Raw genomic sequence first — 63,479 nt, 5'->3', positions numbered from 1 at the left:
GTGAGCAGAGCTTTTGACTGCAGTACTGCAGCTTAACACTTACACACTACAAAATACAATTTTCCAAAATCCAATATGGTATACAACCAACACATGCAATGTTTTTATATCCACAAAGGTATGTATTTTTCCTTCTTCAAGTGCAACAGGTATGTATCATCTGTATATTACATAAAATTCTTTTTTATAATTTTTCTTTTCTTTTCCTTCACAGGTGTCTAAAAAAGAATTTTATGTAATATACAGATGATACATAGCTGTTGCACTTGAAGAAGGAAAATACATACCTTTGTGGAATTTGTTACATTTGTTTAGGTAGAAATGGCAGAAGCCTTGGAGCTATGATGAGAAAGGTGAAATGTTGGGTATTAAAAGTAGGCATTTCAGAAACCTAATGGAAAGGGGGTATTAAAAGTAGGCATTTCAGAAACCTAATGGAAAGGGGGAAATCAGAGGGATATATGTATGTATGTGCTGTCAAATCTTAGTCAACAAACTGCAGCAAGGGACCTTCAAGGCAAATGAGAAGCAGAGGTGGTTTGGTATTACTTTCAGTGGGATATAGCTTCCTTTAAAAAGTAGACGTCTTGTGAAATGAGGTGAATAAGAAAGGACACAGGTTCTGGCAAAACAAAGTAAAATGTACTATAAGGCAGACAAAAAGAATAATATGGGGAGTAAATTGCTAAAAACATTAAAACACACAGTAAGAATTCCTTAGATGGGATGCAAGAAACCACCTAAGGAAGTAGTTAAGTCCTTGAATGACAATGGGGTGAATAGGTTGATGAAAGACGATTCGAGAATTGGAGAGAGAAAAATATGGACTGTTTGTGCTGGTTTTCACTGAGGAAAATATGGGGTGATGTCCCCTTGATGGATCATTCTGAGTTGATGGGATGTTTGGCTTCTTGATCAACGATTGGATTGGCGGTGACACTTAAGAGTGACATGAATTGGCTCATGTTGCTTTGATGTAGCATTCTGTGAAGTAAAGGATATGTTAGTATTACACATGCCTTGGAGCTGGTGAAAGATAAAATCCCTTTCGCTGACATCCTGCCTCTGTGATAGAAAGCCCAAAGGCTTCCAGAGATCGCAAGCCTAATTCCACCCTTTAAAAGATTAGCTATGCAACTTGGCACCCCTGTGATCCTCCACAAAAATAATGACAAAGGGAATCTAGTGTCTTTCTACAGCAGTGTTTCCCAACCTATGGATCAGGACCCAAAATGGGTCATGAAATCTCTGAAAGTGGGTTTCAGGCCAGCCCTCCCTGACGGCTGATCTGGCCCCTGCACCATTCTTTCTCTCCTTGTTCTCCTTGTCAACTTCTAACATTCTTGTCTTCTACCTCTCTTTGTGACAGTAATGGGGGGATTTGTCTGGCAATTATAATGACACAGAAGTAGCTGGAAGGGGGGAAGGCTGGAGAGTTGGCAGGAGCTCTTCAGTGCAAGGAAATGAGAGAAAAAGGCATGTGTGCATGCAGGCTTCATCTTGGTGCTGTTCCTTCAGCAGACTGACCTCTTAACTGGCTCCTCACAGTGCCTCACTGCCCTCTACCTACTGTGGAAGAAGTAGCACACTGTCATCTTTACTCAATCCCTCCCCTTAAGTACACCTTCTTAAACTCCACTCTTGCTTATCTGGCAGAGTAGGAGATGACTGAGAGAGGCCCCTGCTCTCAGGTGGTTGACCTCAGGGGAACCTTGTGAACTCTCCACTTGGAAGACAGGACTCTTTGTTGTAACACCTTCTCCCCCAAGTTCATGGATGGATATGGTTGCTATAATAGAAACCTCTTAATTTCCCTCCTCATACCATCAGGCACTGATGGAAGTCTACATGTCAACCATTCTGAAGGTTGTTAAAGGTGGTAGAATGCTGAGTTATGCAGTATTGAGCAAACCGCTGTTGAGTATTTGCTGTCTCATGCATGGCGGTTCTTACCCAGTTGTAAAAGAACCATGTCTGTCTTCTACATTTAGATGGAAACTAGGGGTACTTTTACAGTTTGTACCATGCTAAGTCACTTGCACTGACTGAGGTTGAAAACTAGGCCATTTTTATATGATTTTACCTGCCTTGATATTTCAGCTTTGTAGAGAAAAGAACATATGCAGGGTTAGGGTTAGCAGCATTGTCCTGCCTGTGTTTCAAAGCTACTAATATAATAGGTCATCTGATCCTGGAGAGAATAGGTATGCATCATGACTAGTATCCATTTTTATTAGTAGCCATGAATAGCTCCCTCCTCCATGAACATGTCCACTCCCTAAGGTGCACCTAAGATAGCCGGGCCCTTTTGCACTGGGCCTTTACTTCTGGTGGTCTGAGTCCCTGCAGAAGGATTATATGTGACAGTCTGCATGTAGGCCTTCCTGGGCAACTGACCCAGCATGTCTGTTCTCACACTGTCAATGACAAGCGGTATCTGCTCTCACTAAAAAAAAAAAAAAAAAAAATAACCTTTTATTGGAAGTTTTAAACTGGGTCCTAATTCTGTTTTGCACATACACATTTCGCAGTGCTGCTCGGGAATTTTAGTGAAGGTGCAGGAAAAGACTGCAAATTGCAAATGTCAGAAAGGTTGAAATTTTTTAAAATCATCAAGGTGTTTAACTTATATTCTTCCTACAAGGTTGGTTGTCAATTTGGATGACATGCAGGATTTTTCAAATGATTGATATGTATGCTGAATTTCTAAGTGGTTGGTTTTTCTGGTTTTCCCAACAGTCATTAGACTAGAAGGCCTTTTGTTTTCTAACCCTCCTTGTTCATTTTCTTTGTAAAGGTCACAATTACAGGATGATGTATGTCCTGCCCCTACCTTTGGGCTTAGGTGACTTGGCTGGCCTTGAGAACGATGATTTCATTCCTGGCCTCAAAGCAAAGCCACAGCAAAGTAACTGTTTTCAGAATTACAGTTCCGTTTGCAAAAAGCTCCAGTTCATTTTGGCAATCAGGGCAGTTTCACCAAGTGAGAGGTCAGTCAGCCTTTGGGCATGCAGCAACAGCAGGTACTGACCCTGACTGACCAGTGTACTGAATGTTCACCGTGCAGATGCAGCTTCAACATATAAGATCAAAACATGGACCAGGGAAGGGCCATATCTCAATGATGCAGCATCTGCTTTGCATGTAAAAGTCCCAGGTTCAATCCCTGCTGTCTCCATGTTAAAAAAAGATCAGGTAGTAAGTGATGTGAAAGACCTTGACCCGGAGAGCTGCTGCCAGTCAGAGTAAACAATATTGACCTTGATAGACCAATGGTCTGATTCAGAGTAAGGCAACTTCATGTGTTCATCTCATTTTAAATTATGACTAATGTAACAATTAAGTGGCACGGGGACTGACTCATAATACAAAGGAATGCTAAGAACCAGGGGACTTATTACATTATTGTTGAGCTTCAGAGCATCACTAATCCAAATTTTACCAATAAGAAAGGGAGTTAAACTGAGTCCTTTTTTCCTGTTATTTTATTCTGTGATTTCAGAATGAGCTACTACGCCAGCTTGTTTTTTTTTTAACTAGGTGCCTGAAGCACCTCGAGCTGAAAGCCAGGCTAAGGGGAAGGACGGGCTACAGCCGTATGCACATTTACTCAAAAGTATACCCCATGGAAATCTCATAGAATCATAGAGTTGGAAAGGACCACCAGGGTCATCTAGTCCAACCCCCTGCACAATGCAGGACATTCACAACTACCTCCCCCCTCCACACCCCTAGTGACCAGAAGATGGCCAAGATGCCTTCCCTCTCATCATCTGCCTAAGGTCACAGAGTCAGCATTGCTGACAGATGGCCATCTAACCTCTTCTTAAAAGCCTCCAGGGAAGGAGAGCTTACCACCTCCAGAGGAAGCCTGTTCCACTGAGGAACCGCTCTGATAGTTAGAAAATTCTTCCTAATGTCTAGACGGAAACGCTTCTGATTGAATTTCAACCCGTTGGTTCTGGTCCGGCCTTCGGGACTCACTTCCCAGGACACTCGCCTAGATTTGACCAGTGCAACCCTAAACTGCCGTTGAAGCTCGACCGTTGAAGCTCGACCGGGGAACTCCCGCCCCTCCCCCTAGCGCGGCTGCAGCGGAAGGGGCGGGGCGTGCGCGCGCCGCAGCGGGGTTGAGAGCGGAAGTGCCGCTTCAGCGAGAGGAAGGCCGACGGCGCCTGCAGAGCTCAGGTCAGTCGGCGCCCGCCGGAGAAGCTCGGGTCTCGTCGCGAGGGTGGAGAGCCCCGGTAGCAATCGAGAGGGGCTTAAGGGACACCGGTAGCATCGCCCCCTCCCCCCCCCCCGCTTGTAGCAACGGGAGCTTAACTTTGGACACGGGGAGCAGTAATTGAGAGGCGCCTCTGAGCACGTGTGGACACCGTTCTCCTGCGTAATGAGTCGTTTTATCCCCCCCCCAAAAAAAGCCTTGACTGATGACTTGAAATCTTGCCGCTGTCGCTAGTTTTAGAATAAAAACGGACAATCGGGGAGCGCGTAGAGAGAGCTGCAATGGACGATCGGCGTTTCCTAGAATGGACCCCGCTGGTTTTGATTTTCTGGAGAGATGAGTGACAGTTGATAGTTAAAATTGCCACTCCGTCCCGTTCATTATGCACTTTAGATAGGGGGTGTTCTAGTGGGCTCCTGTGAAACTAACGACGAATACTGAGGCGACTTGAAATAGGTGTTTGGAGATTCTCCCCCCCCCCCCGCATCACAGGTTATAGGTGATCACTAATGCATAGGTGGAATGGCCCACGTTCAGCATCTTTTAAAAAGTTTCTGATAGTAGAGTAGGAGGAATAAAACTGTAGCCAGCGTAAGACTTCCTATAAATTAAACACTGGAATATTTGGAATACTGTGTACAGTTCTGGTCACCACACCTAAAAAAGGATAATACAGAGCCAGAGAAGGTGCAGAAAAGAGCAACTAAAATGATTAGGGGACTAGAGCAACTGTCCTATGGGGAGCGATTAGGACGCTTAGGGCTGTTTAGCTTGGAAAGAAGGCGGCTGAGGGGAGACAAGATAGAGGTCTATAAAATTATGCATGGTTTGGAGAGAATGGACAGGGAGAAGTTTTTCTCCCTCTCCCATAATACTAGAACACGGGGTCATCTGCTAAAGCTGGAGAGCGAGAGATTCAAAACAGATAAAAGGAAATATTTTTTCACACAACGCATAGTTAAATTGTGGAACTCCCTGCCCCAGGATGTGGTGATGGCTGCCAGCTTGGAGGGCTTTAAGAGGGGAGTGGACATATTCATGGAGGAGAGGGGTATTCATGGCTATTAGTTAGAATGGATACTGATCATGCTGCATACCTATTCTCTCTAGTATCAGAGGAGCATGCCTATTATTTGGGTGCGGTGGAACACAGGTAGGATGGTGCTGCTGCAGTCATCTTGTTTGTGGCTTCCTAAAGGCACCTGGTTGGCCACTGTGTGAACAGACTGCTGGACTTGATGGGCCTTGGTTTGATCCAGCAGGGCTTTTCTTATGTTCTTATATCCCTCTTTCATGAAGTATTATCATTGACAATCCTGTAGCAGAAAAGCACTGTTTACATACTTTCAAATATAGATATTCTGTCTAAGAAAAGCCAGGAGTAATAGGAATATTTGCCTATTGCCAACTGATGCTGAGAGAACTTATCGCACTGGACAGCCAGATTTGGACTAAAGAGTTCTGAATTTTAATTCCTATGAAACTTTCTTGGGACAGCCATTGTTTATCACCATAAGATACCTCACAGAAGGTAAGGCGAGAAGATGGTGACAGCTGCTTTGAGTCCTCATTGGGGAGAAAAGCAGGGTCATAAATACTGAATAAAATAAAATGAGGAGGTTACCATTGGAGAAGGGCTAGGATAAAAACAGTAATAATGGTTCAGATGGACAGGGATAGCATGGGACCGACCATTGTGGGATGTCTCTCTGTCTCTCACCATTTCCTGTAATGTATGGGTTGAAGTCTGACTTGCAGATGCGGTATGGTCTGCTTTCTTTCCTGGCATGTATCCTACCAAACTGCCTTAAGATGTTTCATCTGGATGAAAGATGTTGCATGCTTTCACCAGCTGCCATGAACTACAGATGCTGCAGATATCAGGTATTCTAGAACACTGGCAATCTAGAACACCACATGAAAACAACAGTTAAAACATAGGGCAGGAAGGAGGGATCATTGAGGGAATGCTAGACAAAACAAAACAAAAAGTCCTCACTCACTGGCAGAAAATGGTAACAGAAGGGATCAGCTGCCCTGGAGAAAATGCCTGGAGAAAATTCAATGTTCCTATCCATTCTATTCACACTGTACATAGGTAGAGACAGTGGTGTTCTAGATTGCCAGTATGTATTGCTTTAGTAGAGGTAGCATCGACTTTGTTAGAAGTTTTGGAATTAATTATGACTCTTAAACAAAGGACCTCCAGATTCTCTAAATCATAGTAAATGCACAAATCACTTCTTCCTACTTGCACCATTATGTTTTTTCCAAAAGGAGGCAGGACATAAGTAACAGTTAGAGAGGGAATTAGAAAACAGTTTTGATTGTAAATGGTCAGTTTGTTTAATTAGGTCCCCTGGTGGTCTTTGAAATCCGTTTCTCTAGGGGATCGAATGCTTGGCCTCTGAAGTCCTGTAATGCTGCTTATGCACATCAAAAATGGACTAGTTAGTTGAAATGTGCTTAACTGCTACCCCTGCTGAGACAGTCCTGTAAATAAGGAGGAAAAAATGCTGGTGCTATGAAGTACAGAAGAAAGGAAAGAAGCCCTTCAGAAAAGCCGTATGTGCAGCAGCCAAATCAATGGCATATAAATCATAGGAAGAATGTTCTGTCTCCTTCCTAAAATAGCAACAAATCCCATCAACAAGAACTCCTCACCGTCCTTTTGGCAACATAATATACCTGTTTACAAAAATTGCACACAGCAATTCTGCATATTGTTTTGGTTGGTGATGGTTAGTGTAGGAGGGCACCTTTTCTAGGAGGAAAGTCTAGTGGTTGTTCAGTGCCATCCTTGGTCTGAGTATTGATAGGTTTCTTGGCTTTTAGGCTACTCCAAGTTGTGTGAAAATATAAAAATAAGGATTGTTTCTCCAAGTCAGATTCTATCTTTTCTCCCTTCACTATCTACATCATGTAACCCACAGACTCTCCGGAGGAAGGCACTGAGAACAAAGGAGAAAGATGTTGCCAAGGCCAAAGCCTGGGGAGTCCGAAGCAGATTTGTTGAAATTTCAGAATCAGTTCCTGGCATCAAAGGCTTCTCCAGCAGTGAAGATTGTAAAGAAGGCAGATAAGAGAAGAGGGGATGGGGGAAGTGGAGATGAGGAGAGACTCCCACTGCAGCATGACAGAGATGTGGTGTCACTAGATGGTAAGTTTATTTCAGATTTCTTTATGTAGATATTCTAGCAGTAGTTGGCATTTTTAGAAAACAACATGCTGTGTTCTGTCAAGGTGTTAATGCAATGGTTCTCAAATGTTAGCACTCAAGGGACCTCTTTTTTGATTTATAGTCACAGACCCCCCCCCCCCCGGCCTTCCTTCAGTGACTGCAACTGCCACACACTGGACTGCGGCAAGCTGCGCCTTCTGGTAGTGGCCTTGGTCCTGTCATACTCTCAATACAGTACAGTGAAAACCACCTCAGCTACACCTTAAAAACAAATTTAAATAAAAATTTTAAGCATTGTCTGTAAGTAGCCAACCAGGTCAGGTGTCAAAGGACAGCAGACTTTATAGGGCCAGAACTCAAAAGGCCCTGAAACAAATTTAAATCAATCTCACCACTTGATTGGAAGAATCAAGAAACTTCCTAATTGGTTAGTAAGTTCTACCTAGAGTCTGGCTGAAAGGAGTGGGAAGGGGCCAGGAAAACCTTTCAGAGCTCTTCACTCAAGTAGAAAAAGACCAGCATTGCACAAGGCTGCTCATGAAAAGTGTTTGGAAACTTCAGTTGATACAGAATGCTGCAATCAGGATGTAGACTGGCGTGGGTTGTAGGGACCATATCACTCCAGTCTTAGCCTGTCTACACTATGTCCCAGTTTGTTTCTGGGCACAATTCAAGGTGCCGGTCTTGACCTTCAAAGCCCTATATGGTTTGGAACCAACATACCTCAAGGACAGCCTACTCTCTTATGAACATGTCCGACCACTATGGTCATCTTTGGAGGCTCTCGTTTGGATGACCCGTCTTCTGAGATGAGGTGGGTTGCAACTTGGCAGAGGATCTTCTTGGTCATGGCACCAAAACTCTGGACCCTCTGTCCCCAGGGAGATTCCCCTCAGGGTGATGCCATGGCGTCAGAAGCTGCCATTTTCTCCAGGGCAGCTGATCCCTTCTGTTACTGTTTTTTTGCCAGTGAGTGAGGACTTTTTTTTGTTTTGTCTAGCATTCCCTCAATGATCCCTCCTTCCTGCACTTTGTTTTAATTGTTGTTTTTATGCTTTTGTATTTTTTTTAGCTTGGCTTTGTTTTAATGATGTGTGTTTGTTTGGTTTTAATTGTTTGAAAAACATGATTATTTTTGTGAGCCAGTATGGTATAGTGGTTAAGAGTGGCGGACTCTAATCTGGAGAACTGGGTTTGATTCTCCACTCCTCCACATGAAGCCTGCTGGGTGACCTTTGGCCAGTCAAAGTTCTCTTAGAACTCTCTCAGCCCACCGGAAGTAGGCAATAGTAAACTGCTTCTGAATGTCTCTTGCCTTGAAAACTCCCTACGGGGTCGCCATAAGTCAGCTGTGACTTGACAGCAAAAACAAACAAACAAAAAACACATGTTTTTACTGTGTATGTTTTTAATCTGTTTGCCATCTTGGTGGCCCTTTTGAGGGCAGAAAGGCAGGGTATAAATTTTGTAAATAAAATAATAAACCTGATCTTTAGGTACTGATTTGAAAACTGCCTTGGCTATTATCGGATTCAGAATGGCATGTCTTTAGTTGAAATTCTTTCAATGGGAAAATAGAATGACAACCAGTTTAATTTTACATCTGAAATAACTATGATGACTATGTCAGGGCTATACCCCCTTAGTACTAGTCAGCCAATTAGCGTTCCTAGGATTTTGCCATTTGATCCAAGAGATGCATCAGCACATTTCTGCATGGGGCTCTGAGGTGATCTGGAAGCAAGGTGACTGCGGGTGGAGTACTTCCACACTTTGAATGAAGGGAAGCCAATTCTGTCCATTTCCTTGGATCTGGGAGACACCGATTTGAATCCCCTCTCTGCCATGGAAGCTTGCTCGGTGATCTTTGCCAGTTGCACATTCTCAGTCTATCTACCTCAAAGGGTTTATGTGAGGATAAATGAAGGAGAAGAGCGAGTTGTAAACTGATTTGGATCCCCATTGGGGAGAAAGGCAGGGTATAAATGAAGTAAATAAATAAATGAATACATCCCCTTGTGTGATGTAGTCCATAGTTCTGTGCAGTTTTGTTAGCCACCTCCACTATTGGGTGATGCTTCAGTATGGGCAGAGCATGCTCAGCTGCCATTGTGTTTTCTGAACATAAGTTGATAGCCGCCTCATTTGGTTGGACCCTGCTTGGTTTTCTAGACGTGCAATTAGGGGGTGTGATTTTCACAAATTTCCTTCCTCACACCAACCATTTGAGCCTACTTGTTCACTCTGGTCATCTTTGGAGGCCCTGCTTTGGGTGCCCCTGCTGTCTGAGGCTAGACAGGTAGCAATCTAAGAAAGGGCCAACATTTTGGAACTCCCTCCCCAGGCAGATTCATCTGTCTTCTACCAGGGGGTGAAGATTTTGTTGTTTCATTTGGCATACCCCCAGTAACTGTTATTGGCCCTTCTCCCTGGTTTTGGTGTTGTGTGTTTATGTGTTTAGGTTTTATTGAATTATATAGTATTTTAAATGCTGTTTTAATGTTCAAATGTTTACCACCTTTGGGACCCTTTTTGGGTTGGAAAGGCAGCATAAAAATGTTTTAAACAAATAAATAAAATGTTTCCCAAAATGCTGCTTTTTGGGAAAGGGAAATCAGAAGTCTCCCTTGGAGGGTTAGTTTCCATCTTCCCCCTAAGAGCAGCCAATGGGAGCTGATAGAATATGGGTGAGGGAGTTGAGTTGGGAGTGATTCTGGCTGAGTGAAGCTGTAGAGAAAGCAGCTTAATGCTGAAGGGAAAAGGAACAATTTGTAACAAAGGGTTCCAAATGCTGGAATATGGAAACAGTTCATAAATTCAGTTGGAAAAAAACTTTGTAATCTCTACCTGATCTACTCCAGTGTTATTGAAGAAATTCAATAACCAGAAAAAAAGCTTGTTTAACCCTGTTTGTTTAATCTTAAGGAACAAGGAGAAAATAAACGGGATGCACCAATCAGTATGAGATAAAAATTAAGGCCAAAGTCAATGGTGCAAAATAAAATAAAAATAGGCTTTTTAGTTAAAATTCCCTACGTGTTTTGTCAACAGGCTTCTTCAACAGAAACTGTCAGTCTTGCAGTGTTTCTTCAAAATGAGTATAAGAAACACTGCAAAAATAACAGATTCCCCCAAAATTGCACCATGTTCGTAGAAGCCTGACAAAAAATCTGACCACGTGTCACCTGTATTGATCTCTGTTGGCATATGATCTAATGCAGCTGCAGTTTAAATTCCAAATCAGCGTTAGGATTAGGCTGTAATCCATCTGGTTGCAGGAAACCGTTCAGCAATTTAGTTTTACTTACAGTTGCCTTAGATTTTTTAGGAAACAGGTTTAGTCCTTGTTTCAGTCCAGACACATAGCTAACTGCTAATGAATTAAGCTTGTGTTGGCATGATATGAGAAACAGGATGGGCTCATCAGTCATTTTGTGCGTTGAAGTTATTCCCTGCTCATATTTATTTCAGTATCTACAGAACAATGGATGGACCACAAGAAGAGTACTCCGACATACATTACACCTGGTCCATAGCTCATTCTGGAAGCCCCTACATTATACCAACTCACATATGGGTAGCATGCATAGATATCTAATGTTCTATGTGGCGTAGAGGCTAAAGTGCCAGAGTAGGATCTGGGAGACATTCAAATCCCTACTCTGCCATGAAAATTTGCTTGGTGACCTTGGCCCAGTCACACCGTCTCAGTCTAATCCACCTCACAGGGTTGTTTTCATGAGTATGAAAATGAGGAGAACAGCATTGTAAACTGCTCTGGCTCCCAATTGCAGAGAACAGCAGAGTATAAATGAATGCTAATATTTTTCCTTTTTTTCTACATCTATTTGTTTTTTCAGGCTTTCCTGTTGTGCCCCCAGCTCTGACACCAGGTCCCCCAAAGAAATCCAAGTTCAGAAGTACCCATGTTCACTTTGAGGATCCAGAGGAGCAGTTGGGTCACGGTGATCAACACATCACAGCTGTCCTCAGCAAAATAATTGTGTGTCCTGTTCGTAGGAATTCTAGTAATAGATGGTTAAGCATCTTGTGTTGACTATTAAGAAGTGCTAAATCCAGAGCTGTGCACCCTGAAAACAAACATTTCGATGCTTTTCCAGAGCAACCTAAACTTTGCTTTAAGAAAAACTGAATTATACCGATTTGCCTGGGTTAATTTTTTGTGTAACCTTTTCTGTTTCCGCTGTAGTAGAGAGGGGAGAGGCCTTCCAGTGCCTGAACCCTTACCCCTCAATTCTGAATAAACGCCAATATATGAACCTGGTTTTATTGACAAGCTGTTGTCCTATCTAGGCCAGTATTGTCAGCAATTTCCAAGTGGCAGTGGTTTTACAAGGCCTCAGTCAGAGGTTTTTGCCAGTCTCATTGCCTGATATGAGCTGGAGATGCCAGGACCTGGGGGTACATCTGAGCTGTAGTGCCTACCCTCAGATGAGGAAAATAAGGCAGTCTTGACCTGTCAAAATAAAACCTTCCAGATTTGTCAAGGAGTTTGTATGCCTTTGTTTCAAATTTAGTTTATTATACATGGCAGTGATGATTATTCAGGCCAGGCTTTAACATGCTTGCCTCTTAATGCAGATACCAAATAGGTGCTCTGTCAAGTATGCTGAGGGTTGCTTATGTGTAGATTTTCTCTGTTATGTAAAATACGTGTAGATGGTAACGGATTGTACTTCATGTGTATGCCCTTCATATTTAACAAGACACATGTATATTTTACACTTGGGTATGTTTTTGCAAGCCTAGATTTTCAGAAGCTGGCTCTTCCCTTTGCAAGTGGCTTTGTATTCATTTTGCTGTTGGATGGGAATTGTGTGTAGGTGTGTGCATATCGATAAATTGAGTTTGCAATGATTCTCTATGGAGGAGGGGGGCAACCCCTTCCGGACCCCATAAAGTCAGACCTCCTGACCCAATCTTCACCAAACTTCGGGGGTCGTGCAAGGAGAGTCCCTTCAAGCTATGCTGTGAATTTGGGGGCTCTACCTCCAAAAATGCCCCCCAGGAGAATTTTGAATGTACTTACCTTTTTAGACTTGTTGTCAGTAATGGCCGCCGGTCTGCTTTCTTCCTCATGGTTGACTGCAAGGTTGCAGTTAATCATGGGAAATTGAGTTCTTAAGGAAGGAAGGAACTGGCCATTACAAGTGTAGGAAAACCAGTATGGGTATTCGGCTTATTTCAGGTTTCCCGAAAAAAATCAGGCCCAATAAACCCGAAATTTACCAAAAAATTTTTTTGCACAGCCCTAGTTGTGTGTCTGAAATTCTGACATGACACAAAGAATGGCAGTCATCTGGTTACTCAGTTATTTAAGATAGCAGCCTGTTCCCATGTGAGCATTTGCAAATGTGTCTCAGAATTAAAGTTGTACCATGTCAACTACAGTGTAGCTTCATACTTTTCCATGACACTTGCATTTGCTATGTGTACACTGGCTCATCCTGCAGATGGATTTTAACGTTAAGAGAACACCCCCCTTTTTTTGCTATGCTTAAGTTGTATAGTGTTAAACATTCTTCATAAAAATTTTAAAAACACTTTGTAAATGAAGTCTAAAAACCATGCAACTACTGGACAGCAGATGCCTTCTTAGGTACACCTTACACAAGTGTTTAAGGACACATATCTCTTATTTACACTGACAGTACAATCCCATACAGAGTTACGTCCGTCTAAGCCAATTGAAATCAGTGCAATTAGACTGTAGTAACTCTTTATTGGATTGCACTGTTAATATGCTTCTGGTGGGAAACAACAAATACAGTTGCTGTGTAAGGCACAGAATTTCATTCTTGTGGCTATGAATGGCACTTTTCCTTTTCTACAGGTAGACCTTTGTTAGTTGAGCATAACATGAGACTATCTGAAAGGCAGACTAATTTGCACAAGGGCCACCATTTCAAGGCTGAGAAGACATTTGAATTTCGACTAAATCCAGGCCTAAGTCCAGCTTTGCATGTGCTGGGCCATACTAGAACATGTATTGTAAGGAAATGAATGCTCAAATAATATTTGTGCTTCATTTGTGACAGGAACATGACACGAGTGCAGGAAGTGTGACCATACCGTTGTCCACTGGAGATCCATTTCCCAGAGTTTTTCACAGGTCTGAAATAAAAACCGAGGTAAGAAGCAGCTTTCTATTTGTCAGGTGGCTCACCATCTTAACAGGTATGTGTGTCATTGAACTTATCCCCCCAAATACTAGAAGACCTCTGGTGGATTACACCGAAGCCTTAGCAAATCGAGAGCTATTGAGATACTTAGAAGAACAACTGTTGAAATTACTATTGTGGGTGATGGGTCAGAAGGATTGGGCAACAATAGGTGGGGCTAGGAAATGGGCAAATGGAAGGCAAATACTGAGGCTGTTACTAACGTAACTTGTTAGTCATTCTTTGGGCGTCTATGAAGTCATGTTTCTTGTTGGGGTTGGGGCTCTGAAGTTTTGCAGGACTCATGACAATATATCCTCTGTTTCTCTGCCTCTCCCAGGTCTGCGGTACCCACATTCAGATGGTATAAGCAAAATGGTTGCTCTTTGCAGGCAAGCAGGCATGGCCCCAGAGTAGAGAATGGAATAATAAGCAAACAGGACCCAGTCACACTTACATAAAATCAAACAAGCCTTCCCAAACCCCTGGGGACAGAAATGGCAGAAACCTTTGCAAATTCTTCTGGTTGGAAGATGCCCCTGTGTCAGATTATTTTCTAAATCGCTGGCTCCCCTTACTGCTCTTTCCACTGTGATGTGTGAAATTGTGAAAAGCAGAGAATTGAAAGGGTACTCATCATTTCCAGCATTTTTCAGAGCTTTCTGACAATCAGTTTTTAGAAATTGAATTTGGTATATTTAATTTTGTTGCTAAAGTGTTAGCTTGCTCTTTGGCCCACCCTCCAAAAGCCAACTTTCCTTGGAATTTTGCTTTATGTACACCTTTTGGTAAAATATCAGTGAAAAAACAGGTAATTTAGTAATTGTTTATAGCTCTTTGCAGTCCTGTTTTTACTAACATATTCCTTTATGAGAAGCTCACAGGACACTGGAATTAGGATTTCTTCCGTATTCCTGGGAATCGGCCTCATTTTTGGCCTGTCGGGGTTGCTTTCCTTTGGCTATATTAGGCCCATTCTTAGTGCTTTAGCACTGATGGGCTGCTGGCCTGCTCTTTCGTGTTTTTACGAGAGAAGCTGCAGCCAGAATTGGCAGCCGCCGACTCTGGTGGTTCCCATCAGCCTTGTTATTAGAGCCCTAGGAGGCGATGTCTCAGAAAGCAAAACTGAGCAAGGGAATGAGTTGGTATCCTGGGAGATGGCCTGTGATTGATGGGATGGAGCATTTGAAGTGCTCGTTAAGGGGAAGGCTTTTATGAAACAGTATATTCCAGTACCCTGCGAAGTTTCCTCTTATAAGAATTGCAGTGTACAATATTGGTTTGTCATGAATTTTGAAGGTGACATTTTTGACCCTGGTTTTTCATCACCAGAAAAAAGAATCTGCATGGGATCTAGAGATCCTCTCCTGCATACAGAAAGGAGCTTCTGCATGTTGAACTGTTCTTTGAGCTCTTACATAAGGAAAGCTGAGGTTGCACCCCTGGAAACTTTTCAGCATGTGCAATAAGTGGCAAGGCCTTAGTGTGCAGCTGTCTATATTTTTTTCTTTCTCTTGCATCTCTCTGAATCCCTACCATGAAGGTGAATTTTGCTTCTTGCAGCCTTTTTCACTAGTCAATGGCTGTGACAGAGCTAGAGTGCAAACTTATGCAAATTGTAAAAAAACACTGCCCTGGTTAAGCATTATTAATCCAATTTTGTTACTGTGACATTCTTGCTCTGTTACAGTCCTCAAATCTTCAGAACTTGCTTTTCCAAGGCAGAGAAATCTGTTCATTCTCAAAAATGCACAACATTCAGAGAAGCAGACTCTTGGGATTAATCGTGGAGAGGAAATTCTTATGTGTATTGTGGGGTGGAACAAATATACCTCCACCTAGATGGTTTCTTCATCTTGCCAAGAAATGCGCATATTTCCCTTTCCTTCCTTTTTTACTAGGAAAACTGTAAATTTATTTAAATATAGTGAAGAATGAAGAAGGACTTTAGCTTTTCACCCATGAAATGTCTTCCTTTTTGGGAGTCTCTTGGGATCTGGTGTTTGTAGCAGCCTAAAGACTAAATATTTTATTTAGGATTGCGTTTGATTGCTGTTGGTGGTTTTACGTACTGAAACACCAGTTTCTGAGTGCAAAGCAATGGGTTATTAGTATGTGTTCCCTATATTTTTATGTGTAATGTTGGAGAGGGCATTATATGTTCTTTATAAACAGTATGTGCCCTTGGGGGAATGAGTGAAAATTTCTAAAATCACTTTGTTTTTACAAATAATTGTTAATAGATATCAACCATAGGTTGTTTCCACACAGAGATTTGCTCCAATTTCATGTTTAAACTGGGGCAAGTGTTATTGGAGTATCCACACATCTGTGGGGGAGGGAAGATTATGGTTGTGGGGGAACTAGGGCAGCAGAAGCAATGCAGAAAATTATCACCGTGCAAATGCAGCACCAGTTGGTACCAGTTAATAAACTGTTACTGGCTCTGTTGTTTTCTTGTAGCCAAAACCAGAAGCTGGAAGGAAAAGTATATTTTCTCAGAAGATAGCTGCTAAGAGAGCAGCTGAAGTGGCTCAGGCATCCCCTCCAGCTGGGCAGAAAACCACAGAGCGGACAACTCCAGATGCTGCCCCTCCTCCCATGGCCTTGGAGGCACTGCTGTTAAGGACCGAGGAAGGTGAATGGAGATATGTGTGGAGCCAGTGGTCTCAAATGTTGAAGCTGAGAGCCTCCCTATGTCCTAATAAAAACTTTTTTCAAGTCTCCTCAGGCAAAATACGTGGTGATTCCTCGGCCACAGCAATGGAAGGGGAAAGCAGAAGGGAGTGATAATCTACCCTTGGGCTCATGGAAGCCTGAGAGGACTTGTTGGAAGGGAACACTGAAGAAAGTTGACCCACTAGTGGTGAAATCATAAGCAGTGTTACACCCTTCTGAGTCCATTGAAATAAACAGCCTTAGAAGAATGTAATTGTAACTCTGTAATTGTAGCTCTGTAACTCCTGGCATTAGCAGGCAGCCTGAGAGAAGCAGCACACCATTTCTTGTGGTGGTATTGGGAACTGGGCTTGGTTGATTCTGTTTCTCATGGCACAGGCTTCTGGAGTTCTGGCAAGTTTGTCTGTGGTTTCTGCAGGAAGACCTGTTACATGCTTTGGGAACTGGTTCCAAGGACTGTGGAATTCCTATGTTCTTACCTAATTTCCTCTGTCATGTGCCTTGTTGTCATGTGGCCGACAAGCTTTCCCATATTGTTGTTCTGTTTAGCTAAAGCGACGGCTCTGACAAAGACAGCTAATTACACTGTTCAGTCCTCAATCTCAGTTTCAGTCTCATATAGAAATGGCATGATTGGAAAAGAGAGGATGGGTAGGATACCTTTTCTGATGATGTGATAGTATTCGTGTTGAAACTAGTGTTGAAGTATTTTGTTGTCTCTTAAGGGATAAAAAAGGAGTTGCTGTTCAGCGTCTTAATCTTCTTAAGCATAGATTGTTATCTACAGGTGTTACTATATACAATTTTGTCAGTACTACTATACTTCTTTCACAAAGAAGTAAACCACTGGTTTACAAAAAAAATTAGTGCTGGATGCCATTTTATGTATTCACACATAGATGTGATGTTTGAGGCAAATATGTATTGGTTCTCTCTCCATGTATCTGATTATGATGGCACATAAGAGAGGGTAAAACAGCATTTATTTACTATGAGTCTATTGCTCACAGTGTTCTTGATTTCTAGAAAAGTCTGTTGGTACCTTGAATATTCAGTGTCCTCGCATTGTGACTGGCGAAGGCCTCGGAAACCTGGTTGGTGACCAGGAAGCCCAGAAAATCCATGAGGAGAACTTGGAGAGACTGCAATCAATGTCCATGGAAGAGATTTTGGAGGAGCAGAAGCAAGTGCTGGCTCAGTTAGGTATGAGCAAATGCTCAGGTATCTGGGAAGGGATGGGAGCAGCTTGCTAATTTCCCTTAGCTGAATGCCTTAAGACAACGGATAAGTCTGTTCATTTTATTCATTCAGTAGTTTGGATTTTTGTCTCCTTCCATATTGAAAGTTTGGGGCAGTTGAAACAATTTAAAAAGTGCAACATAAAATATACACACAGAGAACCATATGCAGAGCATCTCATTTCACAGGTTACAGTTTAAACAAACGGAATCGCTCCCATGAATTATTTCTCTGCCTGAAGTCTTCTTGTTGGAATATATATACCGATGACTAAATAACAGGCCCATGAATTGCAAAGTGGCTTTCAGTCTCAGAGCTTAAAGACCATCAGAATTAGCAGCGTGTATATATACGAGGGCAGCAGGAAAAGACAAAGACGCAACAAGAAATGGATTGACTCAATAAAGGAAGCCACAGCCCTCAATTTGCAAGATCTGAGCAAGGCTGCTAAAGATAGGACGTTTTGGAGGACATTGATTCATAGGGTCACCATGAGTCGGAAACGATGGCACTTAACACACACACACACACACACACACAAGTGGCTTTCAGTCTCAGAGCTTAAAGGACCATCAGAATTAGCAGTGTGTGTATGTATATCTATGTGTGTGTGTGTGTGTGTGTTAAGTGCCATCGTGTATCTATATCAGTGGTTCCCAACCTTTTTTTGACCAGGGACCACTGGGACTTTTTTGTTCGGTGCAGGGACCCCAAGGGTCAAAAAAAAAAAAATTCCGAGAATTTGAAAACAAACTTTAATCATAACTGTTAGTTAAACATTAAGCTTAGAATAATATTTGAATATATATATTTTTATAATAGAGAACTTTTAATTGAAAAGATTAATTTATCATGGGTTTATAACTTTGTTTCGCGGACCTTAATTTAGTTCTCGTGGACCCCTGGGGGTCCACGGACCCCCTGTTGGGAACCAGTGATCTATATACACACATACAAGACATGACCTTATTTACTTCATTTACATTCTGCTTTTCTGGCTGAGACTGATGGCCGATTACAGCTAGAAACAATGTTGTAAGAATGATACAATACCTACACCCCAAAAAATTATTTATGTATTCATTTTGTTTAATAAATAAATAAATAATACAGACAATAAGCAGCATTACCAGATTGAAGACCAATGCAGTGAAACATTATTACATACGTCAAAGAGTAATAAGCCTGGTTTACAAATTAGAATACAGTACAAAAAAAAAGAACAGCATAATATGCACCACGAAGACTATCTTAAATTCCAGATATTTACATTAACTACAACCTTAGTTGCTTTATATAGATGCCCCTTGAACAGTTCTGTCTGTCAAAATGTTAATACTGTACTATCATGTTTCCATTTTTGCCAGACCCCAGTTTAGTCACTTTCTTAAAATCACGATGTGGTATTGACACGAGTCAGAAAGGAGAGGAGAAAATGGAGCTAGAGAAGCTAGAAAAGCTTGTAAATTTGGAACCGAGGTCCAAATCCCAGCGTGAGGCAGAGGAAATTGTGGAAGCTCCTTTCTTACAGGACCCAGCAATGGAGCCAGACACAGAAGACTCTGAAAGGACAGAAGCCTTCACAAGAATGAACGTCAGAGGTAAGGAAATGCTTGTGCCACTGACACTGTTTATCTCGATTAAACAGCCAGACTGCCAGGTGTCTGGATCATATCCGTGCTCTGTTTTACTTGATGCTGCATGTGGACTGTTAAGAGGCCAGGAATTTTTCACTCAGATCGGGAGTTCAGCAGTGCCGTCCTAAGCAGAGCTTCTCTTCTAAGTCTATAAACGTCAGTGGACTTGGGAAAGGGTGTAATGCTGCTTCAAGTAGCATTGGTAACGGGGCTGGCTTTGTTATGAATACCAAAGCATGTTTTAGAAGCAGGAGAGGGCCAGCCTCTGGTTTGAGGAGTGGAGGAAGATTTTTCTGTTTTCACTTAAAGTCTTGGTGAGGGCAGTTTTTACATGCTGCTCTTTGCTGCTGTTGCATTTCTCTCCGGCAAGGGGGTGGCAGAGAGGTGAGATGCAGCTGTTGACAGAATAACTTTGAATGGCACCTTCACTTCTTGGCTGACTGTGTGTCCTTTGGGAATGATCAATGGGTTGTGTGTGAGGGGGAGTGGCTGCTGATTCATTCATAATGCTATTCCAAATGGCAATATGACCTGGTTCTTTTGAATTTGCATATTTAGAGGGCATCCCTTCTACTTTCCCCATTTGGGACTCAGTGTTCTGCTTCTGTTTGGAGAATTCTTCTTATGTACAAAATTTATATCCTGCCTTTCTATCCTTACAAGGGCCACCAAGGCAGCTAACAATTTAAAATATAAACGAAAAATTACATCATAAAACCATTAAAATCAGCCCCATCCCAAGCATACATAATTAAAACAACTTTAAAAAGAGTTAAAAAACAGTTAAAATGTGTACAAAGCATGAGGAACTTCCTAGTTTTGCTGCCTTCCTGGTACTATAAGAGCTGCGGAGTTTTCAGACACTTGGCAGGCCACAATACTCGTACTGTGGTCAGTGGACAGGGTTAATGGATCACAGGTTGAGAGCTGATGCGGTGATGGAAGAAGACTGGAAAGACCCTGGTTCAAATCCTCAGGTAGCCGCAAAGCTTACCGGGTGACCTTGGGGCTGTCAGTCCTTTTCAGCTTAGCCTACCTGTCAGGAGGGGGAAACCAAGTACGTTGCCCTGAGCTCCTTGGAGGAAGGGTAGGGTAAAAATGTAACAGGTACTAGAGAAGTTGTGCAGGCCTTTCCTTCGCTTCAGAGATTCCTGGTTGTGGTTAGATTCCTTTCTTCATTCCTTCCCTTCCCCCCACCTTCTGGTTTACCTCTTTTCTTGAATGCCTTCCCTCTCTCCTCCCCCCACCTTTTCCTTCTCTGATCTTTTGTTTTGCTGTATTCTCTGGGTCTCACTGCTGCATGGAGACTACTTAATGAGATCTATGAATCGTTTTTGGATTTCAGCAGTGTGGTTTGGTGAGATAATGCTGGTGTTTACTGCTGCCTGGTTGAGAGAGCAGCTTTCATGTTTAAGAGGAGAAAGCAGGTGGATTAGCACTTTCAGAAGAGTGTGCCTTTCCCCCCTTGCTTATTTCTGTTTCTCTGCCATATTTTCATCTCTCCGCCCTTTCCTTTCCTGCACCTGGTTTAATTTTTAGCAAGACAGTGCTAGAATCATAATGAAACATAAGGTGCACTACTTTAGGTGATGATTTGATCTGTTTGCATCAGGTGGAAACTATACTTCAGGCCAAATAGTTTTTAAACCATGTAGAGCAATCAATAACAATTAGACTGATGAGTCAGGTGAGATGGAAGTAGAAAAACAGACCTTGGTTCTTTGGGTAAGAAAAGTACACTGGGCCAAGAGAGGGTTTTTTTCTGGAAGGGACTAGCAGTCCTAAGCAGAGTTGTAGCCTTCTAATGCTGTTGAAGTCAGTGGGCTTCAAAGAGTGTAACTCTATTTAGGATTAAACTGTTAGTATATCACTGAGGAGAGAGGAGCAATTATAAAAATCAATGGAGCATTTCAAGCTGCCTGAGGTTATGCATGCAGCACATTGTGCCCAGCAGGAGAAGAAATATTAATTTTGCATTAGCAGCGTTGGAAGGCTGCCGCTGTTGATGCCAAGGAGTAAATTTGTCATGAATAAACAACAGCAGCCACGATTCCAGAAGAGAGAGGACAGTCTGCTCTTATGACTATAGGGGAACAATTCATTCAAACTGTGAAACTCGTTGCTAATGGAATGGAAAGCTTGGCTTCTAATGCATGAGATCCTGTCTTCCTTGTTGAATCACATCCGGAGGGTACGTGTTATTCCTCTACTAGGGAAAGGAAAGGAGTCGATGGATTTACCTCATTCCTTTGTCTGAGAGCCAGTTCCACCTATGCAAGTTCACCATGTGACAACTGCAGCATCATGGACTGAACTGCAGATGTGGTTGGGCCACTGCAGATCAAGCATCACAGACAGAACTTCCATATCACTTTGTTCCTCAAGCATAATGTTTTCCCATAAAATCAGCTCACACATTTGCTTGCAAGTCACCAAATGTTGTGCAGTCAAATGATGTATGAACTACTCCTGAAATACTGCCTGCTGCCTTTGATCATCAGATTCAGTAACCCAATATTTATTTGCTGGATTGGTATCCTTCTGTAGCTCCCGAAAGCTCAGATCAGCATGTTAGCTTTGTGAGCTCAATGAGAATGTGAGCTCTTTGTGAGAATGACTGGCCCAAGACTGCCCGGTGAGCTTTATTGTTCAGAGGATAGTCAATTTGGGTTACTCAGAATTATCACCTGCACCACACTGACGCTCCCATTATGCCAGAACAGTGTGTCCTATGGAGTGTGACAGAATCCTGGAAGCTTCTCTAGCGAACGTTTGCTTCCTTCCTCCAGGTTTGCTTCACATAGTCATGGTAGAGATTCCGGTAATGTGTGGTTGAAGGTTAGAGAGTCAGACTAGAGCTGGGGGGAACCCAGCTTCAAATCTCCGTCATGAAGCTGACAGAGCCTGTCCTTCTGTAATGAATGTTGGGCTTCATTATGGTTTCCTTGTCTTTCCAGGTTTTCTGAATCATCTGGTCTTCTAGGCCCTCAGGGCAACCTCTTTGGCATTTGGGCTTAACAAGGGGCCATGTGCTTAATGGAGGTTTCTCCATGAGGAGGAGGGATTAGTCCTTCCGGCCTGAAGCTCCAGGGGACAATGTGGGTGCTGCCTGGAAAAGGGCACCTTGGCAAAGATCCCCTCCCCATCCCAAAATTTCTTTGGCTTCTGCAACGTCTTTGTCTCAGCCCAACCTATTGTACAGTCTTGTCTTAAGGACAACATGAAGGATAGGAGAATCATATATGCTGCTGATTAGAGGAAGGGCAGAATGAAAGTGTGATGGACCATTTGATTGATGGAGGTGGGCACACATCTGTTGCTGAATCTGGGCTCTAGAAGGACAGAACTTCAGCAGATGTGGGGATCAGGCTTGATGGGCTGTGCTTGTTAAACAGGTTATATTGGGAGCCAAGTTTGCAGAAAATGGCACTATATGCTGATGTGCGTTGCCCACCCCAATCTGAAAAAACAAAATCTAAGCTTGGAGAGGTTCAGTGTGTATTCACCATCCAGGCTGCCAGCTTGTGTTTCTATAAAAGGGTTTCTCAGCAGTTGAACAATCTGCTGGTGCCCTGGAATATGTATCAGTCTTTTTTCCTGTTGACAAGATTGCAGTGCTAGTGTCTGATGGTACACATTACTAATCCTATTCAGAACATGATTTAATCAGCCTTCTGCATCTAGTGATTAATAGAGAGGGGAAAAAACAAGTAGTTGTTGAATTACAAATAACAGGAGTTCAGTTTTCCGCTGATTTCTGTTTCCTTCTGCTTCACACCCACCGCCCTGGTATGTTAATTCTTCATTCCAGCATTTTGTTGTGTACGTTTAAGAACATGCATTGACTTGAATTGCTGTTGTTCTGTAGTAGGCTGAAATTTGGTAGGCTGATTTTTCTGGCCAGGGTAGATAAGCCTGGACTTGGTCCATAGCCTACTGCAAGCTGTTGTGCCAACATTGATATCATAGGAAATTATCTGAGCCCTTCTCTGCAAAATAATAAGTGAATGAGAGGCAACCTGAAGGACAAAATGAATAGGGACCAAAGGGCTAGTCCTTTGCAAAGATGGGCAGCTAGCAGACCTGCTGTTTGCGCTGGAAGTTCCGCGTGTGCATGAATAAAGGCCTTTACAATTTATTTATTTATTTATTTTCAGACTTGTAGCCTGCCCTCCCAAGCAAGCCGGCTCAGGGCTGGTTAACATCATTCAAAACATGGAATAACGTTCAATAGTACATAAAATCGCCTAAGGGAATTTACTGTTCCCTTAAGCGCATTTGGATTCACTGAAATCTGGGGATGGGGCATGCCCTAATCTCCAGGTCAAGGAAGATAGATTGTATGGAGTTGCCTCTGCAGTCATATTTTTGGCTTATTTAAAAAAACTTGCGGAACAGAAATCAGTGTGGATTGAATGGGTGTGTAGTGTTTACCATATTTAATTTATTTTATACATTTAATAGTTGCTTTTCAATGAAAAGCTGCAACCATATTTTGTTCTAAAAACATACTGTACTAAAATTGTGGTACAAAAATGCAGTGTTAAGAGAGCCAAAGTGGATCCATGAATCCAGCCCCTCTATACATTTATTAGTTTTGTTTGACTTGATTCAGCTGCTGACTCTGTTACTGCCTGTGAACGCAGTTTGTCATCTCACACTCAGAAAATAACGCAGAATATTAATCTCACAAAGTTGTTAGTGTTAACATTTGTCCTTCCTTTTTTTGTTCCTTCTTTTTACTGCCTAGTCTATAATGCTAAATAATTGATCTCCTTGAAGATCAAGCATTTCTGTGATGCTGGCTGTCATCACTGTCTCCTGTGTAGTTATAATTGAGGCAAGATATCTTTTCATTAAATTTAGGCTGGATCTTTATGGTATCCCAGTTGCCTAGCTGTGATTGAATGTGAAATGGCAGTGAAATTACTCCTCTGTTTGGAGGTCTCCTCCAGACTTGTATCCAAAATTCATGCTTGCATAGATCATCAGAGTATCTCTGTTTTTAAATCCTTTTCTTACAGTTGTCATTTGAGTGCATTTTAGATCATTAATCTCATACTGTTTTCTGCTCTTGATTCCTACTGTTGTATGTGCAAGCTAGTGTTCAGCTCATCTTAATTTCTTCTATGAGTGTCATGAATGGCACCATGCACTGCTAGCAGATCTTTGATGTTCATGTCCTGACAACTTGATTTTCTGATTCCATCTCTCCCCCATTATGCATGAAAGCAACATCTGAAGTGCTTTTCAAAGCCAAACAGTGTTGGTAAAGAAAAGAAAGCTTTCGCCTCTTCTGTGCCCAAAAGCATTTTTGTTTGCTCTTTGAAAAAGGTGGTGATTTTCCTCTAAAACCTAAGAAAGAATGGCTCCACATGGACAACATGGAGTTTGAGAAACTGGAGTGGATGAAGGATCTTCCCCTTCCTCGGCAGAAGAAAACTAGAAAGGTTTGAAGAGCACAGTTCGTTCTCTTTCTCTCCCCCCTTCCCTTTTCTGTTAAAGTGAACAGTGATTGCAAAGTCTCCATCAAAAGATGTATGCTTGGTACATTTTCTCATGAGAAATTATTCTTTTCAAGAATGATATAGGGATTATAATAAAATCATAATAATTTCACTAGATAAGGTTTTAGGGGAGGCTTGGTTTACTAGGGGTAAGATTGATATACGATCACACTCAAATTATAGCCTTGTAAATCGTATAAGCTTCCTTAACAGGTGAGATAAATAAATGATCTGGTGTGCTTTTTTAGGCTTGGAGCAAGCAACTGAAAAATATCATTTGCTCTAAAAATGTCCAGGAAAGAAACAACATGCATCCTTGCACTGCAGAACCTTTGCATGACTTTTGGAAAACTCTCAGTCTTGGGTTATGGAATTATTATCAAGAGTGCTTTGCTGTGTGTCATTGGTGTTCATATTGGACATGTAGTGGGCATTTTCAAGGCACTTGGATGGATGCCATGAAAGATTTCTGCAGACAGAAAGGCCAAAGGATTTGAGCTGATTCCCCCCTCCCCCCTGCAGACCTTTGAGACTCTCTTCATGCTATTTATTGAGGGGGGGCTGCCCCATAAGGACATCATTTCAGGGGCATTTGGGGCTACAGAGGTGGGGATGAGGCTATGGAGTCCTTTCCATATGTGGAAATTATCAGTGAACCCAAGCCACTGTCCTAAGCGAACCATTTTGGTCATGGGTCAGGCAAGATTGGAGGAGGTAGTTTTTAGGACCCAAATCAATTCAGGACCTGGAAGGCAATAGACATCTGTCGTGACTGTAAAAACTAGCATAATGAATTGCAGTCAACAAGCAGTGTGGTGAGCGAGTGTAATGTATTGGCCTTGGATGTGGGAATAAACCCCTGCTTACTAAATGACTTGGGTCAAGTCACTAATGCCCAGTATAATGTATCTGATAAGCTTTATTGTAAAACTGAAATGTTGCTCTGATTTCTTTGGAGGAAAGACCTGATCCACAGTGGAGCAAATCTCAGTGGCTCAGTGGTAGAGCATCTGCTTGGCATGCAGAAGGTCTTAGGTTCAATCCCCAGCTTCTCCACTTAAAGGGACTAGGCAAGTAGGTGATGTGAAAGACCTCTGCCTGCGACCCTGGAGAGCCGCTGCCAGTCTGAGTAGACAATACTAACTTTGATGGACCAAGGGTCTGATTTAGTATAAGGCAGCTGCATGTGTTCAAGTGGACAGCTGGATTCTGTGCCCGGCGCAGCCTTCAACTTTCAACAGCAGTCCTGCATGGAATGTATTACAGAAGAGTCTTGAGATTACCAAGGCAGGGATGATTGATTAGGTCACACATTCAGATTGTCTTTTCCTGTAATATGTGGGCAAAAGATGATAAGAATTTGGCGATAGGAATATGAGATCTAAATTCTGCTAGACTTGAGCAGCTAAGTATTAGGAGTCAAATGGCATGGAAATCAATAAACACAATCTTTCAATTTTTCCCCGCTTTCCCCTAATAGGGGATGCAAGCACGCTTCAGTCTGAAGGGGGAACTTATCTCTCCAGATAAAGACTTCCCTACATATCTGGGCCTGCACCACCACGGAGAAGAAGCCGAGGTAAGGAAGAATAGCCCTGGGCATAGCTGCAATCTTTTTGCATTTCTGATTTGTGGTATTCTTGCTATTCTTAGCTAGTCCTGAGTTAGAGAGTTTGGAAGAGGAAGTCTGATGATGAATGGTCTGAATTGGAGCTCTGTGGGAAGCATTCAGAATGCATTACCGCTTGAACAAATGACAGAAAGAAACAGAGAAATGTTAATTTCAGAGAAAATTATTAGGGAGTTTTATTTCCCATTGTTTGTCATTAGTTTAAAAACGTATACCCTGCCTTTCAGAAGAAATTTTTAAAGCAGCTTACAATAAACATTTTTACAAGCAATTACAAGAATAAAATACCATAAGGCAATACAGTAAAGTGCAGCTGTAGACAAGCAAACCATTTTTAAAATAGAACCAGTCTGTAACTACAGCCAAAAGCCAGACTATAATAAGCAGGTCTTTAAAAATCTTCTGAAACATTCAAGAGAAGGGTGAATATCCATCCCAGGGAGAGGGAATGCAAGAGTCTCAGGCTACCACTGAGGAAGTCCTGCGGTGTTTGCTTCCCTGCTAAGCTTCTGACAAGGGTTGGATACGAAGCAGGGCTTCTTCAGCTGACTTAAGTAATGTATGAACTTGGAATTTTTTCTCCATCTTACTCTTGGAGTATCAGGCATTACCCCAAAGCACTCCTAACGAGTGTAATTGAATTAGGTGTGGTTCTTTTCTCCCTTTAAATACTAGGGATTCCTTGCTTGACCTCAACCTGGCTTAGTGTAGCTGGGGAAGAAGAGGAGGAAGGCCTCAGCACCAAAAATGGGGAGTTGAGGTAACAGGTTTGCATTTTGTTGGTAGGATGATGGGCTCATCTAAATTGACTTGGTGATGTTTTGCACCTTCTGTTTTCCAGCATTATAACCAATCATTCCATAATAAACCTGTTCATTCTTTTTGGTTATAGAGAGCTGGCTATTCACTCCAAGAGCTCTTCCATTTGTCTCGCAGCCAGGTCATTCAACAGAGGACTCTGGCTTTGCATGTGCTTGGTCATGTTGTTCAGAAGGTAAGTTAGTCTTTGTATAGTTTTCTGTTCCTCTTCATCTACACAGAGAACACTTAACCTCTCATTTAGTGGCTGGGATGGTTCCACTGTTTTTTGTGAACGGTTAAGTTCAAGGAATGATGGAGCCTGAGGTGGCTACGTTCCTCTGGACCTCATTCTGGTCATACAGAAACATCCTGCCTGTCACCAAATCACCGGTGTTGTGTTTGATTACTGATCTTGTGCTCTGGGGAACTTTAAATTCTTAAAGGCTTTACTCAGTGACATTCCTGATTGCCAATAAAGTGTCAAGTTCTGGTGTCAGGCTCCAATCACTTGCATGAAAATAAAGAATGACATACATCACAGAAATCCCCATCCTGTGACGTTAAGTGGGTAATTTATAGAGCGCACAGTTCATGGATTTTAAAACTATTTTTTAAAAAAGGAGTGAAATTCTGCTATATAAAAATACAGATTTTGTAGTTGGAATAAATCATTCAAAGTGAGTTTCGTTTATTCATTATATTTATACACCTGCATGGAGAGTAGATCTGCATGTATACATATATTTCATTTTCATCATTTCTTGGATTTATTAGCCAAATCATGATGAGGGGTTTTGTTGGTATTCCTAAAACATTGATTGAGAAATAAGGGTCAGAGCTACCAGCAGTGGAGAAATAATGAGAGCTTTCCAAATGAAGTCTCATTGCTCAATGGAAATTCATTTCAAACCACTGTGGGGTTCTGTCCAGGTTTATTGGGGAAGTTACTACATTCTGGGCCACAGCCCACATGATTCGATAACAAAATAAATGATTCGGAGTTATGTATAATTCTTTTACATTTTGTGGTTCTTACTGGTGGTTGAACTGCTCTGGAAGTATAGGGTTGATACTACTGAAACTGTATTAGAAGTCTTGTTGCCTCTGGATTCTGTTGCCATGTTAGGTACTCTAAAAGACTTGACCGTGGATCCAGTGGAGCGTTTCCACAGGTAGAAGGATTTTCTCCCACAGACACAATTTTCTTACCTTGTACCCACCCACGCTGCAGCCCAAAAAGCCCCTTGAGCTTGGGTTGTAATCCTATGTGCAACTACCTGGAGCATTGTCCTTTGTATATAGTGGTATTAATTTATGAGTAAACATGCGTAAATCAAGAAATGAGAAAAAACAAGTATTGAATTAACTGCTACCAAACTAGTATTGGCTAACTAATGAAAACAGTATCTGTATAATATATAAATTTGCAGTTAGCTTTGATGATGGGTGTTACTTAGGATGAAGTAGACATCTTGTTAAATTTAGGATGGCAAAATTAGACAATTAAAGTGATGAGAAAATGTGTGAAACATGGCTGAAGCTGTCCACACTTATGTGTTATATACAGGGGTCCGCAAATTTTGGCTGTCTTGATAGCGAGCTATTATTTATAGTTACCATTGGTAGCCAGCTGTTCTAACTGGTATTCAAGGAGGATGTAGGGGAGGGGCAGGATCTAGTCTCTAATTTTTCACGCTGTGATTTAGTGCAAAGTCCCCTTCAAGTCCCAATCTTGGGCAAAAGGCTGGGTTAGTCTCCAACTTTGCATTGGGCTTCAGAGGTTCCAAGTGCCTCCAGTCACGGAGTAAAGACAAGTGAGGAGGGTGGGTTAGCCACAATGGCAATCCCATTTGTGGACTTTTGGCTACAAGGAAACTGCATTTCTCTGCCAATCAGTCATGTCCTGGTCATCCGGGAGGCGCCTGTGCTATGGCTCCTTCCCCAGCCATCAATCCTCCACTCCCAGAATTATTGAGCAGCGCAGGAATGAGCCACACAGCAACTACCATGCCACTTCAGGTAGTTCTGGAAGGGGGCCTAGGCAACTTGATTGACTTTCCTCAGAAGCAGCATCGTTTTTCACCAGTCTTTGTGATGTGCATTGCAGGCCAAGGCGGGAGAGTTTGCTTCATTGCTGAAGGGAAGTGTCCTCCGTGTACTGCTTGATGCTGGTTTCCTGTTCTTGCTTCGTTTCTCTCTGGATGATACAGTGGATAATGTCATTGCAGCTGCTGTCCACACCCTCCATGCAGTGTTGTTCTCTCCAGATGATGAGGTTTCTATCTGCAGAATATAAGAATCTGTTTAAAACTATTTGACTGTTGGTTGCTTATAGGAACAGATGCCTGATCACCTTGATTCAAGATGGAACCTTCCTCTCCCTTTTTCATTATTTAGAGTCCTGCCTATAACCGATCACTGAAATGTTTTGCCAACCTTGTATTTGTGTTTACCGATCTTCCATACTGCTATAGATCCCTTAAACCTTTGACAGATGCAAGGTATGAGTCCCTTCCCTGACAGAGGTTTGTATCCAAATCAGATTAATTTGCAGGGTGGATCTTGCAGAGTGGGTCTTTCCAGCTTCTCCCTCTGCTGTGGACCACAGAGCACCCCAGAAGTTTTGTTCGGGGGGATCAGTGGACCCTCAGGAACAACACAAGGGACAGGGTGGGAGTCTGCAGTGGGAAGGGGGAATCAACTAGAATTGCTGTCCTTTCTTTCAAAAATGGCAGTGTCTTTGGAACTGGGTGGCTACTGGTCAGTTACTCTGGAGATGTTCAAAGGACATAGGGCTTTATATAGTCACTTTCAAGCGATCTTTTTGATCTCTATATTTGGAATATTACATAGATGGGTAATACACTGATTAAAGTAAGATAAATACAAAGCTGGCATTAGAACAAAATAGCTTTCAACTGAAGTATAGGTTTTTGAAGGCTGTTACATTAACAAATGAGGTGAGATTGACAACAAAAAATGAACCATTTTTGACAATGTGAGTCTTTTGTTCAAGTTTGAACATATTCAGGTCTGTTTTATTTTACAATAATATCAAGCTACCTTTGGGAAATGATAAATGATATTAATAGGTTGTTATTGTGCACTTTATGAAGAATGTAGTTAAACAAACATGTGAAGTGAGATCAACTTGACAACCCCATTAATTTTTATTCTCCAAAATATGTAACCTGCAGAAGGAATACTTAAAATTTGCATCTGATAAACTAGTGACCTTTAACTTGTTTTCTATCAGATTGCCCAGTTCTCTTAAATTCAGTGTTATGATTCGGTGGCAGAACAAGGAATTTCCAACCAAATCCCCCTGTATAACTGTTAAGGGCATAATCCTGTAAACAGTGAATTACGTTTAAGCATATGCTAGATTGTACATCCAGTAAATAATATACGTTACCAGACTAAATTCCACTTTTAAAAATGTTATCACTTCTTCCTCTTGAATGTGGAGCTGAACAGAATGAATTATTCCCATGCTGGTGAGTTACTGTTGGAATGTGTTCAATTGCATAGAAAAATCAGTATTAAAATTATGAAGTTGCTCTATTCTGCGGATCAGACTATCTGTCCCAGTAAGATCTACTGAACATGCTGTAGCTCTCTAAAATTTCTAACAAAGGCCTTTTCCATCCCTGTGATTTGAGATTTTTTTTGTGGCTCAGGGGTTAGACATAAACTGTTGGCCTTCTGCATTTATACTTATTCTCTATAACTAAATTTTCTTTATTCTACAGGTGATTAGCAAGAATTAGCTCTTTTGTTTTTCATTTCTTCTCAGGAGTATCTTGACAAGACCTTCTCGTGGTACCAGGGTATGGCTGTGTTTCCTTTAATCCCAAACAAAGAGGAGGAAGAAGAGGTGGAGGAGGAAGATGAAGACGATGACAATGAACAGACTCCAATGGAAAATAAATTAAGGAAAAAATCAAAAGATGAGAACAAGCCAGACCCAGAAGTGGCACGATATGATCTTATAAAAGTAAATCTTGCCAAAAAGCAATATCCCAAAAACATAATATGTAGAAAATTAAAACCTTTCACTGAAGGAAAAGTTTGTTGCATAAAAGCTGGCCTTTTGTGTTGTTTGAAAATATGCTTGACCCAGTGCAAGGAAAAGGCTGAGCAGACAATTGCTGTTGTTAGCAAAGTTAGCAAATACCTACACTGTGGAGGAACCATTTGGCAGAATTGGTCGAGTTGCCATGACTGAAAGGAAAATACCTACAAAGGGTGTGGGCTGTCTAAGCAGTTTCTTTTTCTGTCTAAGAGGTATTGGCCTGCATCTAATGAGCCTTCCTCTAGCCGGTCTCTTTCTCCAGTGGAAGAGCCACTTGAGGTTGAAGGAAAGCTCTTCAGGATGAAGGAATGCTTAAAACTTTGCTCAGTGGAGTGGTGCACCTCTACTCCTTCCTTACCCCTGCAGGGTCCCTGTCAACTTTATTACTGGGTTTCCAATGTGTTCATAGCTGTTAGAGAGGAACCCATGCTGTACTGGGAGCCTAGTTACGATCAAGAGACAACTTTGAGGGTTTAAAAAAAATATTTGATATTATCTCCTCTTGGGCGCACACCTTAATGGGGTGAGGGGGTTTGTGTGTGTCAGTGAAGCTGAGAGCAATACCGTAATGGTCACAGCTGAGACACCAGACTAAGATGCAGCCACCTCCTTCAGAGAAAGACCCACAATGAGATGGATTGACACAGTCAAGGAAGCCACAGCCCTCAGTGTGCAAGATATGATCAAGGTTTTTAACGATAGGACACATTGAAGGTAATTAATTCATACGCCCACCATAAGCCGGAAGTGACTTGACGGCACGTAACATACACACAGGCTTTATCAAGAACAATTCGTCCATGTAAGAATGTATGAAGGAGCCCCGTGGCGCAGAGTGGTAAACTGCAGTACTGTAGTCCAAGCTCTGTTCACAACCTGAGTTAAATCCCAACAGAAGTTGGTTTCAGGTAGCTGGCTTAGGGTTGACTCAGCCTTCCATCCTTCCGAGGTCGGTAAAATGAGTACCCAGCTTGCTGGGGGTAAAGGGAAGATGACTGGGGAAGGCACTGGCAAACCACCCCGTAAACAAAGTCTGCCTAGTAAACGTCGGGGTATGACATCACCCCATGGGTCAGGAATGACCCAGTGCTTGCACAGGGGACCTTTATGTATGAAATACCCATTGAAGAAATGAATTCGCAGTGGGCGGTAAAAACTAATAGCTAAATTAGTGAAATGTCTAGCATTGAGAAGTAGCTAAAGAAAATCCCATTTATCTGAGTTAAATTTATAAAAATTAAGATACAGCTGAAAGCAAACAGATTAATTCTGGAATATATATTTTATTACTCTTTTGTAAAATAAAATATACTCTATATCCTTTTAGTTAAATTGCTTATGATTAGTTGTGTTGTTCAAATAATTTTTTAATCAGAGAAAAATTCATCTCTAAAGGAAATGGTGGCATTGGTTCTTAAAATGCTGTGATTGCTGAATCCTACAAAGTAATTGCGCTGTAGGAAGCTCAAGGTGAGAAGCTGTATGAAATTCAGTTCAATGCCTGTGTATTTTGCAAGCTCTCTACTCTTCCCATTTATCAATAATCCCAAGGGGTGCAGCTCAGATGTAGTGTGTTTGCTGTGGGAAAATGGAGTGTGGTTCAGCCTCCCCACTCATATTTCATACAACTTTGCAAGAAAAAAAGAATATCAAGATAAGTTAGGCTGGAAGAGCAAAATTTAGACATTGCAGCTTATTTGTCTGAGTTCAGTTATGCTACCTGTGAATCCAGTCAGGAGCTTAATTAGTGCATGTACAATGCTTGATATCCCTCACTGATTTGTGGTTGAATGCATGGATTGACTCCATTGAAATATATTGTGGTTCAGCGGACATGGAAGCTCTGTCTGCTGATTGTTACGAGGCGGCTGTTTCATACTTGCAGCTCATCCCTTGATGATAAGTTGTTGTGTTCACATACTGACTTTATCATTCTTGGATTCTCCATCTCACTCTTCGGTCATTCTGCCTTCTTGGAATCAGTTTAACTTCATTTATTTTCTCTTGTCTCCAAGGGCCTTCTGAAGACCAAGATCCTTCACCGCCTGAGATACATTCTTGAAGTCATGCGGCCTGTTCCTTTGGTAGTCCTGGAGATTCTAGATATTCTCACGCGCATTGCGAGGCACTCTACAGAAGTATGCTGTCAGGTAGGCCCCTTTGTACATCCTGGTTCAGAGAAGCAGTGGAGCAAGTGAAAAGAGAATACGGAGACCATCCCAAACCCTCTTGGTCTACTCTGCCAAATTGCTCGTATTTGCAGAGCTGAAAAACGTTTAGTTTTTTGTATCTCTGTGTTTGCAGATCCTTGATTGCCATCGTTTGATTGAGACTGTTGTCAGAGAGTTCATCCCTACCCAGTGGGATCCGAGAGTAGCTGAGCCGGGGCAGTTGCTTGCTAGTGTACATGGAGTTCCATGCGCTGCAGCCATGAAGCTGATCAGAGTCCTGGCCTCTGGAGGGCGGAATGCAGCTGCCAGACTGGTAAATATAGCCGCTGTAAACAGCAATTCCGACCAACAGTCGGCCAACAGTGCCTCTTCCCCTTCAACACAAAGGCACGAGGGGGATTAACAACACTGGGCCCTGAGGCTAAAAGGCTGGTTCCTGGGTGATCTTTTGGCATACTTGGTGCATGCACACATAAATGTGAATATGGCACATTGGGGGGGAAATTATGCACTTGGAATAAATAAAGCACATCTCCCAGTTTCAGGGCTTTTAAGAATCCCTACAGTGGGTAGGGAATAGCACTGCAGTTGGTAGACAAGAAGGGAATGGTTAAGGGAAGGACACGAAGATGGAAGTTAGATGTCAGTAGACAATAGGGAGAGGGGTGTTTGTGCTTGTTTCCATGCAGCTAATGCAGGGAATATTCCTATAGCCTCCTGGGCCCTGAATGTTGAGGTGTATTTCCCTCCCCCTCCCTTGTGACTTACTCAACTTTCTGTTTATTCTTCTTAGCTTAATAAGTATGAGATGAAGAATCGGCTGAGTCGATTTGTAGCCGAAGATCCCAAAGACCTTTCTCTGAGGAGAGAGGAGGCCATAAGGCTGAGCACTGAAGCTTTCCGCTTGTGGGCCGTGGCAGCTGGCTATGGTCAGGCCTGTGATCTCTACAGGTATGGGGTGGGTTTCATAACTTGGTGGATAAGCCAGTGTTCCTGTGTTCAAGATGGCAACCCGTTTGAAAGAAGTCATTTTCTTTCCTTCTTTTTTCCCATATGGCAAAGCAATTAGTTGATTTACCAAGTAATTAGAAGAAATCCTCTTGTGTAATTTATAAAATTCTGCTCATGTTGAACTTTATGAATATGGAATTTTTATTTCTGGTTGGGAGTGTTTTAAACTATCAGCAAATGTAAAGTCTGTAGTTATAATGCCCCCCTCCCCTCTTTTGTCAAATTGCAGGGATCTTTATCCTGTGCTGGTGAAGATGATTCCATCCCTTTCCCATTTGGTGAAGAGTTCTGAGGAGAATACATCTATTTATAACCTTTCTATTGAGAGAGCCACAGCCATAGTGACCCTGCTTTCCCAAATAACTCAAACTGCTGGCTGCAGAGCAGAACTACAGGCCCGGCTCAGCAGGTACCATGATTGTCTCTTGCCATAGCTTAGAAACACACTGACCCTTGTTCTGAAGCATCTCTTTGGATTTCTAGGAGTGGCATTTATGTCAGGCTGACTTTCATGACACAATGGAATGTTCATTCTTCTAGAAAATTGCCCTTTTCAATGACTGTGTAGCAGTTATCATAAGTATATAATTTGCTTTGCGGAATCAGACAATGTTCCATCAAGTCTGGCATTCCAACAGGAGTTATGCAGAGGTATGTAGCAGCTCACAGGCAGGGTGTGGCAGGGACAGCTGTGACTTTTTGTGTGATCCCAGCATATAGTCTTGAATAATCTTTGTGCATCTTGGTTCTGATGACTGGTTCAGACCATGGCACACAGGAAGTCTCAACCTCTGAAAGTTCATCTTCAAGAAGAGGCCATGACTCAGCGGTAGAGCACAGGCCTCAATCCCAAGCATCTCTTGGTAAGGGATCTCAGGTAATGGATGTTAGAGACTTTTTCTGCATGAGACCCTGGAGAACCCCTCAGGATTACTGAATGAGAGATACTACTGATCTGTCTCAATATAAAGCAGCATCACATAATCCACAAGATAAGGGCAAAGATTATTTACAAGACCAGGCTCAGCAAAGAAGTATCTGAGGCAGGAAAATGAGTTTGTGAATAATACAACATTGCTTGCCTGTATTCTTTAATGTTTTAGAGAGATTTCGTTTTGACCTTGCACTATGGGAAGTTCCTTTTTTAAGAATTTAGAATATCATCACTTGTCAGATATTTGTAATGCTTAAAAAACTATTTGGTATAAAGTAGACAGCTGAAATTCTGCCCAGAGCAAAGGGAGTGCTTTCTTACAATGAGAGTAGCAGTTAATGAATTTGCTTTTTGTGAAATAAGGTGAAGCAATTTCCCAGCTATTCTTCCCAGCTGGTTGCAGAGATATTGTTTACCCATCTCAGTAAAGTGATGCTTTATGTGAAAAAGTGGATCTAAAAGTATTGGACTGACCAGTCATCTGCGAAATGGGAAGGGGAAACACGAGAGGGGAAGCTGATACTGTTTGCAAAGCAGCTTTCTTTGATTTTACAAAATGCAGCTTGGAATTACCACTTCCCTGTGGTTCTCTTAATTGCAGTGCTGGATTATAAAACACAAAGGCCTGTTGAAAACATTTTTTAAAATCCTTTGCAAAGGGAAAATAATCTATTTAATTCTTTTGAGTTTAAAAATGAGTGAAATTAACATGACAGAAAGCAAAAAGCCTTAATAATCAAAGGGGTTTAGATGTAAAAGGTAAAGATAATTTTAAAATTTTATATTCAAAAGCTGTATAAATCATAGCATGAGAAGTGGTGACACCTTTCACTGGAGGCAATTTTACATTGTAGAATCTTTTTAGGGAGGCAGTTCAAAAGAAGTAAATATTTGGGGCATCTTAGAAACAGTTTTGTTGTAAGATTTTGAGCATCATTTTACTGGCATGAAAAATTAGTGCGATGGTCTGATAGTTGCTGCAGTCTTTGGTGTCTCCTTTTTTTGGAATTGGAATGTAGATTGAGCATTTTTAGCCTGCGGACCATTGTTTTGTTTTCATATTTGTTGGCATATTCTTGTTAAGATTTTGTTAGACTCTGTTTCTGGGGCTTGAAACGGCCCTTTGATATCTCATCTGCTCCTTGTGATTCGTTTTTCCCAATTGCTCTCAGTGCAGCTTTCACTTCACTTCCTAAAATTGCAGGTTCTTCAAAAGATTCATCTTCGAAGGAATCTGTCATCCTTTCATCTCTTCTATATAGTTCTTTAGTGTACTGTTCCATCTTTTCTTGTGTCCAGTTAACGTATTCCCATGTTGACCTTTCAGTATTCCTAACTGCTTTAAATTTCCCCTTGATTTCTTGGATCTTGTGGAATAGATCTCTTGCTTTTCCTTTTTTGTTGTTCTCTTTTGTTTCTTTACATTCGTTATTATAATAGTTCTCTTTGTCTTTATGAGCCATTCGCTGGAACGCTGCATTTAGACTTCTGATTCTCTTTCTGTCACTTTTTTACTTTTGCTTCTCTACTGTCTTTAGCAATTTTAAAAATTTCATCAGTCATCCATTGAGGCTGTATGTGTAAATTAAATAAATCAGGCAAGAGACCTACTGAGGCAATCACATGACCATGTCTGCATGTGTGACTTGGTACCACACTCTCTGCAGCCGACATGCTCAGTGCACCAGTTGTATCACATCAGTTGTCCTTTATTAGGGGAATCCTGATAGTTCTGTATTTTTCCTGTGTGTTCTATTATGCTCCTTTACTTTTCCTTCCATTCTTTTCCTCCCCAGATGTGGGAGGAAATAGTCTTTTGTAGAAGAAATTAATAGTGGTATTCCCTGGGGATTCAGTATTGAGTCCAGTGAGTGTCTGTATTTATTCCTGCTGTGGAAGTGGAGGTAGGCAGTGAATTTGATTGAAAACATAATCATTTGGGTGGGTGTGAATAACTAGCTTGGTGAAGAGCTGTAGGTTGCTCTAATGAAACTGTGAGTAGAGCAAGTGTAGGAGCACTTTGAAATAAAGCAAATGGGAAATGGTATTGTAGGTACACACCAGGTAAAAATCCCACCTTGTCCCATGGAAGTTAATGACTGGTATATTTAGCAGCAAATGCTCTTGCAGGTATAATGTTTTTATCTGGGTAAATTTGTCGTAGATGGCTAAGATGGATAACACATTCATGTTCATTTTCTTATGATTGCAGTGTCCACATAAAAACATCTTCAGTTTAGTATGGAAGCCCAGCAAGCTCAGATGATCTTCTCTAGGAGATCTCCACAAGAGGAACCTTAGAGAATGCCTAAGGTGATATCCTGTGGAACTTTCTACTAAAGTATTTCCAGCAAAGAAAGCAACTGGTTCAAATGGGGAAAGACAGGCCCAAGCTAGTTTTTGAACTGTGTGCCTGGAAGTGCTGAAGAAGCCAGTGCATGCACTTTGTAACCAGTGCTGTATTCTTATCAAACAATTGTGGTACATGAACCTGGAGAATCTTTATGCTTATGTGCTCTCTCTCCTTCCTGCTCTGGGAAGGGCATCTTGCAGCTTGGGTTACTCCCATGACCACTGTGTCCCATCTCTTTGAGAACTTTGTAATCTGGTCTAGAAGTATCTCATCCAAGTCCTCTGCCTGGTTTAGTGATCGATAACAGACCCCCACCATATTATCACGATTATTTCTTACTCCTTTTATTTTTACCCATACTCAACTGAACTACCTTGCTCAGAATATTGTCGAAGGCTTTCACGGTCAGAGTTCATTGGTTCTTGTAGGTTATCCGGGCTGTGTAACCGTGGTCTTGGAATTTTCTTTCCTGACGTTTCGCCAGCAGCTGTGGCAGGCATCTTCAGAGTAGTAACACTGAAGGACAGTGTCTCTCAGTGTCAAGGGTGTAGGAAGAGTAATATATAGTCAGAAAGGGGTTGGGTTTGAGCTGAGTATTGTCCTGCAAAAGTATTGTCCTGTAAGTATCAAGATAATGTGCTAATGAGGGTATGGTATGTTAATATGGAACCATTGTATCCTGAAGTGATCTGTTAATGTGTGTAATCCAAAGCTAATCTGTATGGCTATTGTTGAATGTTGTCTTTGTCTGGAGGTTTTTCAGGGCAGGAAGCCAAGCCTTATTCATTCTTAAACTCTCCTCTTTTCTGTTAAAGTTGTGCTGATGTTTATGAATTTCAATGGCTTCTCTGTGCAATCTGACAAAATAGTTGGTAGAATTGTCCAGTCTTTCAGTGTCTTGGAATAAGACCCTGTGTCCTGTTTGTGTCAGTCCATGTTCAGCCACTGCTGATTTCTCAGGTTGGCCAAGTCTGCAGTATCTTTCATGTTCTTTTATCCTTGTTTGTATGCTGCGTTTTGTGGTCCCGATGTAAACTTCTCCACAGCTGCAAGGTATACGATATACTCCTGCAGAGGTAAGGGTGTCTCTTTTGTCTTTTGCTGATCGTAGCATTTGTTGTATTTTCTTGGTGGGTTTAAACACTGTTTGTAGGTTATGTTTTTTCAAAAGTTTCTCCATCCTATCAGTGACTCCTTTAATAAATGGCAAGAATACCTTTCCTATGGGAGACTGTTTTTCTTGAGTTTTCTGATTTTTGTTTGGTTTAATGGCCCTTCTGATTTCATTCTTGGAGTAGCCGTTTGCTAGCAGTGTGTGATTTAGATGATTAGTTTCTTCCTTGAGAAACTGTGGTTCACAGATCCGTCTTGCACGGTCCATTAATGTTTTGATTATTCCTCTTTTCTGTCGGGGGTGGTGGTTGGAGTTTTTGTGTAAGTAGCGATCTGTGTGAGTTGGTTTCCGGTAGACCTTGTGACCTAACTGAAGGTTTGATTTACGGATGACAAGGGTATCAAGAAATGGGAGTTTACCCTCAATTTCCTTTTCCATGGTAAACTGAATGTTTGGATGGATATTATTAAGATGGTTTAGAAAGTCCATTAATTTTTCTCCAACCACCACCCCCGACAGAAAAGAGGAATAATCAAAACATTAATGGACGGTTACACAGCCCGGATAACCTACAAGAACCAATACCTTGCTCAGATTCATGTATTTCTTCACAAGTGTACACATCTTTGACATACAATGCTACTCCTTCCCCCTTCCTTATCTGTCTATCCCTTCTAAACAAGTTGTACCCCTCAATCTTAATATTCCAATCATGAGTGATATTCCACCAAGTTTCAATAATGCCAATTAGGTCAAAATCCCCTTCCTGTATTAGGGCTTCAAGTTCTTCCTGCTTGTTTCCCATACTCTGCACATTAGTGTACAGACACCGGAATCCATGGTTTATGTGCCCCCAGGTTTTCGTTTCTGAACTTACCCGCAAGTTTATGTTTCCTCGCTTACATGGCACTCCCCTCAAATCTTTATTGTTCATTGAACTTCTTGAAACATAGCCCTTAAGAGGGTAAGGGGTTGATTCTGTGTACATAGATTTGCAAAGGGGCAATGGGATTACAGTCTTTTTCTCAACTCTGTATGTTTTTTATAACATTTTTGCTGTGAAGAAGAGGCATGTTATCTCTGCAGACACAAATCCACAGTTTTGAGAACTGCAAAACCAAGCATCTGTGACACTATCTTAGATAGAAAAACACCCCAAAATCATCTTACAGAAACCTCTGGAAAAGCATGACATAGTGAATTAATTAATGGAATTCATTTACCAAAAAAATTAAATATTGCGTGAATATACAGCCTCATGCTACATAATTAAAAATGAATCCTTATTTCATAATGAGTAACCTTTGGACTATAATGTATCTTAAATAGAAAACTCTCTTTAGATGGATTTTTTTTTATAAAATGCTTTTTGAGGAAAAATCTAATTTAATTTTTTTGTATAGGTATACAATCAATTTAAACACTCTCATACCTGTCCTGTTGAATGCCACAAGGTTCCATTTTGTCACCTGTGCTGTTCAATATTTATATGAGGCTGCTCACTAAGATAGTCTAGAGAGCTTCAAGGTTGGATGTCATCAATATGCAGACGATAGATAGCTGTATATTTCTTTAAGCCTTAAGGCTTTTTCAGGTTTGTAGATCTGTGTTGTCTGTTGATGCCTCCAGTCTCCAGATTTATCCACAGATTTGGCCATGTTGAGAATTAGATATATTGATTAAAAGGTTACATGTGATTTGTGCTATTGATGCCTTGATCCATACTCTAATCTCTAGAATTCTTCATTAGCTCCAGACATAGTATTTGTGTTGATTTCTGAATATTCTGCATAGATTTTTTTCTGCTTTCTTCATTTGTTCTTTTCATTTCTTGTTTCTCTTGTCTTTCCCCCCCCCCCCCCGTTTTATTTGGAGCACAGGAATCTTTTACTTTAAACTGAATGCAAAGTTTTGTGCTTTCTCCCTTTGTAGCGCAACGAACTTGGGTTGAGCAACAAATTCAGGCTGCCAGCCAACCTATCAGTTTGTGGAAAGGACAGACCTGAACAGCCCCATGGCTATTGAATTTTAAGTTTCCTTATGATCTTTTTACATTTCTGTTAACATTTTGCAGGAGTGGCCCAGAAGATGGAGATCAGATTCCTCCTCCACCAGTCTCCTGGAGTCAGGTGTCAGGTTTCAGACCCCTCATTGAAACTAACCTGAAAAAATGTCTGAAAGTAATATCTGAACTGGATACCTGGCAGGCACTGCAGCCTCTTGCAACAACCTATGTGATCTACCTGGGGTTGTATTACAACAACTGCAGTCAGCAGGTGAGGCCCGTGGAAATGCTGCATTCTCTTCTGCAGGCGTCTTTTGCATTGCTCTTATCCACTACACAAAGCTTTCCAAAAGGTTTGGAATGGAGTCCAGGAAAGGAAGTGTAACGGCCTAAAATGAACTCTTTGGTAAGTGCAGCTTACCTCCAGTGACTTTCAGTCTGGTAATCTCTTGGGACTTTCTGTAAAGTGAAATTCCCATTGTTGTATTGAGAACGTACACAAATAGCCATGCCACAGCCTCATGGTTGATTCCATTATAACCTTTCCTACTCAGTTGTAATTTCTGTAGTCCATAGGTATATAATCAAGGATTCATCTACTTAATCTTTACTGGGATAACTCTATGGATAATTCTATAGATTCAGATAGGACTCTGGGATTAGAATGTGGAACCATCATGGAATATCATTTCTTCATGCATGTTCAAGAAGTAATGAAGCTTGGTTTTCAGTTTAGGTGTTATCATTGAGGTGGAGCCTCAGGATCTTACTTGCAATGAACTATCAAAAGTTCTTAAAATTTCACCAAGCAAATGAAAGTATACATTATTAAATGTTGGAATGTGTTAAAAAAATTTTTTTTAAGTTGAGGACTGTGAGTGAAATCTTTGTGCATTCTGCATGTGAGTGATGTGGCTGATTCATCCAAAGCATGCCTGTGCTGCTCCCGTGTGTGTGCGTATAAACAGAATGAAAGAAAAGGAAGTGGAAACAGAGATTCTGGTGGGACGATGACAAGATCAGTGCTGTGTGTATTTGTTGCATAGTGTTCTGTTTATTCAGATCCTTCCCTAAAACGCATGAGGAAGAGGGGATGGCTCTCAGTTAGAAGGAAATGGAAGTGCCCCTTCCCCATCAGCCATTTGTTCCACATACCTTGGCACTCTTGATCAGCTGCTGATCCTGCAGAGAAGACAGTCATTCCCTAGTGGCTCGTCTCTTTTTTTCTTACAAGGGGCAGAGTGATTGGACAAAGGAACGGGACTCCTTGTCTTGGCTTTGTCAGACACTTTGCATTGTTTAGCCTCCCGGCTGAAATGCTAAGGCAGTTGGCATTAGATTTTGCATCGCAGGCCCAGTCCCTGTCCTTCAGTACAACTTGTATTTGAGGGCTCTTAAGAAACATCCGTAGGCAGATGTGTTGAAAGATTGTATCCGTTCATGGAAACATACTGTCCTAGGTATCCTAGGCATCTGCAGTGTTCTAAAATGAGAAGGAAACCAAATCATTTGGTCTGACCTTCTTGCCTGCTATGAATTATTATCACATGAAAGTGAATTATTATCACATGAAAGTCTTCATAAAATCTCTTTTTCCGTCTTCTCCATAGCCGTCAGTAAATGCTGTAGACTGCTTGGAGGAAGTGGAGCGACTGACCTTTGAGGTGGTGCTGCCTCTCCTCAGCCAGCCAGCCATGCAGACCCAGTGGGAAATGCTCAGGTAGAGATGTTCCCAGCACACTTGCTGCTGCGGGTCAATAAGCCAGGGGGAAATTGTGTTCTGTCCTCATCCTATCCAGAGGTGGTACGATACTGTAGAGTCCTAGGCTACTAAAACACCTCAGCAAATCTGAAATTCCTTTGATCCAATAGACCAAGCTCTGTGTGGTCCGTGATTTTGCTGACGTTCCCAACTCCATTATTGGCAAAGGGGGAATACAAAGCATGCTAATGGGCCAGATCAACAACCGGCTTTGCATGAGCATTCTCTGTGGTTACCCCCACCGTATAGAACGGCCTGCTTGAGGAGTCCTCAGCTTGATCTGGCAAGGCAGCCTCAGCATGTATGTTGGAATCTTTAAGGACAATCATCCTTAATGTTCTCAGTACCATGTCCAACATCACCTCCGTCAGCTTAGCCAGAGGCCCTGCTGGCAAGCTAGGCGGGTGATACACCAGCAGTATCCCTAATCTCTCTGGGTGCCCAACACATATGCACCATATAACAACACAGAACATGTGACTTGCTCAGCTTTGTGGGTCCTCAGAGGAACTAGGAACCCCAGAACATTGTCCCCTTTGTGCCCCCCTCCCAGCATCCCTTGTGATTATTGCAACAAGATTTTTTTTTAATCCAGTATAGAACGGCAGGGTTTGTAACCTTTGTTCGAATCTTGGAGCTTCAAAAATTTTGAATCAGTTCTTCCACACACAAAACATACCTTGGATTTCCTTTCCTTTCATTTTGTATTCTGTGACTTGATGGCAAAATCACATCACATTCTGACAAACTCACAGATTCTGACAAACTCAGCCCAGTAGGATTGATGAAAATCCATTTTTGTATTAATAAAGTCATGAGCTTTCAAAAGTCCCATTTATAACACAAATGGAAGTTAGAGAGCTGTGTGTGCATGAGGTTGATTTTCTCAGTGGAATATCAGCCCTGAAGAAAAATGGCTTTCACCTGCCTAACTGAACTCAGAGACAATACCCAGCCACATTAGCAGAGCTGGTTACCTGGGCAGGAGGATTCAAGCAGAGACAAGTTACATAAGAGATAAGATCCTGGAAAAGTAATTATTTTTTAAAGGTTGGGGGTGTTTTGGATTTCTTCTTTTTGTTGCTGAGGAGTTATACAGGACCCAGCACTACTACTAGAGAAGCAAATTCATGCAGCTGCAAAACAACTTTCTTCCAACTTAGTTTAACCTGAAAGATGCCCCCCCTACCTTAATTCAGCTGATCTGGCCACAGTAACATCAAGACTAGACTACTAGAAGAAGAAGAATTGGTTTTTATACCCCAATTTTTTCTACCGTCAAGGAATCTCAAAGTGGCTTACAATCACTTTCCCCTCCCCCCCAACAACAGGCACCTTGTGAAGTAGATGAGGCTGAGATTTCTGAGAGAACTGTGACTAGCCAGTAGGCTGCATGTGGAGGAGTGAGGAATCCAATATGGTTCTCCAGATTAGAGTCCGCCGCTCTTAACCACTGCACTGCACTGGCTGTCCATAATAAGCCCGCCCTCAGAATCAGCTGGGAAACTCCAGTTTGTGCAAAATGCCATGGAGCTCAATTATGATCAGGAACTGAGTGGTGTGTGCATATGGCAGCCCATTAGTTACTGGGTTCAGTTCAAGGTACTGGCCATCGCATACAAAGCCCTTCGTGGCCTTGAACCCTCGTATCTGCAGGACTGCCTCTCCTCCTCTGCCCCCCACCACAACTTTGCTCATCTGAACAGGGCTTTCTGCAAAAGGGTGAGATCAACAACTCCTTATCCACTGTAGTAGCCCCCACCCTGTGGAGTAGCCTGCCTGAGGAGGTCAGGAAATACATTTGGCTTTTTCCAAGCAATGTAAATCAGAACTGTTCAGGAGGGCATTTTTATAAAAGAATAGGGCTGCATTTTAACAGAATGATTCAGGAAGACATTTGAATAGCGAGAACACAACTGTGGACTATACTGCTAATTTGCATTATCTATTGCTGTGTATTTTTTCTTAGTCACACTGTATTATATTTCTACTTCAGTAATACCATTTCTTGCATTGTTTAACATGGCATGTTTAATACTGATACTTAGTTTCAGAATTCGGTAATCCTAGTCCTATTACATTGCTCATTAGATCTCTCCTCATGCTGTTGTTTGTACGGGCTTGCATTATGTAGTCCACCCTCTCAGTGAGAAAGGCGGACTAATTAACATAAATTAATAAATAGTGAATAAATATTGGATTTGGTCGTTTATCCCTGTGTGCTGCAAGGAAGTCTGGTTACTGAATAGGAACAGAGAGCTTTTCTGCTGTGTTCTGCTCTGTAGAGGAGGATTTTTTTTTTCACATGGTGGATTTGCTTTCAAAACTATATATAGCAGGACCTCTGGCCACATTATAATGTAATGATCCAGCTACTGCCACTCAGTGTGGGGGTGTCTAAAATTTTCCATGCAGTTAAAGGCAAGCTTGTTTGAATAAAAACATGACCCTGAAATAATTGATGGTAAGCTAAATACCATTATTGTGATGTTTAAAATAGATGTGAATCCATTGAGGATCCATCAGTACTGGCAAAACATTCAATTTACTTTCAGCGTTGTATTGAAGTACAACTGTATTTTGTTTATTTTGAGATGGTTTACTGCATGGATTAAAAAAAATAGCCTTTTTTCTCAGTAAAAGTAATGTCTTTGGTGTATTTTCATTCTTTCTCTTTGTCTCTCTCCTTCCCCGCCCCAAACAGGCCATGCTCAGTTCTGTGCAATCCTCTATCCTGTTCCCCAGCACCAGAGTCTCTCCCCAGTATCGTGTCTCTGAGTTGCACAGGAGGCAAGTCCCCGACGAATTTGGTGGGCTCCAAATCACCATTCGCCTTTCTGACTTCCCTCCTTGCCCTTGTCGACAGCATCACTCGCATCCATAAAGGGCTGATCGGCGAGGTAGGTTGTCATCATTTTATTAGGCTGCTGTTTATATGGGGGAAGGAAGTGTCCTTAAAGTCAGCCACTGCCATAACTGGGGCAGTGTGGCAATGGCAGGGGTCACCCAGTTATTACAAAACAGAGTTGCAGGAGCACTACGATAGCATGGTGGTCAAGCAGACTGGTATAAAGCCAGAGGTATGCTGGGTGAGCCCTACTAAAACATCTTTGGGCCTCTTTAAAGGGAGTGGGAAGGCAGGATAGAAATATTTTAATAAATAAAGCTAGCAGTTGTATGTATAGTAGGAAAGTCTATTCCCCTCTAATCCACTTATTGCTGTTGTCATGCTTAAAAGATACCATATACTGTACAGATATAGAAGCAGTTACCAACTTCAGGAGTCCAAGCAGAGTGCAGATGGAAAGGCTAGAAAATACTAGTGGGTAGTGATTGCTTGTTACAGATCTGAAAAGTTATGGTGTGGATTAAACTGACTGAAAGTAAGAATGAGGGGAAGGTGAAAGCTACTGAATAAATTTACAGACAAGTGGGGGGATTCTAAACTCTTGGAATGCTAGTTCCTTAAAGAAATGTCAATATTACAGTACATTTTATAATAATGGGATCGTATTGAATGTACATCAATCACATTTTTTCTACAAAATATATTCCAATGAAATAACAGCACTTACTTGTGAGAATAGCCTTTGCAAACACCCAGAGCAGATACCTGACTCTGCATAAAATAGGTGCCAAGAGTTACAACAGTGCATACTGCTTTATGCACAAAGGCAATCTCGACCCTATTCCACACCACCCCTTGACACAGATGAGCAGAGAGGGTTGCAAGCAAAAAAGAAGACATTTGCTTTGGCCTTGCTTTTGCATTTGGTAGTATTTAAATTAACAAAGGCACTTAACTAACCAGGTTAATTTGGGCACTGACATTTCTGAAAAGGCTGCTCACTCATTCGGGCTTCGAAGTATTTATTCTCCTGCGGTACAAAGGGCCAAAGTTAAACAGAATGCTGGAAGATCCATGAATATTTTAAATTGCTAATAGCAGCTTTAGGTGATTGTTCTAGCTTGAACCTAAAGTTTATTTATTCTGTTTCTATTCCGCCCTTCCTCACTAAGTCAGGCTCAGGGCAGCTGACAGCAAGTTCCAACAATATTAAAATCGTACTACATGTCATTCATAACCAGAACCCTCAATTTCTGATAAAATACCAATGGCGCACTTAAGACAGTAACGGGGAACCAGTCAAAGAGGAGGGAGGGAAAAGGGACGGAAAAGGAACAGACAGGGTACCCTAGGGGAATGGGGTATAGAAAATAGGTAAAAAATGGAAATGATGGGTAGGTAAATGTAGGTAAATAGGGAGGCTAGCTTAGATGGAAACCATCGCTGTCCTCAACCATAGGCCTGGCGAGACATCTCAGTCTTACAGGCCCTGCGGAATTGCACCAAGTCCCACAGGGCCTGGCTCTCACTTGACAGAGAGTTCCACCATGCTGGGGCCAGAGCCAGAAAGGCCCTGGCTCTGGTTGAGGTCAGCCAGACACTCTTTGGGTCAGGGACCACCGGCAGGTTGTTCCCTGTTGAACGTAACATTCTCTGAGGGGTGTATCGGGAGAGGATGTCCCCCAGGAACGATGATCCCAGACAATTTAGGGCTTTAAAGGTCAATATTAGAACCTTGAACCTGATCCGGTACTCAGCCTGGAGCCAGTGCAGTTGGCAGAGCACCGGTTGTACATGCGCTCTCCTTGGGGTCCCTGCAAGAACCCTTGCTGCCGCATTCTGGATCAATGGAAGTTTCCAGAGCAGCCTCAGGGTAGCCCTACATAGAGTGAGTTACAGTAGTCTAATCTGGAGGTGACCATTGCATGGATCACTGTGGCTAGGATGAGATAGGAAGGGCACCAGTAGCCCGGTGAAGATGGAAAAATGCCAGTGACCTCCAGTTACTAACAGAATGTAGTTTTTTCACCCACCTTGTGGGATAATCTTGTGAGGCTGTACACTTGTGGGTTGGTGAGGTGCACAACAGATCCTCAGCTAAGAGAGAAATCCATTTGTAGTGCTTCATTTGGCTTCAGGTGTTTTGAGTATGTGCTGAGGGCCAGATGGAAGGTCTGGGTGCTTTCTTATGCAGCAAGCAGGGTCTAATAATCTGGAAAATATCACTTCTCCTTTGGTAGTTTCTGCCAAAGAACAGGTTCTAGCAGCTGATTTGCTGCACGTGTGGGTGCCATTTACTAAGCAGTCAAAAACATTGGTGGGTGGGGACGGAGAAAAATCTGGGTTCAGCCGAAGGGGTTCAAAGGAGGCAAGTAACTGCAAATTCCTTCTTAGGAGCTTAGGTCTTTATTTGGTTAATCATGATCAAGGAAAGCATCTATCCCTACACGAGTTCAAGACCTTGACCCTTGAACAAAGCAAAACTTACATCCTGTACAGACAAAATTACAACACTACAGAAAAGTAAAACTTAGCCAATTATTGATTAACAGCTCAATACTGCACCAAATGAGAACCAATCCGATACTTACTCTTTCAATACCCTTAATGCTTTTCCTTAAAACATTTCAAGACTCTTACTAACTTGTTTGTCTCACGATAAACTGTTTTTCTTGCGTAAATATTTGCTAGCAAAGCATTAACACTGCTGACAAGCTTATTTTAACCTCTTAGCTAAGTAGGATATGGGTTAAAAAACATTATTTCCCTAACTCAGCAACTAACCTGGTACTTACAGCTACTTAAAAGTGCAAGGCTAGTACATTTCTATGACTGCTTGATTCAGCATTCTAAGGCGGCTGGGATCTGGCCTTTTCTCCTTGACATTTTCTCCTTCAGTGGCTGGGGGGCTCCAGTCCCACTCTCCCTTCAATCTGCTGCTACAGTCTACTGGGCCCCTCCGACCTCACAAGTGAGAGGGGAAGAGATTAAGCTGACACCTGAGTCCTCCCCTCTGTCCCTGGCGCTTTCCTTCCTCAATGGGAGAAGTGTTCCGCCTTGAAAGACAGCTTCGCAGGCTGTTCAAGCCCCATAGGTGCTGTGGAACACAGGCAGGACAATGCTGCTGCAGGCGTCTTGTTTGTGGGCTTCCTAGAGGCGCCTGGTTGGCCACTGTGTGAACAGACTGCTAGACTTGATGGACCTGGGTGTGATCCAGCATGGCCTTTCTTATGTTCTTAATTTACTGACCCTTCATGGGTGGAGGGCCTCCAGCATGTGGGCAGGAGCTAATTTCTAGGCCTCCTGACCATCAGGTGTTGCTGTCCAGCCCCCTTCCCTGACTCCTTCTCGTGAAAGCTGATCCAACTCTTAACCTCATCTTCCCCTGCAGCCCCTGCCTCCGTTCTTCTGATCAGCTGTGTAGCAGGTGAGGATTTTAAGGACCCTGCTGCCATGGCATGTACTGATGCCACTACCCTTTGCCAGCCAACTGGGTGCCAAGGGAGCCTTAAGAGTCTAGGCAGCTATAGTGTGCCCCAGCCACACACCCCACTCTCTTGGCTTTGATGGGGCAGCAGGCGGTCACCGCTCCTGGAGGCTGATGTTGCCTCCCCTCCTCAGAGCTACCAGTCAGGAGAGTTGTTGCCCATGTCTTACAATCAGGGTGAGACAAAGAAGCAACAAAAGATAATTTTCTCTCTAATCTAACTGTTGGTCACTGTTTTCTACAGTATGTATGTGTGCTACATACAAAGGGTCTGAATGACTACCTGCTCCAGAGTTGGACCACCGGGCCACCTGCTATTTTCCACTCTTCAGTGATGCTCTTGCGCCATGAATACCACCTGCAATATTTTGTGCTTGCACTGGCTCAGAAGATGGTGAGATCTATGCTTCAAACATATATTCTGATTTACTAATAATACATCATTTAGGGTGGAAAGGGAGAGGGGTGGAGGGTACATTTGTAGAGAGGCTGGGCCTTCTTTGATAGAGTGTGGGGCCTGCTGATTTACATTAGTGCTCTCTCCTTCCCCCCGCTTTCATTTGGAAAAAAGAAGCCACAAAATGTTGTGCACCTGCAATGTTTGCTGCGCAGGAGCACATAACAGCTTACTAATAACACAGAGAGATATAGAGGAGTCGGATCCTAGGATGTTTTCAAATGGCTCAAATAGTCCAGGTTTGGAGGAGTCTCTGGGCTGATCTTGTTAATGTTCTTGTCTAAACTAACCACAGAGTGAAAATGGGAGCCATTTACTTTGAAAAAAAGCTGTCAAACTCCAAATATTGCCAATGCAGTGTCTCTGTCTTGCTACATCTGTTGCCACACCAAATGTATTTATTACAAAATAGTTTGTGTTAGGCTGATTTGGCAGCTGTGTGAAAGTTCCAAAAGATAGTAAGGGGAACACAAGTGCTGAGGACATTGATTTAAAAATTGTCCCCTTTTGCCGTTTGAGTCTTGCTTTATTCTTGGCTCAACGAGCCCTTCTTCCACTTTCCTATACCTGTGTCATTGGAACTGAATGCAATATTTTGACATATTTTGAAACATTTTGATAGGGTTTTTGTTTCATGTGCAGGCAGGCGCTTGTCCAGATTATGGCCAGCATGCTTCACTCCATCACTGTGTTGCCATGGTTTTGTTAAACCGTTTGTTGCCAGGCAGTGAGCACCTGGCTCATGAGCTCCTGTTGGGCCTTGCCTTCAATCCCAAACTGATTCCGTAAGTTTCTTTCCCTCGCATCTTCCTTCCTTCCCTATTACTTCCCTTGAATAACCCCATTTCTGTTCTAGAGCTTGAGGCACAGAGAAATCCTTTGGAAAAGAAGGGGGAAAGGGTTTAGAGAAAGGTTTGGTTAAAATAACAAGGAAAAAAGTAGATCTTGTTCTGTGGCCTGTTTTGTTTCCTTCCAGTGGACATTCTACTACTGTCAAAACTAAGGCCAAGTTGAGTCCCAACCACTGCTTCCATGCTCTTCCTTAAACACAACATCTTAGAAGTGTTTCTTAGGTGCTTACCACAGCTAGCCTAAGTGATGAGCTGGAATTTTTTTTGGGGGGGGGAGAGGCGATTGTAAGCTGCTTTGGGACTCCTTAAGGCAGAGAAAAGTGGAATATAAAACCCAACTCTTCTTTGTTTGGCCCCCCAGGGCAATCAGTTGGCTGCTGTCTAAAACAGGATGCTGGACTAGATGGGCCACTGTCTGATCCCGGCTCTACTTATGCTCAACCATCTTATATGTTCTTAACCATCAGTGTGATGTCCTGTTTGTGAGCTCCCCAGAGGTTCCATCTAGTCACTGTTGCTGAAGATGGAATGCTAGGCTAGACTGACCTCTAGTGTTAATCCAGCGAGGCAACAAGTACATTCTAGCAGCACATTCTAAATATCAGAAAACGTTGGCAATAGCTTGGTATCCTGCTGCATCTTTATCGGCAAACAGGGCGATAATGCACTCTGTTGGGGATTACTGCTGTGCTATAGGAAATAGCAGTGTGCCCCTCTTGATTAGTAAAGGGGAAGTGCCAACATGTATCATCTCTTTCTTTTTTTTAACAGTGAAGGCCAAGCAGGGGGGCCAGAGGCTGCTGACTTCTCGGACATCCTGCACCTGGGCTCAAGGGCAAAGCTGAGGCAGCCAGGCTCAGCGGCTTCCATTTCTCCCCACCCCAGCCGCGGAGACTTACTGAAAGAAGCTTACCAGCGCCTCCCGCTTATCCAGACTTGCTACCTCTCTCATTTTGTTTACTTGGAGCCTGCACTTGCTCGTTCCAGAGATGCATATCAAGGAAGAACTCACCTTGTCCAGTCCATGCTTCTTCCTGAGGTCAGAGGACCTATCCTCCCTTCTGACTGGCCTTTCCTCCCACTTATCAGCCTCTATAACAAAGTGACCGGTGCCGAAACGCGGTGGGCTGCCGTGAACTCTTTTCCCGCGGATCTGGTGAACGTTGTGACCCAGAGCTTGCAGTGGATCCTCCTCTTGGAGACCTGGAGAGCCAGAATCCTTCAGGGAATCTCAGCAGCAGCCAGACTTGCGAGGCTGATGTATGTCTTCCTCACTGGCAGTGACTTGTTCCTGGAAAGTGCTGTCCATTGTTACATGGCTGCTCTTCTCTCACTTTATTGCCGCAACAAAGTCCTGGACTCCTTGGACTTGGACGCTCCCCTCCCTGGTTTAGCTTCTTTCTATGACCTCTACATCAACCTCCTGGAACAGTTTGAAGGAGTCTCCTTTGGAGACGCCCTCTTTGGAGTCTTTGTGCTTCTTCCTTTACAAAGGCGGTTCAGCGTCCAACTAAGGATGGCGGTCTTTGGAGAGCATGTGAGCGCCTTGCGGGCGCTGGGGGTTCCACTCCAACAGGTAGGTCTCAGGTGTGTTCCTGGGTGGACCATTTGCCCAGTCACTGAAATGTACTTGTTTCTTTATTTTAAGAGGGTATATCCCACTTCCTCCACTTTCATGCAAAGTTAAAGAATAATAAAAAATGAAGTGTAGTGAGATTTCAGTTGATGTGAGGATAGTTCTGAATCCTCAGTGGGGTATCTGTTTGCTGTTAACTCCACACCCTGATTATGATGCACATGCATTTGCAAAGTATAATTCAGCACTTTCATTTCATAAATAAATTTAATTGACATAGATCGGTTAGTGTTAAATCACATTGTGATGTACGTTGTATGTTACCCATTTCCCACACAGTTGCCTTACACTGAGTCACATCATTGGTCTGTCAGTATTATCTACTCTGACTGGCAGCAGCTATTGAGAGTCTCAGGCAAGGGTCTTTCACCTCACCTGCTACTCAGTCATTTTAACTGGAGCTGCCAAGGATTGAATTTGGAGGGCTTTAAGAGGGGAGTGGACATATTCATGGAGGAGAGGGGTATTCATGGCTGTTAGTTAGAATGGATGCTAGTCATGCTGCTTACCTATTCTCTCTAGTATCAGAGGAGCATGCCTATTATTTGGGTGCAGTGGAACACAGGCAGGATGGTGCTGCTGCACTCGTCTTGTTAGTGGCTTCCTAGAGGCACCTGGTTGGCCACTGTGTGAACAGACTGCTGGACTTGATGGGCCTTGGTCTGATCCAGCAGGGCCTTTCTTATGTTCTTATGAATTTAGGACTTTCTGCTTGCGAAGCTGATGCTCTCCTGCTAAGTCACAGCCCCTCTCTGCATTGATTATCATATACAAACCTTCTGTAGAGTTAATTCTCCTCTACCTTGAGTTCAGGAAAAAACCCATCCTCTAGCCACTGGGACCTTGGGTTGCTCCTGATCCTGAGCTGCTGCTTCCTCTTCTTTGCTTATTATGGCTCAAGTCCAGTGTTCTTTTGTGAAGAGAATATTTCAGGGAAGGTGAAGTTTCTTTCTTGGTTTCGCTGCAGTTCCCTGTACCTCTGGAGCTGTACCTCTCCCCACCCGAGGACAATCTGAATCTAGTGAGGCAGTACTTCCGGACTCTGGTCACAGGTGTCTTGCGGCAGAGCTGGTGCCCTGTGCTGTACGTGGTTGCCGTGGCTCACGTGAACAGCTTCATTTTCTCTCAGGAGAGCACAACGCAGGTATGTGACAATCTTTCAGTTAAACAAAAAATGTCTGGCCATGCTGCATCCTGTTAGTGCTGTGGCAGTGTCCTCTCTGTGCTGAGCCCATTTCTTTCCATTTGTGGTAGCGTTGAAAGCAAGGGACTTTTAAGATCGAAAGTTTTTTTTAAAATATTTTATTACATTATTTATAGTCTGCCTTTCTCACTGGGACTCAAGGTGGACTACGCAGAGTGAGTCCATACAATCAACAAGATGGAACATTCAATAAACAATGAAATGGGTTTTGGGTTGCAGAACCAACCAGAAAACTAACAAACAGAACTGAAGCAAAGCATAAGTGTTAACATGACACATTAAATGATTGTTAGTTACATAATAGGATCCAACTTATATCAAACTATATACAGTAGTTTAGATCACAGTCCCTAATAATTTATCCAGGTAACTTTGTGAACCATTTTGTACAGTGCTACCTTATTGCCTGCATAGAAAAGCCCTCTTGAATAATTCAGTTTTTGCAGTTTGCAGAAAGCCAGGAGAGTGGGGGCCTTCCTGACCTCCTCAGGCAAGCCATTCCAGAAGGTGGAGGCCACAGTGGAGAAGGAAAATGTATGGGCAGTTGTTGATTTTGCCCATTTGCAGGTTGGCACCTGCAGAAGGCCCTGCTCAGATGAGTGAAACTGTTGTGGTGGAGCATAGGGGGGAGAAGCGTTATGATGAATGTCTTGTGCTTCACTGCCATCACACTCTTCCAGAGTCTCTTGTCCCATCTTCTCCTTTAAAGGATTTTAAAATGTAGTGCAGAGAGTTTGCAGCGTCTTTGTTCTTGCAGGAATTGTTATCTCTCTGTTCAAGGGGGGGAAAACTTCTCTTATGGAGTCATGGTGTGAGGCCAAGTGATTTCAGAGAGAATTCTGATCACTTCTCTGTGCATTACAACATGTGCAGTCAGTGAGTAATGGGCATGCAGTCTGATGGAGGTTGCCTGAAGGGGTCCAGCACTTTACGATCTCCCTTTGATCTTGGAGGTAGTCCCTCATGTGTTGAGGAAGGGCTGAATCCACATGTACCAAAGGCAGCAAGTAGCAAAACCCAGAATGGAGCTCAGAGCTGCAGCCACCCCTTGCCTGCCCATTGATGTTCTGTCCAGGGATTCCCAACTCAGACCACCTTGAGGCCCATTTAACTTTTATTATTAGCTCATGTTGTGCTTGGTGCACACTGAGTTGCATGTTGTACATCACTGCAGTTTAGCAGGGGAAAGCTTGTGATTTTCAAAACCATAGTTCTGTTATAAAAATCCATTTTATTACACTGTACTGCAAATATAAAGAACAATAAAATAAGTCATATAGTTGATAAATAGGTGCCATTTTCATTCATATTGATAATCTCAGACAATGGAGGGTTTTTTTAATCTTACTTGCTTACGTTATTGGATTTTTATCCTACCTTACATCCAAGGAGCTCAGGGTGGGTTTTGTCGTCTCCCCACTCCTCTGATAAATCCTCACAGCAATCCTGTGAGGTAGGTCGGGTTGAAAGTGAGAGTGTCTGGCTACCCAGCCCATGCTGCACTACACTAGCTGTCTTGCCTCTTGGGATTGAAAATGTTGTTTTGCATGCTCTGTGTTGCTTCTCACCGATGGGCCATGCAGTAGCAGCAATCCATGCGATGCAGTCTAGCATCCCCCTATCTGTGCCACTGAAACTCCAGGGGAAAGTGGGGGGTTCTCTGCTCCTGGGCCTGTTAGGCAGTGTGCCAAACATTCTCTGCCTCATTCCAGCGGCTCCCACTTGACAGTCAAGGAATGTAGTCATGGCAAGAGCTCACACATTGATTACAACTAGGAATCTCATCCAAGTAGGTCTGTTTTGCCTTTTTTTCCCCTTTGCATCCTTGCAGGTAACTTGGAACATTAGGATACATGTATAGGCACTTTGTGGAGTCCCTTCTGGGCCATGGATTATGGCATATGAAATCACTTCTTAGACATGCCCTGGTCTATAGAACTGATGGGCCCAAAATCTAGTCTATAGAGACCACCCCAAGAAGCCAAGATGCATTTAGGTGTATCTTCACTGATTCTTCTGCCCATGCTACACCCGCCTCCTCATGAGGGGAGGAGAAAAAAGGTTGACATGGAAGCTATAGAGATTTCAGTTGTTGCAGATTCAGTGTTGCCTGTACTAACAGGACAGGAGTACCAGAGAATCACAGTTCTTGCTACTAGTGAAGCAGCTATAATGATCTGAAGTCTAATGTTTTCTGTATTTTATCTCAGGAGATTGATGTTGCCCGGAAAAACATGTTGCGGAAGACCTGGTTCTTGGCAGATGAGGTAGGCTCTCTGCATCAGGCTTTCAACATCAATCTTGTAATACTAAGAGTGGCATTTTACAGCTGCAGAATTATCATACTGTGTTTATGTGGTATGTCTGTGTATACCTGGATTCCCGGTTTTTGATTCAGCACCTCTGCTTACTGCATACAGTTGTGTGGATTTCTGTATGGGCATCTTTTTCCTGTTCAGACAAGCAGATCAAAGGAGTCATGGGGTCAATGGGGATGCTGAAAAACTGCATATGTACTCTTTTTTTGCTTTGCACAACTTAGTGCTAAGAGCCAAGTTGGTAAACCAGCTCCCGTGGGAACATACATTTCCAATGCAGGCTCAGGCAGAGCGCACTTCTGGGGAGAGGGTCATTTGGATATTGGCTTAGATCCAGTGATGTGCAAGCAGAAACATAAATGGACTTAGGGCAATTCCACTTGCGCAAGATCCTTGTGTAATACTTAGTGCTTTCCTCCCTATACATTATAGTGTCCAAAAATTGGTTGCAGAAGATCTTGTGCAAAAGGAAAGAGGGGGTACATTAAGTTTGACTCAGTACAAGCAGCTATTGTGGAATTGAATTTCTGCTTGCACAAAAGCTCTAGTGCAAATGTAAATTTTGTGCTGGATCCAACCCACTGTCTTCAGTGTGCTCAGTTTTTTTTTTTTTTTTTAATTACTGTTGGATTACGCCCAAAGTGGAGCTATAGAGTGGGGAGAGAATTCACATGCACTGTTTTGATCCACGAGCTCAGTGGAATCAAGCAATCAATTGGGAAGACTCGGGTTCAGATGTGATCCCAGCTGCCTGCCAACATGCTTGAAGGCCTTAGGCAAACTCTCCACCATCTGCAGCATAATCTGCAAATAATTGTTGCCTGTATTATTTCCCCCACATTGTGTGACAAGTAGCTGTTGTAAGGATTACTAAAGTCATATAATTGTGCATGAAGCACTTTGAATACTAGAAATTTATTGTTATTCATTTCAAACTATAGCTATATTTGCTAGGCTTTTATCAGCTGTTCAGTACTGAAGTACTGATCAAATGGGAGTTTTACAACAGATGCAGTAATTGGATGAACATCACCTGGATGGAGCACAACATTTCTGTGCCTTCCCTTGCCCCCTCTCAGAAAAAAACATTGTTGCATTGTCTAGAAAGAGTTATTGTTTCTGGTGTTTTTTAGTATTTGTATTTATATTTCTAGAATTTATATGAGATCCACTGGGAAAGCCCTTGTGCATTTTCCTTCTTCCTTCCAGCACTGCTGAATTTACTACCACTTCTTGCAGGTGTTAAAGAAACATCTTCTCTACTACAAGTTGCCCAACAAGAATAGCCCGGTAGGTTTTGACCTTTATGAACAGCTTCCTTCAATTCGACTGAGGCATTTGCACACAGTGACTATGCAGGAGCATAAAGAGGGCACATCGCTGTCAGATTTGTAGCGAAGAAGCTTCAGGACTGGATGGGACAAAAAGGGACAGCAGGGCTTGAGCCAGTGGAAGAGACTGGCGATCTCCATGGTGTTTTGCCCGAACTTTGTGAACCTCGGTCTGGCCTGGCCTTTGTAGAACAAGGAATATCTTCCCATCACCAGGAAAAAAAAGAAGAAAAAGAAACAGTGTATGCTACTGAGAGGAACTCTGACCAGTTGTTTTGATAAATAAACTTCCATTAAAATGCATGTTGTTGGTAGGATTTATTGATTTGTAATGTTGTAAGGGAGCCCTGTGGTGCAGAGTGGTAAACTGCAGTACTTCAGTCCAAGCTCTGCTCACTACCTGAGTTCAATCCCAACGGAAGTTGGTTTCAGGTAGCCAGCTCAAGGTTGACTCAGCCTTCCATCCTTCTGAGGTCGGTAAAATGAGTACCCAGCTTGCTGGGGTTAAAGGGAAGATGACTGAGGAAGGCACTGGCAAACCACCCCGTAAACAAAGTCTGCCTAGGAAACGTCAGGATGTGACGTCACCCCATGGGTCAAGAATGACCTGGTGCTTGCACAGGGGACCTTTACCTTTTAAAGGAGCTTGCCTTAGCCTGCTCTTATTATTATTGCATCTTGATCTGAAACGTTAATCTGATGCTTTTCCAGCTTACAGCAATCAAATTGGCTGGAAGACCATAGTATTGAGGTTAGCCATGTCTGAGAAGGAGGAAGGTGACTGTCTGAAATCTTTGGATGGTGATTGGAGCAGTCTGCTAAGTCCTGCAGCTGTTCTGTGTCAGACATCTCAGGAAACTGCATTAGAAGTCTTCATCTCTGCACAAAGCCACCTGTCTCCATCTGGCTCTCTGTGTATGAGGTGGGTTTTTCCCCCTCCCTTTATTTAACCTTATTATATTTAATAAAGTTATATTTCACATGGCAGGATGCTTGGCAAGTGCAACTAGTCCCCATAATGAAAAGAAAAATAAGTTTGCAGTTGGTTGGAAATTCTTTCTGGATCTGAAGGCATGGAAAGGGGTATGATCTCAGGTTTCTGGGTGGAGTTGAGGTAAGGGGGATCCTAAGTCTCTCAAGAAATTATTAATCCTAGGCCTATCTAAGGATACCTTGTTAGGCATGAAGAAAAGGCAATCTATATTAACCATCAAGAACTATATAAAAAATTGGATTACTCCACCTCTATAATGCGTGCTAGGAGAGGATGCTCTACCCAATTTTTAGGTATCCTTCCATCTTTGTGAACTCCAGCTTATTTTAGCAATTTAATAATCCCTTGTTACCATAGAGCATTCATGCTTGCTCACTTGAATGCCGCCCCTTCAGCGGTGTTAAATGGAAGATATGGCAACTTACCTTATTCAGATAGGCTTTGTCCGTGTGATCTGAAGAGGGTGGATTCATTATCCCATATGATGTTGGAATGCCCCCAATATAATTCCTATCGAAATCAATGGATTACCCCATCTTAATCAAATTACCTGCCACCGTAACAAAAGGTAAAACAGTCCCCTTTTTGGTTCTTGTAGGTTATCTGGGCTGTGTGACCGTGGTCTTGGTATTTTCTTTCCTGACGTTTCGCCAGCAGCTGTGGAGGAGTAACACTGAAGGACAGTGTCTCTCAGTGTCAAGTGTGTAGGAAGACTAATATATAGTCAGAACATGAAAGATACTGCAGACTTGGCCAACCTGAGAAATCAGCAGTGACTGAACATGGACTGACACAAACAGGACACAGGGTCTTATTCCAAGACACTGAAAGACTGGATAATTCTACCATCTATTTTGTCAGATTGCACAGAGAAGCCATTGAAATACATAAACAGCACAACTTTAACAGAAAATAAGAGAGTTTAAGAATGAATAAGGCTTGACTTCCTGTCCTGAAAACCTCCAGACTAACAAAGACTACAGTCCACAATAGCCATGCAGATTAGCTTTGGATTTCACACATTAACAGTTCACTTCAGGATACAATGGTTCCATATTAACATACCACACCCTCATTAGCACATTATCTTGATACTTACAGGACAATGATTAGCACATTACCTTTGATACTTTTTGCAGGACAATGATTCAGCTCAAACCCACCCCTTTCTGACTATATATTACTCTTCCTACACACTTGACGCTGAGAGACACTGTCCTTCAGTGTTACTCCTCTGAAGATGCCTGCCACAGCTGCTGGCGAAACGTCAGGAAAGAAAATACCAAGACCACAGTCACACATCCCGGATAACCTACAAGAACCAATGAACTCTGACCGTGAAAGCCTTCGACAATATTTAGTCCCCTTTTTGCTGGCGGATAGAGACCCAAGAACAACATTGGTGGTAGCCAAGTATCTATCCAACATATTTTCCTTAAAGAAATAAAGTCTCTCCTTCTACTGCTGAAGACCTTTTGGTTAAGGGAGCTTGAAAGAAGGAAAGAAGACTAGGATATGAGAGACCCAGGTTGGAATCTCCTCTTTGCCATGGAAGCTCACTGGGTGACCTTGGGCCAGTCTGACTCCCTGAGCCCAACCTGCCTCACAGGACTGTTGTGAGGATAAAATGGAAGTGATGTAAGCCACTTTGGGTCCCTAATGAGAGAAATGAAATAAAACATCTGATCCACCACATTTTAAAAACAAGTAAGAGTCAAGTGTCAGTGTCTATTCCGTTCACCCTTAGAGGGAAGTAGCTCTGTGGAGTGAAATTAAGGGGCCCTAAGTGGTGACCTGGGCATCACGGAATGGATGAAGACTTTGCCCTGACTTGGTTTTACCTGATCTGCAGCCCTTAAACATCTTCCACAGAGGGTGCTTGCCATTCTGCTCTCTTCTAGGTACAAAAAGGAAAGCCAGCGCCAGAAAGAGATGGCACAGCCACCCTTCATCCTCTGCGGCTCCCCCACCCTTGCAGTGGTTACAACAGTTCCTCATCCAGCCTTCTGCTAGGTCAGGCATGTGAGGTGGGAGGAGGCTGAGGAGTAGACGATGCAGCTGCTCACATGCCAAGACCAGATGGAGAACTGCAAGTAGTCCCCCAATTCCTTCCCATGGAATCCTTGTTGTGATGAACTCCACAAAGAATTCCCCACCTACACCACAGTGGCAGCTCAACAACATAACCAAGAGACACTAAATAGCCACTGAGAGATTCAAGAGGGGTTTGAGAGGACAGGTGCTTGTTTTCGGAATGTTGGTTTTTGTGTTGCCTCTCTCAGCTGCAATTCAATATCCCGTAAAATCCTAGCACAGGAAGTAGCAAATATTGATTCCTTTCTCCTTTCCAAAAAGCCCTGAAGGCTGATCACTTACCTTATTTCATCCTCTCCTCCAGTCGGGATTACCAAATGAGTTCTTAGGTAACTGATTCTTCTGAGTTTATTCTGTTCATCCACCACCTAAACAAGATTACGTTTTGGGGAAATGTTTAGGTAAAGCAGAGGCCTCTGGCCAGGAGGAAGCAGGGGTGGGGGAGGATGGATAAACCATGTATTTATACATTCATTCTTCTATGCCGCTGTCCCTCACATTATTAAATAACGGAGTAACTGTGTTTCAAAGATCAGAGATTTTGTTGCTCTTTGCAATACTTTTTGCTTCATATCACTGTCTTGCTTCAGTTCTGTAGCAGCAAAAGCCTAAAAACCTAAGATCTAGGAGTCAGCAGCCTTGCCATCAAGTCACCTTGAATCTAGTGTCTACTAGCAACCAATTTTTATCATACACTTACAGATGTAGTGAGGGTAGAAAGTGCCATCAATTTGCAGCTGACAAATGGTGACCCCATAGGGTTTTCAGTACAAGAGACATTGAGATGTGGTTTACCATTGCCTGCCTCTGCATAGCAACCCTGGACTACTTGGTGATCTCCCATCCAAATATCAACCGGGGCTGATTTGGCTTAGCTTCCAAGGTCCGACAAGATTGGGCTAGCCTGGGCCATGCAAGTCAAGGCACACTTACATAATAGTAAATTAAAAATTAATGCTACCTTACTATACGTGTGTGCGTGCAAAGTACCGTCAAGTTACAGCCGACATGGTGTCCATGTAAGGTTTTCAGCTTACTACATACGGTATACATTTACATATAGTAAATGTATATATTCTAAGGTAAGTCATTATTAATTATTCAGACTTACATTCACGTTTCCTGTATTGGCAGTATATGCTGACGAAGAAAAAAAGGTAACAGATTAAGAATATAAACTGGTACATTTTTTTATTATATTTTCTATTCTAAAGTTATTTAAACAAACTGGCTCAATAATGCAGAGGTCCAGGGATGAGACAAGGGTTTCTTTATGAAGGTGACACTTCTGGAGTTTCTACTTACCAGTCAGCTGTAGTCCAGACGTCACAATCATGGTCCATCTTGAACCTGTCCCTCATGATGATGTCAACAGCCATATATGGGCAGACATGGTGGAATATCTGTGCCATACTCAGGGTACAGAGTAGTGGATGTGTTCAACTTGGGGGCTTAATATTTCAAGGCACGTTATCTTGACCTGACACACAGTGTGGGTAATCCCTGGTGCTGGGCAGTGTATAAACCAGCAATGGAAAGAAAAAGGGATGCAACTGGGCAGATGCAACAAAAGAACGGCCCTCGCTTAGCACTGCTGTAACATTGCTGCTGCAGAACATGGCCATTAAAAAATACAAGTCATGAGCTTTGAGTACTGGATGCCAACAGGAAAAGGAGGTTGATTTGCTTAGGCACATCCTGGTAGAGGAACCCATAGGATTGGTCATCAGTTTCATTTTTCACATTTGACATTTCAAGGGTCAGGGGAAGAGCTTGGCTGTTAGGAAATTTGGAAATGACTGGGCTGGGCCATTAGTCTCGTTTTTCCAACCTACATCACAGGATTGTTGGGAGTATGAAAAAAATATTGCCCAATAGAAAACAGGATCTCAAGAATGCGGGCACCGAGCCCCCAATTTTGGAGTTCGTGATCAGCTGTCCTGAGAAAAAGCTACATTTACCATAACATTTTAGAAGTTCTATCAGGCCAACGTCTGCATAAATGCAATCAAGACTAGTGTTATAACAGCTCGCAGTATTCCATGATTTTTCCTTTCTGCAAAGCACTAGAGGGTGCTGCTGAATAAAATATTAGGAAAGCTCCTAGGCTGCAGCTGGCTTTGAACCCAAAACACAAACTTTTCCTGTTTTTTGTAGGCCAAAATAGCAAATTAAATAGTATTTTTTAAGCTTTAAAACTTGTTTGTGTTGTGTGTGTCCTTATCACAGTGGTTGCTAGGAATCAGTAACCTCACAAGCCGTGAAGGTACAATGCACATTTTAACTGATTTTTTTTTTTTAAGGGTAGGGGAAAAAAGTGCTAACTCTAATCCGGGTTAATCCTTATGAAAATAACAGGGCAGTTTTTCCTTCCGGCTGATGCTTTTATTGGGTGAGATGTAATGGAAAATATACCATGAAGTTTCTCCGTTGCTTTCATTTGCAATATTGTTGCCAGATCAGTCGTAGGTCAGACCTGGCTTGTGTATTTCACTTTCTGATCTGGATTTGGGGGTTGGGATATTTGACAACTGGTAACACCTGTTTAGTCTGATAAATCTTCAAGAGTGAGGATTATGTATAGGTACCACTTTTTCATGTTCTGCAATGCATTCATTGTTTCCTCTCAAATAAGATCTTACTTGTGATTATGGAACAAAATGTTTCCCTATTTCAAAAGCTTGCCTTGAATTTTTTCTCTCTCTTGATTTACAGATAATGTCTCCCAAAATGAGAGACCGTGTGGTGTAGTGGTTAAGAGTATCTGACTAGTATCTGGGAGACCCGAGTTCGAATCCCCTGTCTGCCATGGAAGCTCCGTGGGTAACCTTGGGCCAGTCAGACTCTCGCAACCTAACCAGCCTCATAGGGTTGTTATGAGGATAAAATGGAGGAGAGAAGAATGATATAAGCTGCTTTGAGTCCCCATTGGAGAGAAAGGCAGAGTACAAATGAATTAAATAGACAAAAATTAAATAAAATCTGTGTTCACGTCATGCATTCTTCTCTTAACTATGTTAACTAACTTGAAGAACCCCGTTTTTAAAAAAATAAGGGGTGTAATCTCTGGCATGCATGCTGAAAGCAGTAGGCCAGACGGCTTCGCTTGGTATGGCAGTTCCTTTTCTCCACCAACCAAACAGGGGTGTAGTTTCAATTTCAAATACCTTTATTGGCATAGTACAATTTGCCAGGGGTGTAGTTAGGGTCAGGTGGAAGGACAGGCAGGAAGCCAGCAGGATCGTGAGAAGGGATTCCCTTCCTGTAGAGTAGCAAGTGTTTAAAATGAGAATTGGGAGTGTGGCAGTTCTGAGAGTAAAAGCTTGAGTGTAGATTCTCCCACTGGGGCTGCCATGGGCCTGCTCACAAAAGAGGACCAGACTTTAGCCAGATACTATTTTTATCCATTGCAATCACAATCCTGAGCGTGTACATTAAACACAAAATGGTTTTTTTGCTAATGTTTTATACTGACTTTTCTAAAGCAGTCTTATTTTAGAGCGTTTCTCCGACGCAAAAAAATAATAATAGGGCTATATTCAACATATGCAGTGGAACAGCCCTCCCCCAAACATCTTTACAGACAGACATTACATGTGTGGCTTTTTTGTGTACATTCAGGCCCAAAAAAAGGCTGCCTACCTTTGTTTTAGGCACAGTTGCTAATGAGTTGTTTTTTAAAAGACATATTTCAGTATCAGCCATGAAGCATACAGTGATTCTCAGCTTTACTTCACAGAGTCAGGTTCACAG

General features: G+C 42.4%; 1 protein-coding gene across 1 annotated transcript; it reads left to right on the top strand.

The window, feature by feature from the left end:
• The first annotated feature begins 7,161 nt into the window (after positions 1-7,161).
• Positions 7,162-56,733, top strand: RPAP1 (RNA polymerase II associated protein 1). The gene is made up of 24 exons (XM_056851749.1): positions 7,162-7,385; positions 11,267-11,409; positions 13,466-13,558; positions 16,052-16,226; positions 17,294-17,470; positions 18,874-19,107; positions 24,478-24,593; positions 26,131-26,229; positions 27,173-27,274; positions 29,189-29,356; positions 30,878-31,078; positions 33,172-33,306; positions 33,461-33,640; positions 34,121-34,278; positions 34,568-34,747; positions 40,814-41,015; positions 42,355-42,464; positions 45,211-45,406; positions 49,086-49,235; positions 49,941-50,083; positions 50,921-51,725; positions 52,753-52,929; positions 55,200-55,256; positions 56,547-56,733. Exons 1-24 carry the CDS (start codon positions 7,196-7,198, stop codon positions 56,700-56,702), a joined length of 4,347 nt encoding a protein of 1,448 aa, XP_056707727.1. The 5' UTR covers positions 7,162-7,195; the 3' UTR covers positions 56,703-56,733.
• The last annotated feature ends 6,746 nt before the right edge of the window (positions 56,734-63,479 follow it).

This window comes from Euleptes europaea, chromosome 6 (assembly GCF_029931775.1).
Source record: "Euleptes europaea isolate rEulEur1 chromosome 6, rEulEur1.hap1, whole genome shotgun sequence".
In the NCBI taxonomy this organism is placed as follows: domain Eukaryota; kingdom Metazoa; phylum Chordata; class Lepidosauria; order Squamata; family Sphaerodactylidae; genus Euleptes; species Euleptes europaea.
This window is presented reverse-complemented; position numbering and strand designations above follow the sequence as displayed.

What these genes read in the sequence shown, in the direction of transcription:
- RPAP1 (XM_056851749.1), top strand. Translation starts at nt 7,196, where the DNA reads ATGTTGCCAAGGCCAAAGCCTGGGGAGTCCGAAGCAGATTTGTTGAAA. An exon ending in CAGGCCTGTGATCTCTACAG is followed by an intron (nt 34,279 to 34,567) that starts GTATGGGGTGGG and finishes GTCAAATTGCAG; the next exon opens with GGATCTTTATCCTGTGCTGG. An exon ending in ACCCAGTGGGAAATGCTCAG is followed by an intron (nt 42,465 to 45,210) that starts GTAGAGATGTTC and finishes CGCCCCAAACAG; the next exon opens with GCCATGCTCAGTTCTGTGCA.